The sequence below is a fragment of the Globicephala melas genome, chromosome 2, assembly GCF_963455315.2.
Source record: "Globicephala melas chromosome 2, mGloMel1.2, whole genome shotgun sequence".
In the NCBI taxonomy this organism is placed as follows: domain Eukaryota; kingdom Metazoa; phylum Chordata; class Mammalia; order Artiodactyla; family Delphinidae; genus Globicephala; species Globicephala melas.
In genome coordinates, this window is record NC_083315.2 from 158,937,638 (window position 1) to 159,009,726 (window position 72,089).

The 72,089-nt window shown below is 35.3% G+C and overlaps 1 non-coding gene across 1 annotated transcript; it reads left to right on the plus strand.

Annotated features, from left to right (window-relative positions):
- The first annotated feature begins 30,437 nt into the window (after window positions 1-30,437).
- Window positions 30,438-30,540, plus strand: LOC115847908 (U6 spliceosomal RNA). Its single transcript, XR_004037527.1, has one exon. It is a non-coding gene; the product is annotated as a U6 spliceosomal RNA (small nuclear RNA).
- Window positions 30,541-72,089: the final 41,549 nt, after the last annotated feature.

Below are 72,089 nucleotides of genomic sequence, written 5' to 3' on the forward strand. Positions count from 1 at the left end.
TTTCAGAATGAAGAACTTCCGTTTATAGTAGTTGTAGTGCAAGTGTGGTGGAATAATTCTCTTACATGTATTTGGCTTTACATTTTTACCTTTTTATTTGTGTGGTTTGAATGGGTTGACCTACAAATTGTTGTTCTGTTGTCTCTGTCATGCATTGTTTCTTTATACAAGTCATCAGTTATTCTTATATTTGTTTTCCATATATAATTTTCTTTTTTTCCTCTGGTTTATTTTAAGATTTTTTTTCCAGTTTCCATCAATTTTACTTTTATGACCTTTGGGGTATTTTCTTTCTGCTTCTTTTCAGTAGGGCTCATGGTGCTTACTTGATCTGAACTATTATTGTTTTCATTGCATTTAGAAAATACATTTTACGTTTTATAAGTATTTTTGTCTTTCTTTTTGTAATTCCAATTATGCATATGTTAGACCACTTCATATTTCCCTTCAAGTAACTGAGGACTTTTCATTTTTCTCCAAACCATTTTTTCTCCCTTTTATTTGGATGCATTCTATTTTTTCTTTCATTTTCACTTATCTTTTCTTCAGTGTCTCATAAGCTCTTAAACCAAAATAGTGAATTTTCCATTTTAGATATTCTAGTATTCACTATAGAAATTCCACTAGGTTCTTTTTTTATAGTTCTTTTTTTCTATTCCTCCTCTCATTATACTTATGCTTTCCATAACTTTCTTAACCATATTTATAATAGTTGTCTTAAAGTTCTTATACGCTAACTTTGTCATTTCTATACTTCTAAGCCTATTTCTATTGATTAATATTTCTTATGGTTCCTGGTTACAATTTTCTCCTTATTCAAAAATCCAGCATATCAATGCCATTAAATGTCATTACATTTTAGTTTTAGGCACACATAATATCACGTTTGAGTATGTGGCTAATTCTGTCCAGTGAAAGAAAATGTTCTATACAAGTGATTCCCAAAAATATCTCTGGTTAAAGAGGTTTCTTTTTCTCTTTTTATTATTTTTGAGTCCTTCACAGATAAGTACTTTTGTAAAATACAGTAAATATGAAATACTAGGGGAATACTAGTATTTTATTTACTACTGTACTTTATATGTACATTATATACAGATATATGTACATATATATCTATACATTGGTATACCTATATAGACATGTATATACATTACCTATATATCTACATATATCTATATCTCTCTCTATGAGAAATACATATTTTATATGTGTGTATATATATATATATACACACACACACACACATATATCTATCTATCTATCTATCTAACCTATTGGTTCTATTTCTCTTGAGAACCCTCACTAATGCAGATTTTGCTAGCAGGAATGATTATAGAGGAATAGAATCTTAAGGATGAGTTTCCTAATTTGTTTCTGGAGTCTCTGAAATTGGTTTTCTCATGTGATTAGATTTAAAGATGCTAATGACTCTATTTCTAGGAGTAGATAGTTCATGGTGTGATCTGGCAATAGAGATATACAAAATACTTTCACTGGATACTCCTAATAAACCACTTCTAAGAAACAAGGAGCTACTAATAAGAACCTGCTGAAAAAATAAATAAATAAAATAAAATTTAAAAATTAAAAAAAAAAAGGAGCTGGCTTGCTGTATATATGATACTTTTGAACATTTTTGGAAAACTAATGTGAATATATTAAGGTTGGCTTTTTGCTCTTATGTCACTGGACCAAGAGGTGAAAGAACAGCATGAGGTCAGGGATTCAAATTCCCAACTTGAGTCTGAATGACCTGAAGGCTTCTATGTATGCCTTGCAGGAGACCCTTCAATATTGTTGAAATAATTTTGATACTGTGAGAAAAAAATGACCTATGGATGAAACTTAAATTGTAGACGAGAGGTAAAAATTTTCAAAGAAATAGCATCATATCCCAAATTACCTACCTGAAGACTATACCTGAAGTCCATTATATCATTTGATTTTTTTAGTCATATGAATCAGTCCATTCCCTTATTTTTAGAGTTAATTTGTTTGGATTTCTGTATCTTGCTATCCAAAGTATCCTAACAGATACAACTGTTGTGATGCCTCCTGACATTGAAGGAAGAGCCCAGGACCCAGGTAGCTGTGAAGAGAAACTGTTGACATATACAACTGAGAGAAAAGAATCAATGGTCCCCATCACCAAACGTTCCAGCAGAGATATCTTGAAAAAATCTTTTGATTAGGGTACATTAAGTCAAGAGACTTCTCTGGAGCACTCACTAGGAATGAATTATGAAATTATGGTATTTATGTTAGCATGGTAGGACCATTCATCCTTTGGCTTGGGCCTCTTAAATGCTTACTATATTGTACATTTACATGTTTAGATGAGTATCTTCCAATGGCCTTCAGAGTTAGTTTATTATTCTTACTGTTCACAATCCATCTCCCTTCTTCTCTCTTGGGGAGAAATTTGGCTCAAACTTTTTTGGGTCCTCTGAGAATCTGCTTCCGGTCTTGGCACATAAAATAAAGCATTTTATAAAACACTGTCCTTCAAAGAAAAATGTGGATCTAGATTGCAGCCAGCCAAAAAGTGAGAAATTTTAATTTTTTAACAACCAAGGGAAAACAATTCTGTTCTTTTTATTTGTTAATAGTGTTGCCACAGTGGTAGTGGTGGGAAATTTTTTCTAAACTTTTGGAGCTATTCTAATTGGCTACCCTATCACAAAACACTGATTTTCTGAATCTTAATGAGGGCATCATTTAACTCCCTTCTTGGCTACAAATTGCAAGTCTGTGGATCAATTTTTATCCTGGTACTGGTCCTTCTGGTTTGCAATGTGCCTGTTGCCCAGCTTGTTTTCTGGGCTGGTGGTTAACCATCAAATCCCATTTGGCAATTTGAATAACAATTGGGAAGAACAAGCATATGACAAAATCTGTATGCCACACATTAACTTCTTGGGTCTCGAGGGTTATGAAGTTAGTGATGGGTTACCAAAAAAAAAATAAAAACAAGGAGTTAAAACAAAATCTGTTTGGCATAGAAGCAAAGAAAAAACAGAGACTAAGGGGAGATGATGTAAAGGAAAAGACAAATGGGATGTGATTTTGCCTGTACCAAGTATGCACTGGCTAGAAATGGCAATTGTTTCCAACAAATTAGGAATGAGCATGAGTTTGTATTGTCTCTTTGGAAAGCTAAAAATATCTAAAAGTTCTAGCTCCATGACCCCATCCTAACTCCTGGACAATGGGCACTTTGTCCTGTCAGAGGGCCACACCACACTGGGTAAAATGTTGCTATTGACGAGTGAAATTTGACATCATCACCATGCATCTCTATATGATATTTAAGAAGAAAAATTAAGGCAAAACAATTTTTTTGTATAAACAAAATTTGTTTCTTAACTATTTGACTTAGTTGCCACATTTCAGCACACATGCAATCTAATTTGGGGCTGACCTCTTCTTAGCATGATATACACAGGACTTTTAAAATCTGAGTATATACTCTGTTGGATTTGGAGGACACATCAAAATCTAAAGGTCCAATATGGACTCAAGGAATTGCTTTCACCCAGGATGTTTGTGACCTTTCCCCCAGTTATTTGATAACATCAACATTAAATAAAATGTCAAATGGAACACCATAGATAATAAAATGAGCTAGAATTAAAGAATAACAAATAAAGGAGACTGTCTTGTTTTCAAGAACACTGATTGTGTTTTACCCAGTTCCATGTCATCCCCAAAGATCCAGTGCAGTGCTGGATCTATACTTCAGGTTCAACTGCTGATCCATTCTCAAAATCACCTTGAATCCAATGGAGAGTCATAATGTCATTTCCTTTTTTCTTGTTCACATCTAGATACTATGCTTTTTGTTTTCCATTCTCTGTACGTTGACACTCTCCAAGGAGACTGCCTCTTTTGTTTTCCTGTATTTTTTTTCCTTAAGAAACCGTTTTAGATCTCCTAACCTACTGGCTCAGATTAACTTCCATCAAGATTGAATATTGCTATAAGACACCCCTCCCTTCTCTCCTGAACTGATATCTTTCTACTCTTTTCACTCTTTCAGATGCGTGTTTAACGTGTTAGTGTTTATTTTCTCATTTCTGGCCCAAATGTGTCAGTAATACATGAAAACTCAGTTCACATAGATGTCGTGATAAAGAGACCCTGCAGGAAGAGGCCCTGAGGCCCTGTTCCAATGCGGCCAGAGATTCCATCTCGGGAGTAGAAGATGGAATCCTGGCCAATGGATATGTTGCTTGTGTTTAATATGTGGAAGTGCCTCGCACCCCTCCATCTAAACACACTCCCCAGCTCAACTTTGACACATTTACTGCAGGTTTTGCAAACCTGAGGGGAGAACAGGACTAATTCTGAAAACAGGAGCAGAGAGTATGATCTATGGAGGAATAAGCAGTATATCTTGGGGCCATTAATACTGGAAGAATACCACTATGCAATATGTGAATTTTCTAAATTAGCACCAAGATTTGCTCAGCCTCATTAAAGGAACAAACTGGTCTGAAATGAGGGAATCCCTTTGGTGTCGTTTTTACCAGGCCCCATTTACTAAGACCTTAGGGAAGAAGATTTGATACTAGGCAAGTGGAGGAATTTTTCCCAAATTGAGTTTCACTGGGTGGGAGGTAAGTTAATGAAAACAACTCTTTGAAAGTCAGCTGCTCTGTCTGTCAGCTGTTGGAGAAAATACTAACATCATCTAGTTATAGCTTTTCTACCTGGTGATTTGGCTGCCTGAGTGAGAGCCTCTTACACATTTTGAATTCTCAACACAACCCTAGAATCCTGTAAAATGTAGGCCAAGAGCCAAAAAGCCCACAAAAGTCCTTGGTTTGCCCTGGATAAGAAAATAAAGTCTTTTTGAGTAACAACACAGCTGGTAATCGACCATGACAATGAATGTGTACAGCCTTTTCATGTGCATGAAGGCAGTCACCACAGTGTTCTATGTGCCACACTCTGCCTATGGCTTACTCTATATCACTGGCACTGGGTGGTTGCTAAAATGACATATTTGTGTAGCAGCAATTTTATATTTTAATATAAAGGCAAACACAGTATTCTTTTATAAAACATTCTGAAAATAGAAAAATCATTTTTTGGTTTTGTTTGTATTATTTATTTATTGCTTGCTTTGTTTTGGGGGAAAGAGTAATGGTAAATTTCAAGGCTCCACAGAGCAACTGCATTTCACTACTGTAGTGGACACTGTTGGAAGCCATCCAGCCCTCCTTATCTAGCTTCTGGCTTTCATTGTCCCATCCTTTATTTATAATTGTATCACACTCATGGCCAAATGGACTTAAGGCCACTTAATCAATTGCTTATAAGGTGAAATGAAACAGCCTGGTGAGGATGAATATATAACTCTCAGGTCTTCTCTCCTCCAGGACACTTTTTATTATTAAAGTATAGTTTCTTGGCAAAGGGGGTCAGCCAGACATTGACAAGTACTGCTAGTTACTTGACTTGTGGCTAAAGGTCAATCATGAATCCACTCTAGACATCAGTTTCTTCAAAAAGAACATGAACAGGTTGGGCTAGACTACACCTAAAACTCATCACACTTGTAATTCTACCATGTTAAATTTGGGTATCCAACTATAGACTTTGTTCCTGAATTAGAGTGTATTTTTTCTGTTTCAAAGACATTTGGAACTATAACAGTTAGCAAAGTTTACTCCCACCGTTCTTAGATTCTCTGATGTGGCCACGTGCAAAGGCTATCTATAAGTCCTAAACTTCTAAATCTCAAACATCAGAAGGAAGCAAGGAGCTGTGAAAACTACCCTTGTTTCCTGTTTCCCAGATCACATCACTAAATGAGATGACTCAACTTCTAAAATCCAGGAATGCAGCAGGGTAGTCTTCAATATTTGTTACTTAATCCTTTAATGAAATCTTTGTAAGGAGAGTTTCATTTAAGACTGAACCCTCAGTTTCATATGATAAAAAGTATTTTTAAGAATTTAAGTGCTTTTCACTACTCGTGAAATGCAGATAATATAGGTCTTTTCCTATGTGATTTGTAGTTTGTGTGTGTATGTGTGTGTGTGTGTGTGTGTGTGTGTGTGTGTGTGTGTGCATTTTACCTTCATACCTGACTAGGGCAAAGCCAAAACTAGTGTAAAACTTTCAAGCTTACCCATATTCAAACATATGTTTCAAAAAATTATCTGGAAGTTTATCCTTAAAAAAATTTAGTATGTAACTTCTTGGCATTAATCCCTATTCTTTTTGATGTGAAAAAAATGTATAATAAAGAAAATAATTGAGTAAGTTGAATTATTTAGTTAGTTGAGTGAAAGATGCATTCTAAATATTAGATAATTATGAAGCTCCTGTTGGCCCACAGAAGCATGTGGGGTATTTGAAACCATTAAAGATTACACGGTGCTCTTCTAAATCTTAATAGGTAATATTTTGAAACTCTCTCCCAACTCAAAAACATAGATGCTAGATAAATGTTTACTAATAATGCTTTCATGTATTGCTAAGTTTATAGGTAAGTAAAAGAATTTTCCAAAAAGGGAAAAAGAGTTGGTTATGCACATTGTCATTTATTTCAGAAGAATCATCAACAGTTAAGTAGTTCACTCATGCATTCAACACACATTCATATACAAGTAACTATGTATATGATTACCTAGGATTAGAATTCCAAAAACCTCAGAATTTTCCATTTGACTTTATCACTGAGGCTTAAAATCCAATTAGTTCTGTACAAGCGTATCCAGTTTGAGATGGGAGATTTGCTGTATCCAATTCTATTACATCTCTGAATTTTATTCCTAGCAACTAATTTGTGAAAGGAAAAAATCCTGTTCTATTTCTCAGTGAAAACTTTAACACAATTCTCTACCTGTTAATTGTTTTTATTCTATTAGACAATAATAAAATTATCCCAGAACACTCACTAAACTTATAAAATTGTTTGAGAATAGAGATAACATTTCTTGCACCAAAAAAATGAATAAAATGTTGATGACAGTATCCTGATGCTTGCTGCCCCTTATAGGATGCAGCTCTATCATACTCCTCAATTTGGAGACTTAAAATGAAGTTTAGAGCATGAGAAGTCACAAATATGGTAATGGGCATCAAAATACCATGGTCACCCAAGAAAAAGGTGGTACCTTTTGCACCAAATAATAACATTTTTTTAAGAGCAAATGGGGTTGGGGAGAGAGAGACAGAAACAGAGAGAGAGACAGAGAGAAAGAGAACAGTAAAGAAAAGAGAGGGAAAGGGAAGAAGAAGAAGGATGGGGGCATTGAGAGATAGAAGGGACGAGGAAAAAGGCAAACAAAAGGAATTGTAAAAAAAAATCTACTCATCCTTCAAGCTACATCTTGTGAGTTTTGTGACTGATGAAACCTGTCCACAGTAATGAATTTACTATCAACTAAAGACTCAACTTTTGGATTTTGTTTTTGCTTTGTACTTTAGTTTGTTTTTCTTTAAAATGCTATCATCTTAGAAAGTCCAAGCCTGAGATTTCCCATATATTCCCTCTGGATCCTCTCAAACTGTGATCCTTTAAAAAAAAAAAAAAAAAAAGTACATGATTTAAAAGATTGTTTGCCCAGTAGTAAAGCAGGTTGAAACTTCAAATAGAGCACATGTTACTTTCAGGAAAGTAGAACTCTTCCCATTAGTATAAGTGATGAGCTTGTTCTAATAATTCACATATAGTTAATTCAGTCTTATGTTTACAGGATAAAATAAATTACAGGGTTTTTAAAAATTTTTATTTGTTTATTAGCTTTTTATTTTATAATGGAGTATAGTTGATTCACAATGCTGTGCTAGCCTCAGGTGTACAGCAAAGTGATTCAGCCACACACATACATGCATTCATTCTTTTTCAAACTCCCCTCCCACCTAGGTTGCCACATAATATTGAACAGAGTTCCCTGTGCTACACAGTAGGTCCCTGTTGGCCATCCATCCCAAATATAGCAGTGTGTACATGTCAATCCCAAATTCCCCAACTATCCCTCCCCCCCACCATTTCACCCTAGTAACCATAAATTCATTCTCTAAGTCTGTGAGTCTGTTTCTGTTTTATAAATAAGTTCATTTGTTTCATTTTTTTAAGATTCTACATATAAGTGATATCATATTGCTCTTTCTCTGTCTGACTTACTTCACTCAGTAAGACAATCTCTAGGTCCAATCATGTTGCTGTAAATGGCATTATTTCATCCTTTTTAATGGCTGAGTAATATTCCATTATATATATTATCACATCTTCTTTATCCATTCCTCTGTTGAAGAACATTTAGGTTGCTTCCATGTCTTGGCTATTATAAACAGTACTGCAATGAACATTGGGGTGCATGTATCCTTTTGGACTATGTTTCTCTCTGGATATATTCCCAGGAGTGGGATTGCTGAATCATATCATAGCTCTGTTTTTAGTTTTTTAAGGAACCTTCATACTGTTCTCCATAGTGGCTGTATGAGTTTACATTCCCACCAACAGTGTAGAAGGGTTCCCTTCTCTCCACACCCTCTCCAGTATTTACTGTTTGTGGATTTTTTGATCATGGCCATTCTGACTGGTGTGAGATGATATGGTTTGATATTAACTCCTTCTTTAACCCTCTGACATCCAATGCTACATTGCTCTATTATCTAGTACTGTTCATCAAATTTATTTATCAAGAATACCATCACTGTGCCATTTCATTCTACTTACAGAAAGTCTTCCCCTTAATGGCACATCCCCATTCCTAGTATTTCTATAAGAGAATGACATATTCCCTTTGGCTGTCTCTCCAGCCAGAATAAAGCCAGTGCTCCACAGTCCTGTTTCCACATGGCTTCTTCTTCAGAGCCATTTATACCTTCATTTTGATGATCAGTTTCAAGAGGTATTAAATTACAAGGTATTTATAACACTACCATACAACATTTTATAGTTAAGGAAAATAGTATTTCAAGAGCCTATTACAATATAGTTTATGATGTTTGTTTTATAACATTTCAAAAATCACTTGCTCTATTTTCACATATGATAGGATACATATTTTTAGAAAATCTATGTGAAATGGCTTTTATGTATATTTGTAAGCATTGCCATATAAATGATTCAGGGAAAAAGTAATCAAACTATTACTCAACTCAATTTACCACTTGACCACATATTTCATGTCATTCATGTATTAATTAATTTATATATTTATACATGTAGATGCATGCATATATATACATCCACTTATATACTAATTTATTTAAAAAATGGATCAAAACTCCTCTGTTCTAGGTACTCTTTTGAGCCAAACAGTAATATATTCATGATTATTTGGCTTTGCTTTTTAAAATGTTTTGCTATTTTTAAAATCCAATGTGTCCTGTTAAAGCAAAGTTTGTTTACAAGACCATTTTATGTTCAAATTTTTAATGGACACTGGATAGCCTAATGGAAAATCATCTTCAGAGAATTTCAGGGGTTTTTTTTAATAGAAATTACAAATATGTTCAAACACCTGCACATTTCTTAGCATTGACCACCAGTCAAAGATCCAGTGACAAATTCCTCTGAACCTTAAAATCTCTAGAGAATTTCTTTCCTACGTTGGATTGATTTGCTTCTTTATCTTTTTCTTTCTATAATAGGCATTGCTCTGACTTGGGCTTCCCTTTAGCAGAACCTAGAAACAAAGTGAGGGGAGGCCATTAAGAGAAAATCTGGATCTGGAATATCTCTGATGCTGAGAGGGGCACAGTGGGGATCAGGAAGCAGCAAGGAAGATGCTTAGTTTAAGTAAGATATCCAAAATACATAGGTCTTTTCAGAGTACATACTTCTAGTCAAAAAAAAGATGTTATAAGACCTAATTATTTGCCATCTTAAAAATCTTCACAGTATTCCATCTACCAAAAACTCATTATCTTTAGCTCTTTCCATTTTAATTGCTGACTACAGTATGGTTAACTTTCCATGTTATCCAGCATTATTGTAAAAAGAATTGGTGCAAACAGAGTTCACAGTGAGATTTCTACACACTCATTCTTTATTCATCTTCATGTTTATTCTTTAAAAGTTCCCTATAGAGATCCATTTGAATGATATTCATTTGAATATCCATTTGAATATTCAAGAATCTGGGAATATGACACTAATTCCCAGAACTAAGAAAATAATAAAGATCATAATGGAAATAAATGAAGTAGATAACAGAAAAATGATAGGGAGTAATCAACAAAACTAAAAATTTGTTCTTTGACAGGATCAACAAAGTTGATGAAGCTTTAGATTGACTAACCATGAAAAAAAGGGAGATTGCACAAATTAATAAAATTAAGAATGAATGAGGATACATTACTACAGACTTTAGAGGAATATAGAAGATTATAAGAAAATATTGTGAACAAACATGTGCCAAAAATTAGATAAATTAGATGAAATTGATTCATTCTTAGAAAGACACAAAGGACCACAACTCATTCAAGAATAATTTTAAAATAAGCATAGACATATAACAACTCTAAAGACTGAATTAGCTTTCAATAAATTTCCCTCAAAGAAAAACCCAGGCTCAAATAGCTTCTAAGGCAAATTACAACAACCATTTAAGGAAAAATTAACATCAGTTCTTCACAAGCCATTTCAAAGACTAGAAGAGGAAGAAACACTTCCCATTGCATTCCATGAGGCCAATATTATTTTGATATCAAAGCAAAGACAGAAAAATAAACCAATATCTCTTACAGACATAAATTCCTCAACAAAATACTAGAAAACTAAATCCAGCAATATATAAAAAAGATCAGGGCTTCCCTGGTGGCGCAGTGGTTGAGAGTCCACCTGCCGATGCAGGGGACGCGGGTTCGTGCCCCGGTCCGGGAGGATCCCACATGCCGCGGAGCAGCTCACATGGCATGTGAGCCATGGCCGCTGAGCCTGCGCGTCCGGAGCCTGTGCTCCGCAACGGCAGAGGCCACAACAATGAGAGGCTCGCGTACCGCAAAAAAAAAAAAAAAAAAAAAAAAAAAAAGATCATAGCATGACCAACTGAGATTTATCCCAGGAATGCAAGTTGCTTCAGCATATAAAATCAATCAATATAAAACACCATGTTTATATAATAAATGGCAAAACCCCATGATAATAGATGCAGAAAATCATCTTACAAACAATAATGACCTTTCATGATAAAAAAAAACACTAAAAATATCTAGAAATAGAACGGAACCTTTCTGATAAAAGCAATCTATGAAAAACTCACAGCTTGCATCATAATGGTGAAAGATTGACAGCTGTCTTCCCACGCTCAAGAATAAGACAGAGATGTCCATTCTCACCACTTTGCAAAACTGCAGTGGAAGTTTTAGCCAAGAGAATCAGGCAAGAAACAGAAATGAAAGGCATTCATAATGGAAAATAAAGAACATATAAAATTTTTCCTCTTCACATAAGCATAATATTGGATGTAGAAAATCTTAAGGAATTCAAAACAAAACTATTATAGCTACTAAACTGTTCAGCATGTTTGCATGATATAAGGTTAATATGCAAAGTTAATTGTATTTCTCTACATTAGCAATGATAATGTGAAAATAAAATTAAGAAAAAAATACATTTACAATAGTATCAAAAATAATAAAATTCTTAGGAATAAACTTAACAAAAGAAGTAAAAGGTTCATACACAGGAAACTCTAAAACATCACTGGAAGAAACTCAAGGTGACCTAGTTAAATAGACAGGCATTCTGTATTCATGAATTAGAAAATTTAATATTGTTAAGATGGCAATACTCTAAAAAAAACTGATCTACAAATTCAAAAATAATCCCCTCTCAAAATCCATGCTGCCTTTTTAGTTGATCCTAAAATTTACATAGAAGTGCAAGGAATCTGGAATAGCTGACACAATCTGGAAGAGGAAGAACAAAAAACAAAGTTGTAGGACTCATACTTCGCAATTTCAAAACTCACTACAAAGCTACAATAAAGACAATATGATACTGTCATAAATACAGAGATATAGATCAATGGAATAGGAATGAGAGTACAGAGATAAAGCTTCTCATTTTTGGTCAACTGATTTCAGACAAGAATGTCTAAAGCATAATCTTAGCAACAAATAGTTCTGTACAACTGAATATCCACAGGAAAATGAATAAAGTTGGACCCTTACCTAGACAAAAATTAATTCAAAATTGTTCAAAACCCTACATGTAAGAGTTGAAAGTATATAACTATTAAAAGTAAACATAAGAGTAAAGATTCATGATCTTGATTTAGGCAATGGTTTCCTTTATGTGACCCAAATCATAGAAATAAAAGAAAAAAAAAGGCAATATGGCCTTCATCAAAATTAAAATTTTTTGTGTTCCAAATGACACTATTTTAAAAAGTGAAAAGAACTCACAGGATAGGAGAAAATATTTGCAAATCATCTATCTGAGAAGGGGCTATTATCCAGAAAATATTTTTAAAAACTCTTACAACTCAACAATAAAAAGACAAATATCCAACTTTTAAAAATAGAAAAGGGTTTGAATACTCTTCTCTGAAGAGTATGTACAAATGTCAATGAGCACATAAAGAGATACTCAACACCATTAGTCATTAGGGAAATGCAAATTCAAACCACAGTAAAATACCACTTCACATCCACTTGGATGGCTATAATTAAAAAGTGGGACACTAACAAGTGCTGCATGGATGTGGAGATATCAGAACCCTCATATTACTGATAGAAATATAAAGTGATGCAATCTCTTTGGAAAATAGTTTGGCAGTTCCTCAATATACTAAACATAGTGTTACCATATTACCCAGCAATTGTACTCCTAAATATCTACTCAAGAGACATGAAACCAAATATACATATAAATCTTTTATATAAATTTTTATAGCAGCATTATTCATAAAAGCCAAAGAGTGAAAACAACCCAAAAGTCCATCAACTAATGAATGGATAAGTAAATGTGGAATATTATTCAGCAATAGAAAGGAATGAAATACTAATACAAGCTACAGCATGAGTGAATCTTGAAAATGTTATGCTAAAAAAAAAGAAGCCAATCATAAAAGACCACATATTGTATGATTCCATTTATGTAAAAAATCCAAAAGCAGTAAATGCATAAGACATTTTCAGGATGAAAGGTTATTGTTGCATAACTCTGCTAATACACTGAAAACACTGAAATGTAACTTTAAAGGAGAGGCTTTTATGGTATGTGAGTTATATCTCAATAAAGCTGATATAAATAGGAAAAAGATCCCCCTGATTACCATGTAAAATTTGATTTTATGAGAGCAAGATCTGATGTCAGATCTTTCATGGTAGGTGGCTAACCATATAGGTCAGCAAGTGAAGATGGTGATTTAGACAAAACCAATCCCTCTTGTCGTTCTGCAAATACCACTACAGCTTTGGGAGGAAACAATATGAAAAGCAAGGCTTCAACACTGCATCATTCTAAAGCATTCTAGTCCATCAGGGCCAATTATCTTTAATGGGATGGAAATTCCTACTGCCACTGAGTTGGGGCTGATTTGAGATTAGGAAGCAAATTCTCAAAGGACAGATGATCTTCAAATCACTGTCTATGAAAGTATCAGAGATAACAAAATAAACTGGTCTATTTGTCATTGGTACTTTTATAATGATAGTGTGATGTTTTTAAAATATGAATTTATTCTCTTATTCCTAATTTCTGTCTCATTCAAAACAATTATTCCCTTCAGTTTTATTAAGATTTGGTGTTCTTGCATTACAGAACAATAGGATATCCCTAAACTGTGAGAACCACTGCCCAAGAACCCCAATTTCAACGTGTCCTTGAAAACACAAAAGGAAAAGTTTGCAAAGCCTCTACTTTCACCCTCTCAGGAATCACCTTCATCACACAGCTAATCTAAACCTCTCTGCTGTTTCCCACTATCACGTGTATCTCTTGTCAGCAAGATCTGCAAATTACCCTCTAACCATTCAATTCACATCTTGTAGTGTTTAATGTCTGTCTTTTTTGTCTTTTCTGTACATTAGTTCCTGCCAAATGCTTTCTTTGAAGAGAGAACAAAATAAATTCTGGCCACTAAGAAAGGCCAGACCTAATTCCATCTTCAAAATGTTCAAGTGATGAAATAGCATTTTACCCCTTTTGGGTCATAGTTATGGAAGGGAATGGAGAGTTTTCTAGTTCACGTAAACAATCCTATCAACCGCACAAGGAAGAAAGAAGCCTGAGTAAATGCATCAGGTCCGACATTCTTAGAGGAGAGTTACTTTCAATGTTGTAGCTGGGAGCAAACTAAGAATTTGCGTAGTGTAGGTTGTTTTTACTCTTGGCAACCCTTAAATTCCTAGTAAAAAAAAAAATTAAAAACATCTTTGAAGTCTTCTTCAATCCACTATCACCCTGAGCAAACACTATTTTGACGAGCACAGTGTCAATGAATCATAAACAAATGGATTAAATTTCTAATAAACTACTCATGAGTTTTAAAACTTAGATAGCAGTCTACTTCCTGCTGTTTTGAATCTTAAAGTAAAAAAAAGTGGTTGCAAGTTATGTGCTGATATTAAATTTCTTTCTGTTCTTTATCAAGCATTTCACATAAGAGACCAGAAGTCACTCTTCTGACTTTTGATTGGAGAAGTTTCACATAGCACTGCCTTTTTATTTTATTTTTTCTTCCAGAAACGCTGCCAGAAGTCTCTATGAGTCTGGCACAGTCATGTTGAATCTGTGTATAGATGTTCAAAGTGAGCACCTCTAAAAAACCATCATTAGTTACACCAACTACAGTTACAGTCACACCAAGTAACTTGGGGTGGAGGTAGAAAAAGGGAATTCCTACAATTAGAATACCACTATTATCATTCAATAGGTTCCATGTTGTATGCCTGCTATTAACTTGTTGGATTGACTTTTCAAACCCAACAAGCATTATGACATCACCTTACCCTTTTTTTTTTCTGTCACTCAAGTAGTAGCCTCTCTCAGGTGATGATAATGGAGTGCAAATGTTCTGCTTTCTTTTTTTTTTTTTTTTTTTTTTGGAGCACAGGCTCCGGACGCACAGGCCCAGCGGCCAGGGCTCACGGGCCAGCCGCTCCACGACACGTGGGATCCTCCCGGACCGGGGCACGAACCGGCGTCCCCCGCATCGGCAGGCGGACTCTTAACCACTGCGCCACCAGGGAAGCCCTGTTCTGCTTTCTTTATCCCGGGGTGAGAAAGAGAGAGAGAGAGAGAGAGAGAGAGAGAGAGAGAGAGAGAGAGAGAGACCAATAATGGGATCACAGGAATGAGAATGAATGACAAAATGGAAAGAGGGAGGAGAGGAAGGAGTGAGTGCATGTAATGAGAGTGACAAATTAGTCACTGGAGGAGTCAAAGTGAAAAAGAACAGCTGTATAACACAAAAGTGCACAAGCACTGCTATCTCATTAGGGTTTACTAGCTGCAAGGAAATGGGGCGTGAGAGAAAGCCATGGCTCTGAGGAAGAGAGGAAGTCCTTCATGTATTATTTGGAGGGGTAGAGTTTCAGTGTTCTCAGCCTTCCCTTCCTCTCTCCCCTCCTCCTACCACCCAAAAAGCATTACTTATGCCTGATTTGCTTATTTCTCAAGAGTCAGTGAGTAATTTTAATGTGCTTTGTGGATAAAGCCAACAATGTTATGGAGAAAGAAGGAAGAAAAAACATTTTTTTTTCGATATCCCATCGCTGTTCTCTTGATTGAAATACACTTGGCCCTAAATTAGCTGATCAAGCATTACTGGCATTCCTAGTATGGGAGAACCCATGGAAAATTAGCATTTTGTGTGAGACTGCCTTTATGAGCAGGCTGAGAAAGCATCTATCACTCTTGTGATTTAAGGAGCACTAAAATCCCACTACGCTCCAACACAGCTCCTCATATTTAATGCCACCTACTAGAAAGTTCCACATTACTTTCTCTTCAGCTTTCTTCTTCCTTTTAAATAACGGATTTTTAACTTGAATTCCTTGGGTGGTTTCAGGACACCCAGAACATTTTTACTTGGAAGACTGTTAAGCTGTATTGACCAAAGAAAAAATAATATGGGGTGAGGGGAATGGGGTTAGGTGGCTGAGAACCAATACTTCTGCTCACTGTAAAGAGGTTTTTGGTGGAGGAAGGAATCAATTCATTATCTGTTACTCCATTTGACAGAAGTGGGATTACAGGTTGAGATGTTGAAGGAGGTCCAATTGGGCTCAACAGGGAATTGTTCAACGATGAAGCAGGGAGCTTCTGATTGTGGTGAAGTAAAACAGAGGTTAAATGCCACCCAGTATCAGCAATATTTCTTTTATTGGGTAGGAATACTCCCTGTCTCCAGAGATCCCATTCAGTATCTGTTTATTCTCATCAATTACACCTTATATGAAGAAACACCTTTCCAATATGGACTTTGCCTTAGTATAAACTTTCCAAAGTTCTCTAGCTCTAGAAGAAAAAACCTATTTAGGTTCCATTTTAAAATCTTACTGTTTAAACCATCTGACCTGGGACTACATAATTCTGCTGAAATACATAAAATGGCTTTTGTCACTGACTGAACCATAACCATCACTGAAAGCCATTCTGGGGGGAAATGTCAATGGCTTCATCCATAGTTTCAAATATGGTGTTTCCATTCAAGCAACTGGACAACACACTCTTTCTAAACAGGAAAATCTCAATATTTGAGTCCAGTCAAACAAAATCCTCTCTCCTATTGTCATTTTGTATTGTATATCATTTAAAATTCTGAAGTTAGATTAAGTATAAAAATAAATTATTTGCAAAACAATTGCAAAGTGAAAGTATTTTTCGGAGGAAGAGATACAATTTTGCAGCCAAAATTTTTCTATATGAAGTTGCTGGGTAATATAACAAACTAACAAATCCTTTCATATCATAAATCACAAAAACATGGTAAATATGAATTGAGAGGAAAGAGAATGCAAAGTGCAGCTATAGAAATATTGATTAAGAAATATTGCTCCAGGTTGAGAATAACCTGAGTAGCAGGGTTGGGACAACAGAATGTGAGGAAGTGAAACACAGGACAGTTAAATCTGTCTGGGTATGATTTGAGTCAGGGAATTGTGACTGAACCCAGCTGGCTGAACCCAGGAGAAATTCAATAGATGGTATTTCTTTGAACACCAGTGGCATAATCGTTCTGGAATTTTGGCAAAGGCAAGGTTATTATAGGTATAAGGAGATGGTCATTCCTGAAAGGAAGATAAGAATCAAAGACAAACTGCTAATGCCAAATTTTGGCTAAGACACAAAGAAAAAAAGATGGCAAATCCTTGAAGAAAAACTACATCTGTGTCAAAAGTGTACTTTAAATTGATTTAACAAGCAAGTTCTTGTCATTAACAGGATTAGACTGCATGCTACTGGAAAAATATGACACATACATAGTATTTGTTTTCCTGCTGAACAAATAGAGAATGGGGAGAAAAACAATAACAGGTACCATCAAACTTTCATTGATCTTGAAATATCATGTGCAATTCTCATGAGGCTGAGATATAGGCAGCTTTTGAACATGGCTAAGATTGACCAAACCACAATTTAAAATATTTTACATAGCTATATGAAACTAATAAATAGTAGCAATAGGCAGGCGTTAGATGATGAAGATATTCAAGCACATTAGGCAAATAGACAATTGCCTACGTTTTGACAACAGTGGTACATCTGCTTTACTTGGTAAGATCTGCAAGACAGAGTAGAAAGAACAGAGGCTTTAGAACATAAAGGCCCTGACACAAGCTCCAGGTTTACCACTGACTAGGAGTGTGGTTGTATTCAGGAACAGTTACTATCTCTGATTTCCATGAGCTACAGTTTGCATATAAAGAAAGGGCCACATATGAAGAAAATAACAGCATGAGTATCTGTCTCATAGAGTGATTATGAAGATCCAATGGTATGGCATATGTGAAAACATTTTCTAAATTATAAAGTGCTATGAAATTGTAAGCTATGATTCATCAATAATCAAATACATCCACAGATGTTTCCAAAAGTCAACTCAACTATAAACGGCAACTTCAAACCCATGGTTGCAAACCAGCCATGTGCTATCACATTCAAAACTCAGTCATTTAGGCCTCTAAATATTCTGGGAATAGTGTTCATTTTTACTAAAGGAAGGTTTGGTGAAGCTGTTAATTTAGTAATAGGTTGTACTCTTTTCAAGATTAGTCATTAGGGTTTAACATTATATTGCTGTTAGAATAAAGACCCTAAAACGGACAGCATTTAAAAGAAATGAACAAACTACAGTGGAAAAATGTAATACCAATAAAACAAAATGAACTGTTTTGCTAATGGGCTTGTGTCTTTATCAATAAATCATGTAACTTCTTTAAGATTCATTCAAAAGTTAATGAATTTTTGGTTTGTGATTTAAGCAAAATATGCTGTTAAATCAGAAAAATGATGGTAAAAACCATTTGTGTATATAGAAAATGTCCCTCCGGTCTAGTTACCTAGCGATATTGAGGGTCATAATTTGGATAATATTTTAGGAATGACCATTAAAAACAAAATATATCATTGTTAGTAAGTTTCAATACAACTTGTTCTGCATGTCTATCTTAACAACCATAAGAAATCACATCATTTTTTATTTCCTGGAGTCCTTTAAAACGCAAATTGTTTTTGAATCTAGTACTTTTCCAGTTCATTGACAACTAAGGCTATGAAGTGGAGACAATTATAATGTAAGTCTTAATTCTCTGGGCTTGGATGACTGACAGGTCCCAGGTGCTCTCATCGAGAGATGATATTCTCCGGGTGGCAGAGCATGGGTCCAGGGTAGATTTCACAGGCAGTTAGGCTGATGGCTCTACAATTGCTTCCTGGTCTGTCACTCGCCTGCCTGTTGATGGGTTTCAATGGGCTCTCCAGGTCCCCTTCGGTGTAATTTATTCTTGACTTCTCTTTGATCCTGAGGTAATGGAGCATTTTATCAATTTTAGTGAATAGGTTTTGATCAGATTTTTTTTTCAGAAGATCAGCATTCTCAGCTGTTTGGTCAGGGAAAGCAGGAAAGGAGGTGAGGCAGAAGGCCTCTTTCCCTGTCTCTGGATGCTTTTTAAGTTAACCTTTATAATGCGTTCCAGGTGGCATTCCTCTAGTCGTCCGAAAGAGAAAGTTTTAAAAAACACAGCAATGCTCACTTAACCCTATCTAGAATGAAAGGCACCTTATCAGAGGTCCACTGGCAAGGGATTTGGATGTTGAGTTTTTGTAACCTTACCTTTGTTGTGGTAGTGTGATTTGGGCCATTTCATAATCCCTTTCTGAGTTTTAATATAACTTATTAAGCCAGCAGGATATATTTATCCAGTCATCTCCAGGATAAAAGGAGAGTAAAATGGTAAGCTCCAGAAAATTCAGTTATTCCAGATATTGAGTGTTGGCAGATAAGTTACTGTGCTGCGATTTGGTTCATCAAAGAGAGAAAGAGAGATTTTTTTTAATTTCCAAATTAAGGGCAATTATTAGAAAGCCACACTGACATAAAATTTAGTTAGATTTATCCTTGGCTCTTCATTAGCATTCATGAAACTTTAAATTGTGATACGTCTTAGAATAAATTGAGGAACAGAGTTTATCTATTAGAAAAAAAAAAAGAGTTAGTTATTTACTTTAAAGTACTGTTCATAGGGCTTCCCTGGTGGCGCAGTGGTTGAGAGTCCGCCTGCCGATTCAGGGGACACGGGTTCGTACCCTGGTCCGGGAAGATCCCACATGCCGTGGAGCAGCTAGACCAGTGAGCAATGGCCACTGAGCCTGCGTGTCCGGAGCCTGTGCTCTGCAACGGGAGAGGCCACAGCAGTGAGAGGCCCGCATACCGAAAAAAATAAAAAAAATACTGCTCATAAGATGGGTTAAGGCCCTATGTCTGGGATTTGAAGTGGAATATTTCTTTAAAATATTATAAATAAGAAATTGAAGCCTCTAAAATTCAGTGAATACTATTTTGTTGATCTCATCTCATTTAATGCATTAAGTTTTCTGAAGGAAGCGATAATACTGACAATATGTAGTGGATTTTTTGAGACAGTTCTGATTTCATGTTATTTCATCTTCTTATATAGGTTATTTCTTTAAAGGTGTAATACATGCAATTTAATGTCAAATTTAAAAATAAACCCCCTGCTAACTCTATGTATTTATGGAATGCCTACTTGTGCTCAATAAATGTGGTGTTTGGTACAGAGACTACAGAATTGAATAAAACACTTGTCCTCATGGGTTTTCTTTAAGTTTTGTCTTCAAAAGCATGGCTACCACGACATTTCTAAGTCTTCTTTTCTCTGGCTGTTTATTCTTTGTTCTGGCTGCTAGAAAATCAAATTAATAGTCCATGACTAGCATCTGTCCAGAATTATATTGCATGTAATTTTATTATTCTTACCTACTGTTTTAGTCTTATTTTTATGCTCATTTCATTTATTTAAAACTAGTACTCTCACAGGCTGCCTCATATTACATTTTAAAATGAAATGTGACATTCATAAATAAGGAAAATAATAAATACATTGTTTTCCTCTCCCATTGAGCATCTATTAGACTGAACATGCAGTGAGTTTTCAATAAATCAGTGTTGATTGATTGATTAGTCATAAACCCAATGTTTTTCACTAAGTAGTAGGTTTTATGATTGTTGGTGTTTGCTACGTATGGTTACAAAAGAATTTTTTTCAAAATATAGGCCTCTCTTTTGTGAAAGAATTGTTCTGCCCTCAGATTTCCACAGCTGTGATAGTTTTACAAGAATTGGAATGGGAGGGTACCTCTGCTTCTTCCCTGTAAAGCTCTGTCTTAAAGATGGAATGTGGCCAACTGAATCCCTACACTTTGAATGCTGAACTGTTTTCCCACACAATTCCTTATGCTTTCTTCACGAGGACTGATTATTTATTAGCCAGGTGAATCATAGCGAGAGGATGGGATAAGACATTTTAAAGTTTCAAATATAGACTCACAATACTGTAGAATAACACAGTGAAGACAGTTCTAATAATGAATATGGCAAACAACTCCCATTGCCTGTACCTTTGCTGAATAAGTGAATGGATAAACAGGACTTTTACAGACGAGTCTCTAGTGAAGTGATATTTCAGTGGGTGTTCTGATGGATGTACACATGTATACTATAAGCCTTCTTCCTGTATTGAATCACTACTACTTTCAAGATACTACGTTGAATACATAGTTGAATTATGACCTAAATTCTGTTCTAGAACCTGCCCTCAAACTGTAAACAACAACCTATGGAGGAGACAGAAATACCACAGTCAAATACTTACATAACTTTAAGTTCTACAAGGAGAAACAAAGAGTAATGAGAGTCAACGCTTATGTAGCATTACTTATGGGCCAGGAAAATTTTAAGTACCATAAATGTAGTAAATTATTTCAATTTTATGAGAACTCTTCAAGATATATAATATTATTAACGTCATCTCTATCTTACAGAAGAGAAAAAGAAAGTAGAAGTTTAAATTTACTGCCTAAAGCAGAAATAAAGAAGGAAATTAAAAATAAATTATTTTGGGATCTAGGACATTTTATAGAATAAATAAAATTGGGGTTGGGGCCGGATCATGAAGGATCTTACATAACAGATCATTTAATATTTAATTTCACAAATATTTATTAAGTACTTCTAAGTACCAAGAACGGTCTTAGGAACTGGTGGATGTAGCAATGAACAGTGATATTATGGACATAATTTCCTCAGTTCCATGCTGCCTTCTCCAAGTTATTTTAATTTTGTTCTATCTGAAATTAAGTATTTTATCCTCTATGTGTACAGTGTTTCTCCTTTTCTTGAGGTCAGTTTTACAGAGTTGCAATCTCTTAGGTGGGCAATGAATGCTTATGGAGTAAATCAGTGGAAGTTAATGAAAGTTAAAGGCAGATTTAACTGTCGGGATTTTGCACTTGCTACTCTCTTATCCTAAGTCCCACGTCTGCCAGTTATTTACTTAGCAAATTTCCTCATCTCCATTAAGTTATTTTTTAATCCCTGTTCTGACCATGTATTAGTTAATGGTGTAACCTACCCCTCCTTCACCTGTCCAACACTCTTGTCCTTTACTCTGTTCTACTTTCTCTTTTCCTGCAGTATTATCACTGTACAAGTTATTTAATTTACTTATGTATGATGTTTGATACCTTTTGTCTGTCAGGACCCTTTAGAAAGTAAGTTCTGTGAAGGCAACTGTTCATTCATGTATCCAAAGTGCCTAGAACATAGCTGATACTCAACACATGTTTATTGAATAAATGAATACATGACTAAAAAAAGACAGAAAGTAAATGTCAGTGGGAAAAAATCGTGTCCTCTCCAACCATTGTTTAGTTACTATTTCTTACAATGCTCTTTCAAGACAAAAACTCAAGAGAGGACAGATAAAGTTAAAACAAACAAAGGTGATACTGCTGTGGCAGCCTCTTCAAATTCAAGTCGAGGGTCTAGATCCGAATCTAGAAAAGGCTGAAAGAAAGTATCCACTGTAAATTGTATCAATAGTGGCAAGAGTGTAAGAGTTGGAACAGAGTAATAAGTTAATTCACTTCTTCTTTTATTTTTGATGTCTGTTGGTAAATATTGTGAATGAATACTGCCAGGATTTTCAGTAAGGAGTACATGCAGGGACTAGTAAAGAGCAAAGTCTGCAATTTTTTAAGAGACATTTGGTTTATTAATAGGACATTTACAGAAGCCTCCAGAAGTGGCCATTACCAATGGGAAGGATTTGAGCTGAGATTCAAGATAAAGTCTCAGTCACATTAGGTTGGCTGCAATCCTGTTTGTACTCAGAAAACATTTTGTTCCCTGGTCTCAAAGGATAAGGAGCCACAGAGCACAAATATACCCCAGACTCAGAAAACATATCTAACAAGGATTCATTCTGAACACAAGGGGCTAGGCATTTCTTTAATGAAAAAAGTCAAGAATATGATATTATCTTCAAATATTTCCTACTTAAAATATATAAAATTCTTTAAAAAATGGAGAAAGTGGATTAACCTATGAAATCAAATAAAAATATCAGAATATATTTTCATAATGGAACAGCTACAATTAGCAGCCCCTCAAGGATAGATTTCTATGCAATTCAACAAATACTTATAGTGATAAATTACATTAATGTATCAATTTAGACATTGCCTATTTAGATTATAGAGTCTAATTATACAAGTTGAATATGTCTGGATTTCACTGCTTGTTTATCAGGTGTGAATTCTCTTTCTTTTTTTTGGAGGGGGGGGTACACAGGCCTCTCTCACTGTTGTGGCATCTCCCGCTGCAGAGCACAGGCTCCAGACACGCAGGCTCAGCGGCCATGGGTCACGGGCCTAGCTGCTCCATGGCATGTGGGATCTTCCCGGACCAGGGCACGAACCCGTGTCCCCTGAATCAGCAGGCGAAGTCTCAACCACTGTGCCACCAGGGAAGCCCAATTCTCTTTCTTTTTAAAGCCAAATGGAACTGAAGTGGAACTGAGAACATCTGAAAAATATGCTCTGAGTTTGTAGTCAGAAATGTCAAATTTACATTTTGACTAAATTAAGCAGTTTCAGTTTTTAAAGTATTTATATAAACAACATGTCAATAATTCTTAAGTTATGAGTTTAATTGTAAATGAGTGAAACAAAGTGGAGAGCACAAAAGTATACCAAAAATATCTGAATCATAATAGCTAAAAATGTAATTGTTACAATTCTGTGCAGATTCTACTATTTTTAAGACTTTCACCTGACAATTAACTATAGGAAGCTATACAACTTTAATATGTAATTTTATCTGAAGTATTAAAGTATTTTAAAGGAAAATGAGAGGATATCATAGTTACTTAACAGGGATACCGAATAAGGAAGCATTTGGGGTCTCACTGCAAAATAGGCACAGCTGCACATCAGTGCAGTTTAATAGCAACTACAACTAGTATTTTACTATTAATTCTGTCTGCTGCACAATGCTATAAAGTTCCTACTATGCAAGCATATCCATAAAGTTTTAAAAGTTGGCAATTTTCAATAAGAATGTTTCCTGTCAATACACATTAGCAATACGTGGAGTTCAATTATTGATATTTTTCCTTTTAATTTAAAAATAACCTTCCTTCAGCATTATCATTATTAATTTTGCTTATTGTGAGTCCATAGACAACACTAAATTGTGTACTGATAAATATTTGAGTCATCACTATTTTTTATCACTATTTTTCCAATAACTAGACTTTAAGGCAGTATGCACTGCAAATATCCCCCACTCTTATTCCTTATATATGTTTGTATATCAAAGTAGATATAAACTTACTACCTGTCAACACCCAGGGTGCTTATGAGTTTATACTTTGTTGGGGATACCTTGCCAAAAAAGTGTGATTTTAAATCACTTTAATATGGAGTCAAGTCTAATGTGTAGGTAATTTTGTGAACATTGTCATCTAGCATAACAGTACATAACTAAACGTTTTCTTTAGTTTACGAAGTAAATAGTATGCAATGCTCATGTGCCACAAGAAATAGTTTACTTTTTTTCCTTTTAAACTATATGTCATCCAGTTATTTTTTTTCAAAGAGAAGGTGAAAATATGTTGAAGAAAGGCAACTGGTTCTCTGCCTCTGTATAAGTGGACCCTGGTCAAATGTTTGTTGACTGCTGCTTCAGATAATAGTCTTTACTGGATTTAGTGATGTATTTGCCCACAACTTCTTGTGTTTTATACACATCCTCCAGTTGCATCCCAAAATACAAGACCAATTCTGTTGTTGCCGAAAATACAAGAAGGTTTCCATCATGGTTCAAGACTCAACATCAAGTAGGCTTTGATGAGCAAGACTCAGGCTTTGAACCTAACTTCCAGGGAGGCAATTGGAAGAGGAAGAAGAGAGCATGCTGAGGGCTATGACATCCCTGGCCCTTTTACACTCATTTTATATCTCACGACCCTAACTAACGGAACTCATCTGAGATCCCTTGACTTCTCAGTGGCCAAATTCAGAATGGAAGCCAGAATGATCTGACCTGATGCCCATGCTTTTTACTGCACTGTGCTACCTCTCCTAAGATGCTCAGGCCATTAGGACACTGACATTACATGTGATCAAATCTTCCCCTTTTATCCCAGTTCTAGCAACTACATCCTTGCTTTGTTGCTTCTGTATAGAAGCTCTGCCTCAGATTTCCACTGCCTTTCCAGCTTTTCATAATAAGGAATACATAAACCAATTAGCCCATAAAGTAGAGAAATTCAGTTAGAAAACAAAAAGCCTATGATGCAGACACCTATGATACTGACCTCTAGTCAGTAGGTAGTGTCTTCTGTCATCCATAAGGCAAAGGCAGGCATCAACATCATCTAATATGTCATATTAAATGGGGGAATTACTTGGTACCAGGGGTGAAATCAGGTTTGTGCCACATAACATAATTAATGTAAAGGGAAAATAATGAATTTGAAGGGATGCCATATGGCAGGCCATAACCCACTCACACCATGCATTCTATGAACAAGTAACTCTTTTCCGGTTGGTGCCCAAGGTTATTTCGGAAGATTTCAGCATCTCTTCTTGAAGCCCAAATTTTAAGTCCATGCAGAACCCATGAGCTTCAGTGTCTGGACAAAGGGACTTTTTAAGTTCCATACCATCCTTAGACTTTCTTACACCAGCTGTGAAAATCAATTAGCCCTGGTGAAAGCCGAGCTGCTCTATGTTCTCAATAATGAAAAGGGCCAACTGCACATAGCAATTTTCTCTGTCCTCACAAATACGAATGGGGACCTTGAATCTTTTTTCACTGCTCCATGGAATTGCCTTTAACTTCTATTTTGAAAGTCGCCAGACATGCCAGGAGATTAACACAGAAGACTCTCTGGAGCGGCAGGAAAATTATACCATTGCACAGCAGTGACATTTGTGACTCCCTCAGGCTGGTATGCAGCCACCAGACAGTCAAAACAAACACCTCCCAAACACACTCCAGAACTCAACTCCCCCTCGCCTCTGCTCCCTTAATAAAAATGGAAATTGCTGATGGTACCTCATCAATTTTAAAGCCCCAGTCAGTAGCTCAGATAATGCTTCAAGAAAACAACAGTAAGAAAATGCTGTGTAAAGCTGGACAGGGAGAAGACCACTGAGATAATAAGTGAGCACTGGGAAGTACCAGAAGGGCAGGGTTCACTCAATGGGTAAAAAGATTTGAGATTGCTCCTTACCATCCTGTCCTTTGTGGAAGGGTAGCCACTTCTGGAGAGGAGGAATAGAAAAGAAGCCTCTCTCCGTCTGGTCCTCTGTAACACTGCCATCATCATGCTCATCATCAACTGCTTTCTCTATAAAATCATGACCTCACAGTAAATTCTTCACTCAGTTAAGCAGGGTTTCTCAGCCTTGGCACTACTGACATACTGGGCTGAGTAACTTTTTATTGGGGAGTTGGAGGGACCACTCTGCATTGTAGGATGTTTAGCAGCATCTCTGTTTTTTTTTTGTTTGTTTGTTTGTTTTGGGGTTTTTTTTTGCGGTGCGCGGGCCTCTCACCGTTGTGGCCTCTCCCGTTGCGGAGCACAGGCTCTGGATGCGCAGGCTCAGCGGCCATGGCTCACGGGCCCAGCCACTCCGCGGCATGTGGGATCCTCCCGGACCGGGGCACAAACCCGCGTCCCCTGCATCTCTGACCTCTACTCACTAGTTGCCTGTGCTCAACCTCTCCAAGTTACAATAACCAAAAATGTTTCTAGTCATTATCAACTGTACCCTGGGGGGGGGCAAATTCACCCTAGTTAAGAATCAATGTTACATTGATGCTTCTTTTAAGTCCCCAGAGAACAAAAAAATTAGAAGACTCAAGGAAAATTCATGCTAGTAAAACTGTTGAGTATGTACCTAAACTGTGTCTGATACATACTGGCTCCATATTTATAATGCAATTAATCAAAAGGTAACTGGCTTTTATTACAAGTCTTTACATGCACATGGAGATAGAAAACTAGATAAACAAGGTTTCATTTTTAAAACAATTAAATTCAAAGACATTGCTTGTTTCCTTATATATTATTAAGATATTTTGTCTCACATTATAACAGTTAACACATTGCAATTCTCGCATATATTGTCTCATTTGTCTCACAGGGGAGAAAAATCAAATTAGTTCCCATTTTTATTTTGCAACCAGATGCAGTGAGTTTAAATGACTTGTTAGAGAGCAAATGTCAAGCCTTTTAAAATAAAAGTAATGCCTTTTTCTACACAACAGTCTTTCTATGTACTTGAATAAGACTCATATTTTGTACCTTAAAGTTAATAAAATTTAAGTATTTTAATTAAAACTGAATTATAAAGGAAGAATGACTAGATGAAGCTTAGATTCTTCCTTTCTCAGTTAAAAGTAATCAACAACTACCATGAGCAAGCCACTGTATTCATGGATGCTGAAGGCATAGAACAGTCGATTTTGAAGGGGATTATGGTCAGTTTTAGCAGTGAATGGTGAGTACCACATTCAACAGAGTGTGGTAGATTGCAGTACTACAATGGTTACAATGACTACAAATTCCTCCAACACCTGTATGGATAATACCCTTGATCTTGCAACTCCTCCAAGCTAATGGTGAAGCTTATGTGTTTTTCTACTCTCTAAATCTGGACTTGGCCATGTGACTTGCTTTGTCCAAGAAGTCATTAGAAAAAAATAGCAAAAGTAGAACTTGAAAGTGCTTCTACATTGGGATTTGCTCTCTCTTTGAACTCTATAACCATGACCATGGAAATGAGCCCAAGATAGCTTGCTGGATAATGAAAGACACATAGGCAAGTCATTGCTGTGGTCCAAGGTGACATCATGCCAACTTCTCACCTGTGAAAGAGAACATGCTAGACTAACAAGCCCAATCACCATCTGCCCAGAAAGATGGCATGACTTAGCCCAGACCAAAAGAATTGTCCAGAGGATACACAGAATCAGGAAATAATAAAGTTTTTTTTTTTTGTCTTAAGCCATTACGTTTTGGAGGTATTAATAGCAGAAAAAGATAACTAATGTAAGCTTTAAACTGCATAAGCTGGCAAGCAAACTACTATAACCAAGTTGGAGATCAAAATGAGTCTGTCACATGGTCACACTGCCTTTCGTTTAAGTGATCCATGAGAGAAATACAAGTTTGTTGGGCGAATTTCTATAATAGGCTGAAGGTAATAACTGAAGAATAGACACTATACAACTTCATACATATTATATATTGCTCTTAAGCTATAATCTTCACCCTCATCGTCACACTGCTTACTGTGAGGCAGGTACAGAGTGTTTAACCTGTCTCATTGTCGTCATCATGGGAAAAGATAGTAATACCCACTACCTAGAATTATTATAAGGAGGAAATTTGACTCAAGGAGTTGGTTACTTGTCCAGAATCCCATAGCTGATAATTATCAAAGTTAAGATTCGAATTCAGGCCTTAATAACATCATAGGTCGTGTTCTCAGTCACTACTCTCACAATCTTGTTTCAATTGATCTGTGTCTCCTTAAACTGAATTTTGTCATAGTTTCCCATCTACCAATTCATTCATCCACTTAGGCATGAATGGATGCATTCAACAAACTTCAAGTGCATAATATGTGCTAGATATTATTAATGAAAAGTTAACAAGATAGATACTATACCAGCTCCTGTAAAGCTGATTTAACTTACCTACTGTTAGCCCTCCACCTCCTACTTCCTTCACACCACCTATCCTGAAATAATTTTCTTTCTCTGTTTTTTTTTAAACACATTCACAGAGGTTTTCTTTTAGAATCATAGTAGACTTTTATAGCTTGTGGTAAGTCATGTTTCTCCAGAAACCAGACCAATGATATGTGCCATATATATATATATATATATATATATAGAGAGAGAGAGAGAGAGAGAGAGAGAGAGAGAGAGAGAGGAGAGGAAGAGAGAGAGATTATAAGAAATTGACCTATTTACGGAGGCTGAGAAGTCCCATGATCTGCCATCTGCAAACTGGAGGCCCAGGTATGCTGGTGGTGTACTTCTAGTTCAAACCTGAAGGCTTAATAGGAACCAGGGGGTCTAATGTTGTAAGTCCCAGTTTGAGTCCAAAGGCTCCAAAACCAGGAACACTGATATCTGAGGGCAAGAGAAGCTGGTTGTCCCAACTCAAACAGAGACAGCGAATTTTCCCTTCCTCCACATTTTTGTTCTATTCAGGCCCTCGTTGGATTGGATAATGTCCACCTGCATTGGTGAGATGGATCTCTTTACTGTCTATGATTCAAATGCTAATCTTTTCCAGAAACATCCTCACAGATACACCCAAAAATAACGTTTTACCAGCTATCTGGGCATCTCTCAGCCCAGTCAAGTTAACACATAAAATAACCACCAAAGAGCTATGGAGGACCTTTAGGGACAATGCAATACAACCCAATCAGTGATCAGATTAGGTTAGGAAACAGAACTCTAGAGAGTTTATAATTTCAACAAAATGAATCACATGTGTGTGTGTCCACCCATGTGCATTTGTGGTATCCAAATACATAAACATCAGGGAACATTTTCTGAGAAAATTAAAAAGGGAAAAATTTTAATCTCAGAGTGAGAGCACACACAGCAGACATTATTTTCAAAAATGGAATCAGATCTATGGATACAGAGCTATCCTCTGTTCCAGATGTCATTGGAGCTATTTTGCATAAATTATTTCCTTGAAATCTCACAGCCACTTGTAAGGTAAAGAGTGGAAAAAGAATGGCAGCATGGGTACAGAGCTCCTACTCCAAATCCTGAGCTCTCTACACTGCCTTCTAACTAATTAAACACATCTAGAATGGATAAACAATGTCCTACTGGATAGCACAGGGAACTATATCCAATCTCCTGGGATAAACCATAATGGAAAAAATATGAAAAGAACATATATATATTTACATATGTGTATAACTGAGTCACTTTGCTGTACAGCAGAGATTGAGACAACATTGTAAATCAACACTACTTCAACAGGAAAAATAATAAAGTAAAGGTATTATTTTGGCTGGAAAAAAACCCATCTAGGCAGGTTACCTTTAAAATCATGTCAAGGCATTCCCACAAATGTATCTCTGACTCTGACAAAAAAAGGATACAGACAGTAAGCCAAAGATGAGCATTCAATACTGGCTAATGTTTCATGAAGGAAGACTAACTGGTGTATTAACAGTTTAGCACCCTCTTTAGGATATAATATAAAATCCATACATTTCTTTTTATTTAAATCATAGAATCCAGTTTTATAAAATAGTGCTAATGTAAGAACATTTCATAAAACCCCAACATTTTATACTCTGTATGCTCTGTCAGTGGCTAAGAGCACTGATACTGTCAAACACCAGCATCCATACTTGAGATAAAAGATTTTATTTAGTGCTTGCTTCGGCAGCACATATACTAAAATTGGAACGATAGAAGATTAGCATGTCTCCTGTGCAAGGAGGACACGCAAATTTGTGAAGCATTCCATATTTGTACAGCCACTATGGAGAATAGTATGGAGGGTCCTTAAAAAACTAAAAATAGAACTACCATACAACCCAGCAATCCCACTACTGAGCAATATACCCTGAGAAAACCATAATTCAAAAGAGTCATGTACCACAATATTCGCTGCAGCTCTATTTACAATAGTCAGGACATGGAAGCAACGTAAGTGTCCATTGACAGATGAATGGATAAAGAGAATGTGGGACATATATACAATGGAATATTACTCAGCCATAAAAAGAAACGAAATTGAGTTATTTGCAGTGAGGTGGATGGACCTAGAGTCTGTCATACAGAGTGAAGTAAGTCAGAAAGAGAAAAACAAATACCATATGCTAACACATATATATGGAAACTAAAAAAAAAAAAAAAAAAAGGTTCTGAAGAACCTAGGGGCAGGACAGGAATAAAGGCACAGACATAGAGAATGGACTTGAGGACACGGGGAGGGGGAAGGGTAAGATATGACAAAGTGAGAGAGTGGCATGGACATATATACACTACCAATTATAAAATAGATAGCTAGTGGGAAGCAGCTGCTTAGCACAGGGAGATCAGCTCGGTGCTCTGTGACCACCTAGAGGGGTGGGATAGGGAGGGTGGGAGGGAGATGCAAGAGGGAGGAGATATGAGGATATATGTATATGTACAGCTGATTCACTTTGTTATACAGCAGAAACATACCATTGTAAAGCAATTTTACTTCAGTAAAGATGTTAAAAAAAATAAATTAAATTAAATTAAAACATAGATAAACAACAAGGACCTATTCTACAGCACGAGGAACTCGTGCTGTAATAACTTGTAAGGGAAAAGAATCTGAAAAACAACATATATATGTGTGTGTGTGTGTGTGTATATATATATATATATATATATATATATATATATATATATATATATAACTGAATCACTTTGCTGTATCTGAAACTAACACAATAGTGTTAATCAACTATACTTCAGTTTAAAAAAAATATTTGTGGAAAAAAAAGATTTTATTTAAACCAACAAATTATCATTTTTTACAACAAAAGTGTAACATAAGTGATTTGTGAATTGCAAATTGATCTTCCCTGCTGGGAGCCATAACTAGTTTTAGAACTTTTGCTAGAACAGGCCACATATAAATATGTGACTATTAAATAATGCCCAGGTCTTGATGACATAATTTATTCTTCGGACACAAGCTGTTTTATTTTCTATCCACCTGTTAAGTGTTCCGTTGTAGTAAACCAAGGAGAATGAATCAAACATGACACAAACTCCAGCTGCTATGGGTAGACTGGGGCAAACCTTGGATAATATGTTTCATTTAAAGCATTGACAAGCAAACATTTCCAAGGTCTGTAAATCACTCCAGTGGTTGCTAATTGGGACTACAAACATTTCACAGGACATGTTATAAGAATTGTTTCTCCTACTTAAGGCTTCTCAAGAGCATATGAGAAAATGCCTCAGTATATTCAGCAGGTGTTCTGAAGACTCCATAAAACAGCTACTAGTATGGAACCTTCCAGGTAGGTAGAACTTTGACCAGCATCTTCTGAAATGCTTTTCTCAGGCCTGGTGCATAATGGTGTTTTGTGTGTGTGTGTGTGTGTGTGTGTGTGTGTGTGTCTGTGTGTGTGTGTGTGTGTGTGTAAGAAACAAACAGACATTAAGTGCATATACTGCCAAGTTTGTAGAAGCTACGTTAATCCCTTGCATGTGGACATGCCTGCCAATTTATTAAGCAACGCTTGGTCTTCTTAATCTTATTTTTTTGCAGTTTGAACTTTGTTTCCCCACATTACAAGCATTATTTTAAAAACAAGAATGCAGGGATGTTTTTAAGCTCTGACCCCACTGCACATCCTCTCTGAGTCTACATACAATCAGAAAGTTGAAAACATTGTTTTTTTGATTAAAAAAAATATTACTCTCTATTAACTTTCCTGTCAAAGGGAGACATTTAACTCAGAGTACACAGAAAGGCATTATTAGCCATTAGTAAATTATCAACTCTGATCCTGGGATGGTAAACAAATTATTTTGTGCATGCCTCTAATGAGAGTAGACAAAACAAAATATGTCGTTTCATCTGTGCTTCTAACATGACTCCATGTGTGCAATTTGATGTGGTCTCGTTGCATTGTGGTGAATGTCACCATCTGAAACAGAACTCCAGGAAAGGAATGGCACTTCGAAAGGCAAATACATATGTTGCTTCGTTGTGTATTTTTGCCCATATGAAGTGATTAATAATAATATCCTTCTATCACTCACATTCTACAGTTTACATCCTGCATCCAAGAATGAAAAAAAAGTAAAGAATTAAGGAAAAAAATACATAATGGCAGCTTATCATATAAGTAGTTTCTCAACCTTGAGTCCAGTTTGGAATATCCAAGTTGGTCCTGCACTACTAGTTAAAAATTATATTTATTTAAATTGACATATAAAATATATATATATATATTTATCTAAAATGTATATTTATTCATTTAAAATAACTATATTTTTGAATTAATAAATTGAATTGATTTTTGCACCAATATATGTGACAAAATACCAGACACCTAACAAAAAATGTAATAAAGACAATGCTAGCAGGTTCATCCAAAAAACAATTTAAAAATTAAAGATGAGCCATGAAATGCAAGTAATACACATTAAGCTAAATTTCACTTTAATAATGATTTTACATGCAAAGTATAATTTAATTGCTATAATAATCCATCAAATAAATATCATTAACCATATTTTAACAAATGAGGTAACTATGATCCAGAGAAGTAAAATGATTTGTCAAAGATCGTGTATGGAAGGGCCAGGACACAAACCTGGGTTAATTTGACAAGAAGTCCCAGACTCTGATTTTGTGATACTGGAATGCCCCGATGAATTTCCTGGGTTAAACTGATTGAATCTGCCATATTATTTGCCACATCTCATCATAACCCTATCTTATTACTTGTCCCCAAGACATTAAATAATAAGAATTAGTTTTTATCTGAAATATGGTTAGATTTTCCATAATCTAGATTTTGCCTAGAATTTTAGAAGTATATGTATTTCAGATATGGAAATACCCTGTCAGATGATAGACTGGAAATGCACTTTGGAAGTTAGAAGGAAAACTTTTCTAGAAGAGAAAATGGGTAAGTTGGCTGGAGTCAGGAAGCCAGAGAAGCTGCTTTAGAGGAAGAGGTCCAGGTAAAAGGGAGAATTCAGGGCGTGGCAGCAGGTGAAGAATCTGAGAGTCGGTAAAGGGTTGTGTTATCTTCCTGTGGAAGTAATTTGTCTAGATTGTTCCCAGCCCTAGAGATTAAATTCTCTCTGATGAAACCTGAGAGTGATGTGGGATTTCAACCTAAACCCATTCTAGGAATCTTCTCTACAGGTACCTATAGAGAGCAAATAGCAACTAAATTTCTGAAGCTCTTCCAAGCTGATAATAAATCCTTAAATAAGGAGAGCAAATATAATAAAGGATTTAAATGCTCTACATTTTAATAATATTCTTTACTTCAGACTTGTAAGTTTTGTAGGTATTTTAAAAGCCAGTCATTCAATAATTTATTCAAACATTCCTTAGGAATCAAAGCAAGAAAAACAATCAGAAAAGTAGTGCTTCTATACTGCCTGAGGTGAAATCATATTTTAAATGTACATTCCTTTTACAAACTTTATTACCAATACATTTAAAGACTTCATTTTTGGAAAACCAATGCTGTATTATAGGAAGTTAGTATTTAAACCCTTCTGCATAGGATTTACCAGGTCATGTGGGATGAGGTGAAGGATGTTTTATATCCCTGAAATCATCCATACTAATGTACATAATTACATATCTAAGAAAATGTCCATAATAATTTATTTTAAAGGGAAAATACATTTTGTTTCTTTATTAAAATACAAACATAATGAGCTTCTATATTTGGATCATGAGAAATGCTTACATTCCCGCAAATCAGTGTTTTCCAAAGTGTGGTCTAGGACCTATCTATATTAAAATTACCTGGGGTATTACTGCAACTGCAGCTCTTTGAGCTTCATCAGAGACCTACTGAATCAGACTCACTTGAGTGGGAGTATATTTTTAGGGTCTGTAAGTGATATTTATTTATATTAAAACTTAAGAATCTCTATAAAGATAAGATCTGGATGAAATGTAGTCTATTATCTCTTCCAGTCATTTTTTCCCAAGGTGAAATTAAAAGAATATGAATCTCAATAGGCAAAAATAGTCATGGTGCTGTAAGACTGCTCTTTACCAACTCCTTCCCCTCCCACTGACCTGAATGGCAGTGGTGATTTCAGTAGCTAATGACCTTATTATATATCATGATAGGAGTGGTCTTAGTCTTTAAACTTCTGCACATTTCTGCAACGGTCACTTCTGAGTCACTTCTCTGCCACTATCCAATGCACGGTCCCTGACAATAGCTTATGTATAATAGCCTTGGCTCATTAGACCCCAAGTGGGACCATGCGTAAGACAAACAAAGATCCAAGGACTGGCAAGTTTGCAAAAATTTGCTCTCTTATTCTCTCCTGGAATTGTAAAGAGGGGAAAGCAATTTACATAGGATTTCAAAAAGCTGTATCATTCTTGAACTTGCACCTCTGTACTATCTCTGATTTTCATATACTTGGACTTTTTAAAGAGGGCACGATGATAAGTCATCCACATATGGTACACACATTTTCTTAAAGAATGTATTTCACTAGCTTTAACTCTTTTTGACAGAAGGGAAGAACAATCAAATGATATTCATTATTCAGCAATGGTGTGATCTCCAAGAAGACAGTTATTTAAAAGCTGAATGCAGTTTTGTTCTAATTTTCTGTACAGAATCAGCTTATAGTACATATGAAGGAACATAGCAACTAGATAGTTCATATACACTAATGACGATGAAATTTAAACCTTTATCTTATAGTGACCCTCCCGAGTATTCTTTAATTTTTTTATATAGTTATTCAACAAACATTTATATAGGACCTCTTTTATTCCATCTATTAGAGTGGGCACTAAGAAAAAATTCACTGCCTCTTTTGTATGTGGACCCATAACAACAAACTGCTAAACAGACAAAAGATCTTTAATCCAGGTCACAAACCATGTATCTAGTCCACTAGATTATTTAGTCCTCAAGAAGAAATTCGAAATATCATGACAGCATCTTATATAAAAAGCAGTGAGGGGGCTTTAAATTAATTGTTCATGCAATGACATCTCATTTTATCTATTTTATACAACTCAATTTTTATGGCATCTTTTGATCTATGATTTGGACTGTTAGACACAAATGATAAAATGTGGCTTCTATAAAATTATAAATGATCCAAATGGCCGTCCAAATATTATGGCTACACAAACTATAAGAGCAACAAGTTGTTTATCCTTTGGATGGGCTAAAGAGTGAGTAAAAAGTGATGGGGAAACGGTAAGTAAGAGAAGTCAGAGTTTAATTGAGTTCCATTTACACAGAAGGCCCTAGGCACCCAGAGCTGCCTGAGGTTCTACAGATCTCTGTTCAGTTCCATGGGGAGGCTAAACCTTTTACTCTCTTGTTGCTGTTCTTCCTGATTTCTGGTGGTTTGGCTTCCCCTTGTTTCTACTGCACACCAAGAGTTGAAAAATGGCAATGATAATTTGTAGTACTCGTTCTCTACTGTCTTTCTTCTCCTCTACCCATTCAATCAGTGACATTCATTGCTTCAACAAGTTAGTAAATTAGGGGAAAAGGGGGGTATTAGAACAGAAAAATAGAAGAGTCCTTGATCCCTGATGACAACCAAGTACTTGCACCAACTTGCAACACCTAGCTCGAGAATATTTTTATGGTAGAGCTCACTTCTTGTTCAAACCACCTTTATTTAGATCTTCCTCAATATGTAGTTGAATCTCATTTTAAATGATATACTTACCAAAACCTTATGAAATTCATTTCTCCCTGCATCCCTTTCCCTATCTCAAGTTATTATGTCTGGAGAACTCCTATTTATCTCATGGAGCACATGTTCGATGCAATAATTTATAAATCTATTCCAGTGATATTTACGCTTGAATAGTATACATATCCTCATGTCAAAGGAAATGAGCTCTAATGCTATCATATCAGACAGCTAAAAAATAATTAATCCAGTGAAGCACATTGAGGTAAAAAGTCTTGAATTTTTATTACTTAACCATATCTAGTAGCTTTACATGAAAATTATAGCACTATACTGTCAGTATTTTCTGTGTCCAGTCAGGGCAGATACCCTCAATGAAATACACATGAGCTTTTTTCTACTGTAGTGTTTGTATAGTTTCTGGAAATCCTAACTCCTTTAAGTAATGTGCATTTGATTTTGTCTCTGAAAATGGTTCTTTTTTTTGTTTTTTTTGTTTTTTTTTTTTTGCGGTATGCGGGCCTCTCACTGTTGTGGCCTCTCCCGTTGCGGAGCACAGGCTCAGCGGCCATGGCTCACGGGTCCAACGGCTCTGCGACATGTGGGATCTTTCCAGACCAGACCGGGGCACGAACCCGTGTCCCCTGCATCGGTAGGCGGACTCTCAACCACTGCGCCACCAGGGAAGCCCTGAAAATGGTTCTTTTTTTCCTATTTATCAAGTTTCCAAAGACCATGTTAAATAAGATAAGGTATCCAAAAGAAGAGAGCATGAAGGTGGGAAATTCTACTATGAACTTTAGTTTGAATGACTTCCTTTCTGGTTTTTATCACCAATGATTTAATTTCTCACCTCTAGGGAAATGCAAGTTAGCAAACTAAAGCAAATTTATCACTTCTGAAAACTGCTGCAAGACCCCCAAGACAGAACGATTACCCCTAAATTGAATTTAAATAAAAGTAATTTGTTTAATCTTGTTTTTTAATTCATTTACCTCTGCACAGAAATCCTCCTGGAGTTTTGAAACTCATCAGTGATTATCCCTGGAGCTGATCCAATAATGTGAGAATAAATACACCATTAACCAATTATACATAATGACTCCAAGACATACCAATAGTGGAACAGTTCAGGTGATTTATAAGGCTCGCTTCCAACAGCCTATTCACAATTCACATCTTTTCTAAAAAATGCATTAAAAGTTAAGCAAGATTTTAGATCTGCTTACATTCATCTCCTCAGGATATGAATAAATGAAACTAAGCTATTTATTTAAAAATTTTTGTTTGTCACATATGGAAATCCTTGGGTGCTGGGAATGAAATATTTATTTGAAGCCGGCAGAACATAATTTAGATTTTGGCTTTTGGTGTCTTGATCTCGTCCTGCATGTTGACACAGCATAAAAGCTACTGAATCTTGACTTTCAGAATTATCAAAAATCTGAGAAACTATGTTTTGTTTTCCTTTTCTCTTTAAGGATAAAGTTTTCTGTTTACTTATTTCTTTCTAAGCTTTACTGAGGTGTGATTGACAAATAAAATTGTATGTATTTAGGCTGAACAACATGATGTTTTGATATATATTATGAAATGGTTACCACAATCAAGCTAATTAACACATCCATCACTTCACATAGTTATCTTTTGTGTGTGTGGTAAGAACAGCTGTGAACTACTCTCTTAGCATATTTCAAGGATATAGTACATTATAATTAATTATGCTGTACATTAGGTCTCTAGAACTTATTCATCTTCTAACTAAAATATGTACCTTCTGACAGCATCTTCCCTTTTCCTTTACCTCCCGGCCTCTCATAACCACCATTCTACTGAGAAGTTGTGTTTTCAATATTTAACAAAGGAGTTGAACTATGTGCCATATGGATCATAATCAGATCATTATTTGATGTATTATTTGATATAATCACCTTCCTCTAAAAAATAAGAGAATATAAAAATGGGTTGTTTCAGTTTAAAAAATGTTTAAGGATTTCTGGAGACCAGGGAGATATTCCTCCATTTGATGACATTCAATCAATTATACATTATCAACTACTCTCCAGACAGTGTATAAACGAGAATTGAAGAGTAGACTCTAGAATCATGGAGATTTCATTCAAATACTAAGCTCACCAAATTCCAACACTGATGAGCTATTGGACTTTGAGTAAGTTCTTTACACTTTCTGAATCTTTAGTTTTTTTATTTGCAAAATGGATATGATCAAAATGGTAGCTTAATAGCAGGGTTTTTGAGAGGTTTAAAATTAGTAAGCCACTCATAGCCTTAGCAGATGTCAAACACATGGTCAGCTTTCCACATGTCAATCATTATTACTATATAATAAGGAAATACTCACAATTTATTTCTATTTTACCTTTTGTGCTCTACAGATTACTACATGAGAGACTGGGGGTATATTCTTTTGCTTCTACCAATACTAATGGACTTATACATTTTACCTCAATAAGCATGGATCATTTAATAACAACAACAACAACAATAAATGAATATATCAGGAAAATATAGAAAGTTACTGACATACAATGAGTCAAATGTGTGCTAAGTTCTATAATGGATTATTTTTACGACACATTTAATTGTGAAACAGCAATATACAAGATTATCTCTGTGTTATACAAAGGATAGCGCTTAAGCAGAGATTGATAAAATTATCTGAAGCCACAGAGTTAGTAGGTAATACATACTCAGGTGTCTCACACTTGTGTTCTTTTCATTGCATTGGGCTGTGCTTCATTGAGCTGGCACAAGAGCAGTGGAAAAAATTTGGGTTGGCCATATGTGCAGACACTATAAGTACAGATGCCTATCAAATGCCAAGCCATAAAAATATAATTATTAAAATTATTTACTGCATGACAAAATGAAGTCACATTAAAAAAAAATTCTACATGCCTGTTTTAGTACTACAATCCATGAATCATGCAATGTCCTTTTATTACCACTACAGGGAATGCAGAGAGGACAAATAGACTCACACCATAAGGCTAAAGAGTTGATAAAACAAGTGCTATGTTGAGATGATAGAGATGAAATGTAAAATTCCACCAAGATTTCTGACGAAGTATCAGTTGGTTAAAATGTTTTGTTTATATAAGATGAGATTCCTATGTGTTTGTAGATATCCTAGGCTTTTTTAATGTGATCAGAATGATAATTCTGTCAAAAAATAAAAGCATATCCTGTGGAGCTTTATGTTAGTAAAATCAAATATGCTTATCATTAACAAAATGCTAAAAATATTTCTTTGAAAAAGACCTTAAATCACACAAACATATATTGAGCTGTAACAATCAGAAAACCAGACTACAGTGGCTTAAACAATAGTAGTTATTTTGTGTACATACCTAATCTGAGAGTAGGTTTTGCTGGCATTTGTTTGAGCACTTAAGCATGTCATCTTTCTGTCTACCTACTTTGCCATCCTAAGACTGTTGGTCTTTCCCCACTTACCTCGTGGTGATATGAGCATGTAGCAGCTATGGATAAATCACCTATTCTGAAGGAAAGAAGAATGGACAGGTGCAGAAAATTCACCACATGCTTTTATATAAGGGAAACAATTTTTTTTTGAGAACTAAACCTTCCCCATAAGCAGAATTCTGCTTATTTCTCAGAGGCTGGAACTGGGTTAAATACTTATTATAACAAAAAAGATACTGGGAAAGTAAATATTTGGCTTTCCAGACCCTTTTGTGGAGGTGGTAAAAGAAAAGGAGGTTGGAAATGTCTTTTGAGTAGCCAATTAAGAGAAACTGCAACAAAAGTGGACAAAAATCCAGGTCTGCTTTGATTAGGCCAGTGGTTGACAATTTGAGGCTGGGATACACAAGTTGGCATGTGGGTAGAATTTACGATGGTAGAAAATACATCTGTGCATAAGGACTGACCTTGTGGAGATTGGTTCAAGATGGCAGAGTATAAGGACATGTGCTCACTCCCTCTTGCAAGAGCACCGGAATCACAAACAACTGCTGAAAAATCACTGACAGGAAGACACTGGAACTCACCAAAAAATATACCCCACATCAAAAGAAAAAGGAGAAGCTGCAGTTAGATGGTAGGAGGGGAACAATCACAATAAAATCAAATCCCATAACTGCTGGGTGGGTGACTCACAAACTGGAGAACACTTATACCACAGAAGTCCACCCACTGGAGTGAAGGTTCTGAGCCCCACGTCAGGCTTTCAAACCTGGGGGTCCGGCAATGGGAGGGGGAATTGCTAGAGAATCAGACTTCGAAGGCTACCAGGATTTGACTGCAGGACTTCGACAGGACTAGGGGAAATAGAGACTCCACTCTTGGAGGGCATGCTCAAAGTAGTGTGAACATCAGGATCTACAGGAAGGAGCAGTGACCCCATAGGAGACTGAGCCAGACATACCTGCTGGTGTTGGAGGGTCTCCTACAGACACGGGGGGTGGCTGTGGCTCACCGTGGGGACAAGGACACTGGCAGCGGAAGTTCTGGGAAGTACTCCTTGGAGTAAGCCCTCCCAGAGTCTGCCATCGGCCCCACCAAAGAGCCAGGTAGGTTCCAGTGCTGGGATGCCTCAGGCCAAACAACCAACAGGAAGGAATCCAGCCCCACTCATCAGCAGACAAGCAGATTAAAGTTTTACTGAGCTCTGCCCACCACAGCAACACCCAGCTCTACCCACCACCAGCCCCTCCCATCATGAAGCTTGCACAAGCCTCTCAGATAGCCTCATCCACCAGAGGGCAGACAGCAGAAGTAAGAAGAACTACAATTCTGCAGGAGGTGGAAATAAAACCACATTCACAGGAAGATAGACAAAATGAAAAGGCAGAGGACTATGTACCAGATGAAGGAACAAGATAAAACCCCAGAAAAACAATTATATGAAGTGAAGATAGGCAACCTTCCAGAAAAAGAATTCAGAATAATGATAGTGAAGATGATCCAGGACCTCAGAAAAAGAATGGAGGCAAAGATCGAGAAGATGCAAGAAATGTTTAAAAATACCTAGAAGAATTAAAGAACAAACACCTAGAAGAATTAAAGAACAAACAAACAGAGATGAAGAACATAATAGCTGAAATGAAAAATACACTAGAAGGAATCAATAGCAGAATAACTGAGGCAGAAGAATGGACAAGTGACCTGGAAGACAGAATGCTGGAATTCACTGATGCAGAACAAGATAAAGAAAAAAAATAAAAAAGAAATTAAGACAGCCTAAGAGACCTCTGGGACAACATTAAACACAATGACATTCACATTATAGGGGTCCCAGAAGGAGAAGAGAGAGAAAGGACCCAATAAAATATTTGAAGAGATTATAGTTGAAAATTTCCCTAACATGGGAAAGGAAATAGCCATCCCAGACCAGAAAGCACAGAAAGTCCCAGGCAGGATAAACCCAAGGAGAAAAAAACACCAAGACATAAAGTAATCAAGCTGACAAAAATTAAACACAGAGAAAAATTATTGAAAGCAACAAGGGGAAAATGACAAATAACATACAAGGGAACTCCCATAAGGTGAACAGCTGATTTCTCAGCAGAAAGTCTACAAGCCAGAAGGGAGTGGCATGATATATTTAAAGTGATGAAAGGGAAAAACCTACAACCAAGATTACTCTACCTGGCAAGGATCTCATTCAGATTCGACGGAGAAATCAAAAGCTTTACAGACAAGCAAAAGCTAAGAGAATTCAGTACCACCAAACCAGCTCTAAAACAAATGCTAAAGGAACTTCTCTAAGTGGGAAACACAAGAGAAGAAAAAGACCTACAAAACCAAACCTAAAACAATTAAGAAAATGGTAATAGGAACATACATATCAATAATTACCTTAAATGTGAACGGATTAAACACTCCAACCAAAAGAAACAGGCTTACTGAATGGATACAAAAATAAGATCCATATATATGCTGTCTACAAGAGACCCACTTCAAACCTAGGGACACATACAGACTGAAAGTGACGGGATGGAAAAAGATATTCAATGCAAATGGAAATCAAAAGATAGCTGGAATAGCAATACTAATATCAGATAAAATAGATTTTTAAAATAAAGAATGTTACAAGAGACATGGAAGGACACTACATAATGATCAAGGGATGAATCCAAGAAGAACCTATAACAATTATAAATATATATGCACCCAAAATAGGAGCACCTCAATACATAAGGCAACTGCTAACAGCTATAAAAGAGGAAATCAACAGTAACACAATAGTGGGGGATGTTAACACCTCACTTACATGAATGGACAGATCATCCAGACAAAAAATTAATAAGGAAACACAAGCTTTAAATGACACAATAGACCAGATAGATTTAATTGATATTTATAGGACATTCCATTCAAAAACAGCAGATTACACTTTCTTCTCAACTGCACATGGAACATTCTCCAGAATAGATCACATCTTGGGTCACAAATCAAGCCTCAGTAAATTTAAGAAAATTGAAATCATATCAAGCAATGCTATGAGATTAGAAATCAATTACAGGGAAAAAGTAACAAACACATGTAGGCTAAACAATACATTACTAAATAACAAATAGATCACTGAAGAAATCGAAGAGGAAATCAAAGAATACCTAGAGACAAATTACAATGAAAACACAACTATCCAAAACCTATGGGATGCAGCAAAAGCAGTTCTAAGAGGGAAGTTTATAGCAGTAAAAGCCTACCTAAAGAATCAAGAAAAATCTCAAATAAACAATCTAACCTTACACCCAAAGGAACTGGAGAAAGAAGAACAAACAAAACCCAAAATTAGTAGAAGAAAAGAAATCATAAAGATCAGAGCAGAAATAAATGAAATAGAAACGAAGAAGACAGTAGCAAAGATCAATAAAATGAAAAGCTGGTTCTTTGAGAAGATAAAACTGATAAACCTTTAGCAAAACTCATCAAGAAAAAGAGGGAGAGGACTCAAATCAATAAAATTAGAAATGAAAAAGGAGAAGTTACAATGGACACCGTAGAAATACAAAGCATCCTAAGAGACTACTACAAGCAACTCTATGCCAATAAGATGGACAACCTGGAAGAAATGGAGAAATTCTTAGAAAGATATAACCTTCCAAGACTGAACCAGGAAGAAATAGAAAATATGAACAATCACAAGTAATGAAATTGATTAAAAATCTTCCAACAAACAAAATTCCATGACCAGATGGCTTCACAGGTGAATTCTATCAAACATTTAGAGAAGAGCTAACAGCCATCCTTCTGAAACTCTTCCAAAAAATTGCAGAGGAAGGAACACTCCCAAATTCATTCTATGAGGCCACAATAACCCTGATACAAAAATGAGACAAATATACTACAAAAAAAGGAAATTAGAGACCAATATCACTGATGAATATAGATGCAAAAATCCTCAACAAAATGCTAGCAAACAGAATCCAACAACACATTTAAAGCATCATTCACCATGATCAAGTGAGATTTATCCCCAGGATGCAAGGACTCTTCAATACACACAAATCAATCAATGGGATACATCATATTAACAAACTGAAGAATGAAAACCATATGATCATCTCAATAAATGTAGAAAAAGCTTTTGATAAAATTCAACACCCATTTATGATTAAAACTCTCCAGAGAGTGGGCATAGAGGGAACCTACCTGAACATAATCAAGGCCATAGATGACACACCCACAGCAAACATCACTCTCAATGGTGAAAAACTGAAACCATTTCCTCTAACATCAGGAACAAGACAAGGATGTCCACTCTTGCCACTATTATTCCACATAGTTTTGGAAGTCCTAGCCACAGTAATCAGAGAAGAAAAAGAAATGAAAGTAATACAAATTGGAAAACAAGAAGTAAAACTGTCATTGTTTGCAGATGCCATGATACTATGCATAGAGAATCCTAAAGATGCCACCAGAAAACTACTAGAGCTAATCAATGAATTTGGTAAAGTTGCAGGATACAAAATTAATGCACAGAAATCTCTTACATTCCTATACACTAACAACAAAAGATCAGAAAGGGAAATTAAGAAAACAATCCCATTCACCACTGCAACAAAAATAATAAAATACCTAGGGATAAACCTACCTAAGGAGGTAAAAGACCTGTACTCAGAAAACCATAAGACACTGATGAAAGAAATCAAAGATGACACAAACAGATGGAGACATATACCATGTTCTTGGATTGGAAGAATCAGTATTGTGAAAATGACTATACTACCCAAAGATTCAATGCAATCCCTATCAAATTACCAGTGGCATTTTTTAAAGAATTAGAAAAAAAATCTTAAAATTTGTATGGAGGCACAAAAGACCCTGAATAGCCAAAGCAGTCTTGAAAAAATGAAAGCTGGAGGAATCAGACTCCCTGACTTCAGACTATACTACAGAGCTACAGTAATCAAGACAATATGGTACTGGCACAAAAACAGAAAGATAGATCAGTGGAATAGGATAGAAAGCCCAGAGGTGCACCCACGCATCTATGGTCAACTAATCTATGACAAAGGAGGCAAGGATATATAATGGAGAAAAGACAGCCTCTTCAATAAGTGGTGCTGGGAAAACTGGACAGCTACATGTAAAAGAATGAAATTAGAACACTCCCTAACACTATACACAAAAATAAACTCAAAATGGATTAAGACCTAAATGTAAGACCAGACACTATAAAACTCTTAGAGGAAAACATAGGAAGAACATGCTTTGACATAAAGCACAGCAAGATCTTTTTTGCTCCACCTCCTAGAATAATGGAAATAAAAATGAAGATAAACAAATGGGACCCAATGAAACTTCAAAGCTTTTGCAATGCGAAGGAAACTACAAACATGATGAAAAGACAACCCTCAGAATGTGAGAAAATATTTGCAAATGAATCAACCGACAAAGAATTAATCTCCAAAATATATAAACAGCTCAAGCAGCTCAATATGAAAAAAACAAACAACCCAATCAAAAAATGGGCAGAAGACCTACATAGACATTTCCCTGAAGAAGACATACAGATGGCCAAGAGGCTCATGAAAAGCTGCCCAACATCACTAATCATTAGAGAAATGCAAATCAAAACTACAATGAGGTATCACCTCACACCAGTTAGAATGTGCGTCATCAGAAAAATCTACAAACAACAAATGCTGGAGAGAGTGTGGAGAAAAAGGGAGCCCTCTTGCACTGTTGGTGGGAATGTAAATTGATAGAGTCACTATGGAGAATAGTATGGAGGTTCCTTAGAAAACTAAAAATAGAATTACCATATGACCCAGCCATCCCACTACTGGGCATATACCCAGAGAAAACCATAATTCAAAAGACACATGCACCCCGATGTTCATTGTAGCACTATTTACAATAGCCAGGTCAATGTAAGCAACCTAAATGCTCATCAACAGACAAATGGATAAAGAAGAACTGGTACATATATACAATGGAATATTACTCAGCCACAAAAAGGAATGAAATTGGGTCATTTGTAGAGATGTGGATGGATCTAGAGACTGTCATACAGAGTGAAGTAAGTCAAAGAGAAAAACAAATATCGTATATTAACATATATATATGTGGAATCTAGGAAAATGGTACAGATGAACCATTTTGCAGGGCAGAAATAGAGACACAGATGTAGAGAACAAACATATGGACACCAAGGGGGGAAGGTGGAAGGTGGGTGGTGGTGGTGGGATGAATTGGGAGATTGGGATTGACATATACACACAAATATGTATAAAATATATAACAAATAAGAACCTGCTGTATAAAAAATAAATAAAATTAAATTTAAAAACAAACAAACAAAAAAAAAGGACTGACCTGTGCTAAATTGAGAAGTACATGCTGTCTCTTTTTGACACCCTCATCTCTTCTGTGTTTTCATTATCTGACTATTCATGGTCTATCTTTCCCAGAAACCGTTAGCTTATGCACTTCCACTCATACTTTCCCTTTTATGCCCCTCAATCACTGGGCCAAGTACAACACAAAAAAGGAGGGGCCATTAGCAACCCTTCCCCTTTTACAATCTATTTCTGATCTTTGGGACTTGACTTTTTCAATTCTATGGCTCTAATAAGTCATTTAGAAAATTATTATTGATGCTCATTATAGCTTTAGAGAGCTAGTAGGTTAGCTAAGCAATGTAAAAGTTTATTGGTTCTCTATATCTGGAAAGCACTGCCATGAAAACATACTGATTCAAGGTTGCAATAAATTCACAAGGAATTTTTATATTTAGACTGGAACATGAAGAGAATATAGCTCCTATGTCACTGTAATTCTCTTTACTTTGCATATTTTACAATGATTATAACAGCTTTCTCAGTGACTTCAACAGTAGGTATAGATATAGGAAAAGATTTGGAAGGAATTTTTGTAAACATTTATGAAATCATTGTAAAGATTTATGTGATTATGAACACACTGAATATTTTCTCATGTTGTCTGATGGTCATTATTACATATGTCCTTTCAAGAAATTGTATTAATTGACTCACTGCCATGACTGTGGATGTGATCTCTATCCAGGAAAGAGGATAGAATGTTTAAGAAAACAGACCGATTCATCTTGGCTGTCAAAACAAGAGATCATGGAATTAATGATGCTAACCTTTTTATTAACATGAACACTCTCATGTGGAACGAGTTTGCTCTAGAGGTCAGTGCATTATGCTGAAACTTCTTCATTCCTCAGACTCATGTTTTGCCTCTTCCCTGTATCTACCCAGGGAATAAAAGAATGAGAACAAATACTATCTGGAATTCCTCCTTTGTTATGCAGCCCATCAAACTTGATTAAATGTAGTATAAGATTAGACAATATAGGCCATGGGAAAGGCACAACTTAAAGGTAACATGGGTTCCCCTTGTTGTACTATAAACACTATAGCAGCATTTATTAAGAGACTGTTTGTTAATCCATTAAGAACCAGCAAGTTTTCTTTTCTCCCTCTTTCTTTCATCTCCTATGTGCTCTGTAAGTTAAGACCATTAAGGAGGTCTGAAATTACAGCATACTGAATTCCATATATATTTTATTTTTTTTATTTCCTTCTTTTCCCTCCCTCCCATCACACCCCTCTTTCTTTGTAAGTTTTAAAATTCTTCCTTCATGGGGAAAATCATTTTAACAGACAAATTCCAAAGTCAGAGCACATATCACAAACAGAAGACAGCACTCCCACCTAGCATTTCAAAGTTGTTTTTTTTTTTTCCTTTTGTCAAGTATTAAGAGCATTTAGCAGCCACTACGGAAAACAGTACTGAGGTTCCTCAAAAAATTAGTAGAACTACCATAGGATCCAGCAATTCCCCTTCTGGGTATTTTTCAAATGAAAACAAAAAGATACATGCATCCCTATATTCATTGCAGCATTATTCACAATAACCAAGATATTGAAGTAACTTAAGCTTCCATCAATAAATGACTGGATAAAGCAGATGTGGTATATACGCACAATGGGATATTACTCTGCCATAAAAAAGAGTAAAATCTTGCCATTTGTAGCAATGTGGATGGACCTAGAGGGTATTATGCTAAGTTAAATAAGCTATACAGAGAAAGACAAATACATTGTGACTTCATGTATATGTGGAATCCAAAATACAAGACAAATGGACAAACATAAAACAGAAACATAGCCACAGAGAATAAGTGGTTGCCAGAGGGGAGAGGGATGGGGGTGCTGAGTGAAATAAGTTAAGAAAATTAAGAGTTACAGACTTCCAGTTACAAAATAAATGAGTCACAGGATGAAATGTACAGTGCAAAAAATATAGTCAGTAATAATGTAATATCTTTGTATGGTGACAGATGATAACTAGATTTATCATGGTGATCATTTTGTAATGTACAGAAGTAACAAAACACTATGTTGTACACCAGGAAGTAACATAGTATTGTAGGTCAGTTATAGTTCAGAAAACAAATAAACTCATAAAAAATCACGTTTGTGGTTATAGGGTGTTGGGGGGAGAGGGGTTGGATGAAGGTGGTCAAAAGGTACAAAATTCCAGTTATAAGATAAATAAGTGCTAGGGATGTAATGTATAAAGTGATTTAAACAATTAATACTGCTGTATGTAATATATGAAAGTTAGAATAAATCCTGAGTTCTCATTGCAAGGAAAAATGTTTTTATCTTCTATTTTATATCAATGTTAAATGATGAATGTTCACTAAACTTAGTGTGGTAATCATTTCATGATGTATCAAATCATTATGCTATATACCTCAAACTTATACAGTGCCTTATATCAATGATATCTTAAAAAAAGCCGAAGGAAAACAGGGTATTAGGATACTTACAGTATGATATTTTATATCAAATAATGAGATTGTTTTTACTTTCCTTTTCCTGTTTCAGCAGTAGATGGATATAGCCTAAAAGTAGGCATTGCAAAGTTTCCTTAGCGTGACACATCTATGTTTGAAACATTTATGATTTGTTTTGATAGTTGAAGTTCTCAACAAAATTATCAAATAGGTGAAAACTACCCCTCACATCCTCACCACTTAGTTCTATAATCTCCTCTCTACACTTTTCTGATATCCACCACACAGAACCAACATTGTTCAAGACCATTATTCCTATGAAAGATAAATAAAAGAGGCTATATTTCATTCCTATAGAAATAAAAATATTTTGTTCCATGTTGTAGTACTAATGTTGGGGTTTCAGGTATCAGGCAAGAGAAAATTCATGGAGAGGACTTCTGCTCTTCAGAAAGTCTGAAAAACTGCCACTTCAAATCAACAATAAAAGTAGAAAAAAAAAGTGGGAATAAATGAAATCTCCAGGTACAAGAATAAGAAATAACAGTATTTAAAGTATTAACAGAGGAAGGGAATCCCATGAGTAATATCTAGAAGCAGATTAATAGGAAAGCAACAAGAAAATATAGGAATGTTGAAGCTCAGGGAGAGGAAAACTCCAAAAGGAAGCAGTTAATGGGAACCAATGAAAGAGACAGCCCACTCATTTTTAAGGCTAATCACTTTAGCAACAAACATTTAGTTTTCCTTGAGCTGGAGGCAGAAGAATTAGGAATAGAAAGTGAGAAAGAAGACATGTTCCAGGAACTTGGCTATGAAAGGAGATGAGTTCTAAAGAAGCAGCTAAGTGGGGCCTTGGTGTAGAAGAGAGTGTTCCTTTTAGTTTTTATGAAGATAGGATTTAAACATTGTTTATAAGCTAAAGGAGTCAGTAAAGAGAGAAAAAGTTGAATATATAAGAAAAAAGATGTAAGAGCCAATGAACTAAGGTCACCTGGCAGGCAAAAGGGGGTGGGAAGCAGAGTAATGATAGAATTTGTCTTATACAAAATGTATGAGAAGGGAAAGCGATGATTAGGGTGGTTGAATTTAGATGAGAATTTAGGTGAATTTAGGTGAGAGTGAGTTAAGGATGTTGAAGAAATTCCTGTCTTATGATTTCCAATTTTGTATGGAAAGGGGAGGAAGTGGAGAAGGAGGTTGCCTTAATATTAGTCTATTGTTCAAGTATGCTACAACACGGTGATTAAGTTTATCATAGCAAAACTTGTCATGATTTTGAATCAATATTGCTATGCAAACTGAATTCATTGTGTTTACAAAACATTATAGAATATAAGAGTACTGCAAACCCGAGTCTATTCCAAATGAATTGGGCAAAAAGGAAGGATCACATGTGAAACATAAATATAAATATAAAATAGGTTAAGTAAAATGTAAAATAGATAGCTAGTGGGAAGCAGCTGCCTAGCACGGGGAGATCAGCTCGGTGCTTTGTGACCACCTACAGGGGTGGGATAGGGAGGGTGGGAGGGAGATGCAAGAGGAGGAGATATGAGGATATAAGTACATGTATAGTTGATTCACTTTGTTATACAGCAGAAACCAACACAACATTGTAAAGCAGTTATACTCCAATAAAGATGTTTAAAAAAAAATAGGTTAGGTAAAAAATATAGGGTGAAAATAGCCCAGGGCAATTTAATAACAGGTATTAACTGTAAAATAGACAATAAACGCCAAAAAATTCAAAAAGAAGAGCTTATATGGATCTAATATGAGATTAGTATATAATGAGACAGTATCATGTAATAGTTGAGAATGAAACTTCTGGAACAATACTGCCTGGGTTTAAACATATTTTCCCTCCTACTTGTAGGACCGTGGGGAAGTTACTTAATATTTCTGTAATCTTACAAATTTTAGGATATAATTGAATAATTTCACTAGGCTGTTGACCTCTCACCACCCACGCGAAATACTCAGAAGAGCACCTGGTATCTTGTAAGAACTCCATAAATTATCAGTAGAAAGTGATTATCAATATAAAGAAATCAAGGTTTGAACTAAACTTTGAAGAATGAGCAGAGAGGTATACACATTGAAATGACTTTGGCTGCAAATAACAGACAACCAAATTCAAAGTCTTTTAAAGGAAAGGGATTGTTTTGGTTTATTTATTGGGAAGTCCAGAGGAAGGGAGGACTTCAGGTTTTATCTTTTTTCTGCAGTCCTCTGGGCTTCTAGTTAAATCTGTGTTGGTTTCTTCCTCAAGCAAAATAGCTGTAACAATTCTAGGACTCAATCTCTGCAAAAGAAACCAGAGGAAAAGAGACCATCCCATAATATGGCTCTCTCACATAAAGGAGGGAACAAAATCCCCAGGAAACCCTTTCTGATGTCTCTTTGACCTCAGTTTGGTCCTGAGAATTTATTATAACTAGGAGAATATTATGCCCTAGTTGGTTTAAGCCTGGATCCTGAAGCACAGAGTCCTAAAGTTCACCTCTGATGTGCTGGTGTTTATCTCCCCAAATTGTGACTACTCTACAATGAATCGAGGCCAAATGGTTATTGGAGAAATTATCACATAATCCCTAAGCAGGGAGAGTACTTCAGGCTTAAGTAAGGTATGCAGAATTGGGTTTGCTGATGGCTATTGTTTAAGTCACAGTTATGGGCTTGATTGATGCCCAGGATTTTAGGGGAGAATAGAGCAAATTACATTTGGGTAGTTCAGTCAGATTCCTCGTCAGTTCACGAGAACACTGAAAGCAGCCCGAGAAGCCAAACCTATGATGATAAATGTAAACACTATCTTCAGTATGATAAACTCTAGTTCAATCTTCATATTTTCTTTGGTCTTGAACCAAGAGACTATCACATTTCATGAGTAGCATGCATTAACTTCAATCCACCCAGATCTAAGTGAATATGAAGAATCTGCTCTAGTAGTTTCCTGAGAATAGTTTGCTTTTATTTTCCCTTTTTCTCTCAAGGGTTTTCATACACTGCGACAAAGATTCTATTGTACATAAAGATAAAAAGGTATCACATTATAAGCATTGAAACAGTCTTTTAAGGTAATGCGTCATCTTGTGGAGAACTTTAGCTGTTATAGTCCCCTCATTATAGCTCATTCTTTTACTGGATGCAATTTACAAAACTGTCCTCACAATTTTTTAAGGAAAAAGTAAGCTAAACTCAGTCTCAACCTCTCAGTGGGACTGACTTTCTCTGTATATACTGAAGACAGGATCATTGAGGATAGAGTAAGATGCCAAGAACTTTTTTCCATTCATAAATCTTCATCATTAAAAAACAATTCTCTCTATATATAACCCTTTTATAGGAATCTATCATAAAGTCTCATCTTACAGTGTTGATGAAAGATTTTCATAGCAAATATTTTTTTCACAAGATGAATTCAACATGCCAACTATCATGAAATGTTTTGGCACTTGTACAGTGCTTTCTCAGTTTATTTATTGAGTCATGTATCATCTGTTCTGTCTGCCGAGTACCTATGTGGTAACTTGTGCCAATTAACAAAATACAAAAACAATCACTAATCTCCCATCCTCTTGACTAATCATATGCAAGGCAGAAGGAATGAAATAGACATGATGTCAAGAAAAACATCTGATCTGTTTATTCTTTGAGACAAAGCATCTTCTAGGGAGTGAGCTTTCTTAGACTCAGCAGAAAAGAAAATTTAAGTGGAAGCATAACAGCCTTCCTCTGCCTTTAGTCATGCTTCAGTGTCCATGGCTTTTGTGACCCTTGAGTTCTATGCAATGGAACAAGCAAAGCCATTCTGAAGACAAAATGATGACTGACATTCAAATTATGCTTAACATTAGCCAGAAAACAAAAGGAATGAGTTAGTTTTGATGAATTAAGAAAGAAATGAACTATAAGTTTATTTGGACCTGAATAAATAATGACTTACGGGATTTTTCAGATGACTTCTCAACCATTCCTACTAGAACTGTGGCAAGGTATTTCCCTTAGATTTCAACCTTATATGTTCTTTTCAAAATTCAGAATCAATTTTAGATCAATCTACATTTAGATTTTATTACTGGATAATAAGAAAACTGTTATTCTCATTATTTTTTGAAAAAAATAAGAAAGCATGAAGTGTGTAAGAAAGGAAGACAAATATTTCTGTATATTTTACTCTATTATTTGAACTAGCTTCTATTTTCTCCAGTTTCTGAATAAGTCATTAACAAAGGAAACAATGAATCTTTATTACTTGAAGCACCTACTTTGGTTTTCTTTTTTTATTCAAGCTTTATTGAGATGTAATTGACATATAACATTTTGTAAGCTTAAAGTTTACAACCTGTTGATTTGACATATTTACATATTGGAAAATGATTACCACCATAGGGTTAGGTAACACCGCCATCATGTAACATAATTACAATTATTCAAGGTGCAATAACTTAGCAACTTTCACGTATATAATACAGTATTATTAGCCCTAATAATCATGTATATTAGATCCCTAGAACTTATTCATCTTACAACTGGAAGTTTATATCCTTTCACCAACATCTCCCTGTTTCCCCATCCTTCAGACCCTGGTAACTACCACTCTACTCTCTGTTTCTATAAGTTCAGCTTTTTTAGTTTCCATGTATAAATGATATTGCGTGGTATTTGTATTTCACTTATTTCACAGCATAATGACTTCAAGGCTCTTACAAGCTGTTGCAAATGGCACAGTCTCTTTCTTTCTCATAGCTAAACAATATTCCATTGCATGTATATACCACATCTTCTTTATCCACTGACAGACATATAGGCTGTTTCCATTTCTTTGCTATTGTGAATAATGCTATAATGAACATGGGAGTGGAGTTATCTCTTTGAGATTGTTTTCATTTCCTTTTGATATATACCTAGAAATGGGATTTCAGTATCATACTTCTAGTTTTAATTTTTTGAGGAAGCTTTACACTGTTTTCCATAGTGGCTGCACCAAGTTACATTCCCACCGACAGTGCACAAGATTTCCTTTCTTTCCACACCCTCACCAACACTTGTTATTTGTTGTCTTTTTGACAAAAGCCATTCTGACAGGTGTGGGATGATATATTCTTGTGGTTTTGATGTGTATTTCTCCATTGATTAGTTATGTCAAGCACCTTTTCATGTACCTGTTGGCCATTTGTATGTTTTCTTTAGAAAACTCTCTATTCAGTTCCTCTGTTCATTTTTTAAATCAGGTTGCTTTATTTTATTTCTACTGAATGTATACATTCTTAACATATTTTGGATATTAACCCCTTATCGAATATATATGATTTGCAAATATTTTCTCCCATTCTGTAGGTTATTTTTCATTTTCTTGTTTCTTTTGCTAAGCAGAAACTTTTCAGTTTGATGTAGTCCCACTTACTTATTTTTGTTTGTGTTGCTTGTGCTTTTACTATCACACCCCAAAAATCTGCAAAGACCAGTATCAATGAGATTTCTCTCTCTGTTTTCTTCTAGGAGTTTTACAGTTTTAGGTCTTATGCATAAGGCTTTAATTCATCCCGAGTCAATTTTTGTGAATGGTGTAAGACAGAGGTCCAATTTCATTCTTCTGCATGTGGTTATCCAGTTTGCCCAACACCATTTATTGAAGAGACTACTCTTCATTCATTTAGTATTCTTGACCCCCTTGTCAAATACTAGTTGACTATATATGTGAGAATTTATATCTGGGCTCTTGACTCCACTCCATTAGTCTATGTGTCCATTTTTATGGCAGTACCATATTGTTTAGATTACTACAGATTTGTAGTATATTTTGAAATCAGGACGTGTGATTCCTCCAGCTTTGTTTGTCTTTCTAATGATTGCTTTGTCTATTTGGGGTCTTTTGTGGTTCCATATAAATTTTAGTGAAAAGTTCCGTTGGCATTTTGATAGGCATTTCATTGTATCTATAGATGGGTTTGGGTAGTATGGACATTTTAACAATATTAATTCTTCTGACTCATGAAAATGGGAAATATGTCCATTTGTTTGTGTCTTCGTCCATTTCTTTCATCAAAGTCTTGTACTTCTCAGTGTACAGACATATCTTTCACATTTTTCATTAAATTTATTCCTAAGTACTTACTGTTTATTGATGCTATTGTAAATGGTTGTGCTTTATTTCTTTCTTCAGATGTTTTGTTGTTAGTGTGTAGAAATGCAACTGATTTGTGTATGTTAATTTTGTATCCTGAAACTTTACTGAATTTAATAGCTCTAAAAGTTTTTTGGCAGAGTGTTTAGGATTTTCTATATGTAGAAAATCTAATCTGCAAACAAAGACAATTTTACCTCTTCTTTTCCAATTTGGATGATTTTATTTATTTATTTATTTATTTACTTCCCTGGTTGGAAATTCCAGGGCTATGTTGAATAGGAGTGATGAGAGTAGACATTCTTGTTTTCTTCCTGGTCTTAGAGGAAAAGGTTTCAACATTTCACTATTGAGTATAATGTTTGCTGTGGATTTGCCATATATAGCCTTTATTGTGTTGCGGTGTATTCCCACTACACCCAACTTGTTGAGCATATTTATCAGAAAAGAATTTTGTATTTTGTCAAATGCTTTTCTGTATCTATTGAAATAATTATATGATGTTTATCTTTCATTTAATTAATGTGGTATATTATACTTATTGAGTTGCATATATTGAAACATCCTTGCAACACAGGGATAAATCCCACATGATCATAGTGCATGATCCTTTTAATGTGCTGTTGAATACAGTTTGCTAATATTCTACTGCAAAATTTTGCATTCATGTTCATCAAAGATATTGGTCTATAATTTTTTTTTTGGTATTTATCTGCCTTTGGTATCAAGATAATGCTGGCCTCATAAAATGAGTCTGGGAGTCTTCCTTCCTCCTTAACTTTTTTGAAGAGTTTGAGAAGAACTGGCATTAATTCTTCTTTAAATATTTGGTAGAATTCACCAATAAAACCATCTGGTCCTGGGTTTTTCTTTGTTGGGAGGTATCTGATTATTGATTCAATCTCCTTAATCACTGTTGGTTCTCTCAGATGTTCTATTACTTCATAATTCAGTCTTGTTTGCTTGTATATTTCTAGGATTTTTTCCATTTCTTCTAGGTTATCCAAACTGTCGGTGTATAGTTGTCTATGTTATTATTATGACTAAGGTCTAGGCTGGCTGTTGGTGGGGTTCCTGGGCTCCTGCAGGGGCAGTAGAGATAGGGTATCGGAAGAGCTTCAGGTAGATGGTGTCTACAAATGTGAATACCCATGTGATGAAAGCTGTTGAAATATGCAGGAGATCAACAGAGGCTGTGCTGGCCATTGGTTCCTTCTCAGTGGCAAAATGTTCTGAATTTGCAGAGTAGATCTCTGTGAACCACATTTGTTCCCACTGCATGGTTGCTATTAATAGCCCTGTTTTTTTTTTTTTTTTTCTAGACAATTTAGTTCTCTGCAATTTCATCATGTTTGTAGCTTTATGTATCCACCACCACAGTCTACACACTGAACAATTCTAGCACAAGAATCCTTCATGTTGCCCTCTATAATCACACCCATTTCCCTTTGACACACACCCTTCCACTGTCCCTGAATTATGGCAGCCACTAATCTATCCTCAATTTATAAAATGCTGTCATTTCAAGAATGTCATACAAATGGAATTTAAATTATTATATGTATCAATACTTCCTCCATTCATGTTGCTGAGTAGCATACATGGTATGTTTGTACCAGTTTGTTTAACTAGTCACCTGTTGAGGGACATCAGTATTGTTTCCAGTTTGGGACTATTACATCTGTGTTCATCTGCTATGAACATCTGTGTATAGGTTTTGTGTAAACACAGTTTGAATTTCTCTGGAATAAACAGCCAAGAGTACAATTATGGTGTTCTATGGTAATTCCATGTTTAGTTTTATGAGCAACTGCCAAACTGTTTTCCAGAGTGGCTATACCATTTACATTCCCATTAGGAATGTATGAGAGAACGAGTTTCTACTCATCTTTGCCAGCATTTGATGTTGTCACTTTATTTTTTTTTTTAAATTTTAGCCATTCTGAAAGTGTGTAGTGATAAATCATCATGGTTTTTATTTGTAGTTCCTTGATGGGTAATGGTGTTGAATATATTTTCATGTACTTGCTTGACATATGTTTATCTTCTTAGATAAAAGACTTCTGTTCAATTATTTTTCCAATTTTCTAAATGGGTTTGTTTTATTTAGTGAGTTCTAAGATTTCTTTATATATTCTATATAATAGCTTTTTGTCTGTCATTTGCTGCCAGTCTGTAGCTTGTCTTTTCATCCTCTTAACATGGGCTTTCATAGAATATTTTCTTTTTCTTTTACAGATTATTCTCTTGGTGTCGAGTCTCAATAATTTCAATTTTTAATATCATTTTTAAAATAAACATCATTTATTTTTTACAAGTTTTTTTAAAGATCATTTCTTCCTAAATTTCAGCACATGTAAGAATCACCTCTTAAAAGACTGACTCCTGGGATCTACTCCTAGAAATTCTGATTCAGTAGGTCTGTGATGGGCACTGAAGATATGCATCTCTAACAAGTAGCCAGGTGATGGTGATGCCTTTGGATTACAGACACATTTTGACTATCAGTGAAAACTTAATTTCTGGTCTTTCAGGTTTCATCAGAGACCATGAAATGGGAAAGTTAAGACTTCAAATGACATAGACCCAAACAAACAAAACATTCTTACATTTGTTAATAAATGAATTTTACGCAAACAAAACATTCTGTTTGGAAACTCTCTCATCTGTAAGGATCACCTAAGAGAGAGATCATGAGGGGGCCCTTATCAGTGACAGTGAAGTTAGGAAATAACATAACTTTAAAAGTTTAAGTGAAGAGATGGTTGGTGAAGATATATTGGCCTTAATATCTTGACTTTTATGGAAAAGTTTGAAGTTAACCAACTTGTGTGATATCAGAGGCTTTATGAACCCTAATACTAAAGGTGGGAGATTTGTGTTGCTTATCTCTAAATACTTACATTATAGAAACTAAATAAATATATTGATCAAAAAAAACCCCACAAAAAATATACTTCAAGAATTAAGAGTTCTCTTGTCCAATGGTTTCCATTTTTCAAAGCAAAATTTTATAATTTCATATGCATGCTGCAGATCTTTTACTCTCTCACCATTTCCCTGAGAATCATTTTCAAATGTGCCAATGTGGCCTTTGTAGCCTTGTATTAGCTTACCTTTGATTAATTCCTAGGTTTATCTCTCCTATGTCTCATTCTAGAACATAAACTCTAGCCAGTTCTTGAAATTTCCCAAATATCTCTGCAAAGCCTTTGCAGAGTCATTTTCTGTCTTTGAAGTGCACTTGCCTTCAATAAGTTGGTATTTTCTTACATACCACTTTCCTTGAATGCCCTGCTTCCCTACTGGCGGAGTGAGATGCCCCTTTTATGCTCCCAGACCACCACACACTGGTTCCCACAAATCTGTTTTTATCTCTGCCACCAGGAATCTTATTTACCTCTTCATATTTTAGATGTAAGGAGGGAATAATCAATATCTACATTATTCATCATTGTATCTCCACCCCATAGCACAGGACATAATGAAAAAATGGTGCTTAATATTTATTGCATGAATACATGAATTAATGAAACAGCATATGATTATTAACTGCCACTGCCTTCTTTCTAAATAAAATTTGTTAAGAAATAACTTCTTACCAAGGTCACTTGTGGGCCTAAAGTAGAAGGTCAGGAAGTCCAAATAAATCAAATTCTGTGTTTTCTTTTTTTTCTTGTCTTTGTTTAACTTTATTGAAGTATAGTTGATTTACAATGTTGTGTTAATTTCTTCTGTACAGCAAAGAGACTCAGTTATTTATATGTATGCACACACACACACATATATATATACACATATATATGTATATATACATATATACTCTTTTTCATATTCTTTTCCATTATGGTTTGTCACAGAATATTAAATATACTTCCCTGTGCTATACAATATGACCTTGTTTTTTATCCACCCTATATATAATTGTTTGCCTCTGCTAATCCTAAACCCCCATTCCTTCCCTCTCCTACCACCCCTCCTCCTTGGCAACCACAAGTCTGTTCTCTATATCTGTGAGTCTTTTTTTGCTTCATAGATATGTTGATTCGTATCATAGTTTAGGTTCCACCTATAAGTGATATATGGTATTTCTCTTTCTCTTTCTGACTTACTTTGCTTAGGATGATAATCTCTAGGTCCACCCATGTTGCTGCAAGTGGCATTATTTCATTATTTTTGATGGCTGAGTAATATTCCATATATATATCACTTCTTCTTTATCCATTCATCTGTCGATGGAAATTTCCGTTGTTTCCATGTCTTGATGTCTTGGCTATTGTAAATAGTGCTGCTATGAATATAGGGGTGTGTGTATCTTTTCAAATTATGGTTTTGTCTGGGCATATGCCCAGGAGTGGGATTGCTGGATCACATAGCAACTCTATTTTTAGTTTTTTTGAGGAACCTCCATACTGTTTTCCACAGTGGCTGCACCAATTTACATTTCCACCAACAGTGTAAGAGGGTTCCCTTTTCTCCACACCCTCTCCAGCATTTGTTATTTGTAGACTTTTTAATGGTGGCCACTCTGACTGGTGTGAAGTGGTACCTCATTGTAGTTTAGATTTGCATTTCTTTAATAATTAGTGATGTTGAGCATCTTTTCATGTACCTATTGGCCATCTGTATGTCTTCTTTGGAGAAATGTCTATTTAGGTCTTCTGCTTATTTTTCAATTGAGTTGTTTGGTTTTGCTGCTGTTGTTGTTGTTGACTTGTATGAGCTGTTTGTATATTCTGGAAATTTAAGTCCCTGTCAGTCACATCATTTGCAAATATTTTCTCCTATTCCATAGGTTGTCTTTTTGTTTTGTTTATGGTTTCCTTTGTTGTGCAAAAGCTTATAAGTTTGATTAGGTCCCATTTGTTTTACTGTCTTGGGAGACTAACCTAGGAAAACATTGGTATGATTTATGTCAGAGAACACTCTATGTTTTCTGTTCCCTGTTCCTCCTACCTAGTCACATTTTTATTTCTGTGAAGTTATCTCAAAAGGATATACCTTACCAGACTAAATAAATTTAGTCTGGAAAAACAGAAAAGAATAATAGTTAATCTTTCCTATATAAAGGCAAAAGAGTATTACATCAGTTTTTCTCTGAATTTGATGAGGGAAAAGAAGAGGTGCTGTATGTTAATTGAAGTTATATTTTTGCATATTATCAACTTATCACCCTATTGAATTGCCTCTTGGGTTCATATAGGATCCACCCAAATTGCCATTTTGTTCACAACTACCGTATCTCATCCAGCAAAATTTTGGTAACAAGCCCATTACCCAGATTTGCCTTCTCATAATATGGGGCATGGAAATATCAGCTAACATTTCTTTAGTGTTTATTACATGCTTTCTGTTAGATGCTTTATAGCCTTTATATCAGTGAATCCTCCCAATTCTAAGTATTGGTTGGAATGGAGAAAACAGAGATTTAGAATGGATTAACAGATGTTTCCAAGGCCACACATCTGGTAAGGAGTGAAGCAGAAATTCATGCATAAATGTAACTCTATTCCTCATGCTCTCTTTGAAACATTATGTTACATCACAATTACTTTTGAATTTTAAAAACCCACGTAGGTGAAGGTTAACACTTTTTATAAAGTTAAAGTCTTCAAAAATGTACATTAAAAGCTTTAGAAAAAATGATGGTATGACATACCTTGGTAGTTCAGTGAGAAAAATATGTTCTTAAAAAAAAGAAAAGAAGAAGAAGAAACATGGACAAAGGCAAAAGGATGTGGTGGGTGGGATTAAATCACATAACAATCTTCTGCTTCTTGACAATGTAAATGATTCACATGCTAAGCCTTTCTTTCATTTGTGTCACTGTAGACACTAACCAATGGGTATTTGTTGACAATTAGCTCTCAGTCTGTTTGGTGTCACTATGTGCACACAACACATTTTAGACATTGGAATCTCAACATGTCATTAATGAATAAGAATTCTGGGTGTTAGAAAGAAATCCCAGAAAAAAATAATTTACAAAATATTTTAGTCATGTTATTTCAAATGTGTCTAAAAAAACCTTCAATATATTTCCAGCATCTCTTTGAGAAGTGCTGACAGGTGTCCTTATTATTGAAGAAACTGTGGTGTTTCCAAAGATCTTTATCTAAGTAATAGTTTTAGAATATATGTATATTGCAAATTATCCTTTTAGAATTCAAACTTATTACAATCATAGTACCAACACAGAAGTTAGATAATTTTTATGACAAAGCTCTGATCTATGAGAAATCAAAGGCCACATGTTCTTTTATTCTTTGAATTTTCTATAATAAGAAACAGTCCCTGTCAGTCTTTGTTTAGTTTGCTGAATAATATTCAATAAAAATAGAAAACAATTTATAATTTTAAGGGTAAATAATAGGATGGAATTTAATATGAAATAAAAAAGAAACTAAAATTAATCATGCAAGTTTTTCTGTAAAAGTCTTTACTTATTTCCAAGAGAAATACAATTTAAATTTCAATTAGCTGTGTTTTTTTGTAAGGTGAAAGCAATATAAGACAATTCCTTGAGAATAATTTCCAGAAAAATAATACTTAAAATGTTAAAACTTCCTCAGTGAAATTTACCAAGCAACTGACTACAACAAAATGCTTTTTACAGTATCATGATCAACTATAGAAAAAAATTACTCTATTTTAATATACAGAACTATAGAATAAATAAAATGTTATTTCCATATTATTGATTTTGCTATGAGCAGAAAAATGTCTACAAATCTTATTAATTCTTAATCTGAAAACCTCTGAGAAATACTCCACAGTTTTTAGAAGTCATTGAAAAAACAGAATGTAGGTTGCCTTTTATTTCTTGTATATGTCTCATCTTTGTTCCCAAGCATGTTGCACTCAGTAGGTGCTTCATAAAAGACTTAATATTGCAGAGGAGAAGTTGGGCTAACACAAAGACTGGCATCTGTAGATATTTTCCAGATAAAGTTAAAGGGCCAGTGAAGGTCATGACATTTTGAAAACATTTCAAGATGAAGGAATTTTTTCTTAAGAAAAAAAAAAATCTATTGTATAATCACTTCCAAAATGATCATCTCCTTCACAAGGAAATTTTTTATCCTTCTTTGAAACTCCCATTCCAAATTCAATGAAAGTTGTACTTAAATGTTTCTATGAAATTTCTCCTGGTTTTCGTCAAAATAAAATTTTCCCACTAAGTCAATCTGTGGCATTCCAGGGAACGAACAGGGAGAAGATGCCATTCTTATTCTCTATCAAACTCCTTTTTCAATTCCTAATTTGAAGCACTGGATCTGAATATATTTGGCGACAACTCTCAAAACATGAAATTTGTTGGCTGAGAAGTAATGTTATCTATTCCAGCTTAACTACAAACACAAGAACATTTTTTTGTGTGGCTGCTATGGAGGAGGTATTTTGAACAGCTGCAGCAGTGATTGGAATAAAAAATTGGAGGTCAATTTGTCTTTATTCCAGATTATACAGCTCAGCATTTGTAATATGCAAACAACACACCATAATGAGCTGTAGGTTTCCTGTTTGTAATTTCCCACAGTAACAATTACCATCAGTGCAGTGGTACTCTCAGTGGATTATTTTGGGGCTATTTTAGAGCCAGCCCTTGAGAAACATCTGCTGAATTTGAACTTCACTACCTAAACCATACCACTTCTAATAATACTTCATAATAACGAATATTAATATGAATAATTCCAGTATACACTTTTGAGCACTTACTATATGCAGGCACTGTGATAAGCATTTTGCATGTTACACAATTATTCCACGAGTTAGTTACATTAATATCCCTATTTGAAGGATATAGGACCTGAGGCTACAAAGGTAAACTGACTTGTCATTTACAGGGATGGTCATGTTGATAGTTTGTGGCAAAGTTGGGAATACAGTTTAAGTGTTTCTGGCATTTATGGTCTATATACATGTGATTGCCTCACTTGTCCTGAGAGCCCCCTCCTCTGATTTTCTTTGGTATTTATGGGCAAACAGCTTACATGATGCTTAATCACAAACTGCTTGCAGTATTAGTTTTCTTTTTTATCCAATATTTTCTTATATACATATGTGTATATGTATATATATATATACATACAATATAATAGATACTATGATACAATAAAATAGATAATATAAGAAAGATGCCAGATAAATAATACTGAAAACAATTGCTACATTTCTTAGAATATAGACTAATAACAATGAGAGGACAAGGAAAGGTAGGCAACTAAGGTTTAAGGATTATGACTTGATATCATATACCATGTGCTTCATTATATAAACAGTAGTAAAAAGGCATCATTTCTTTTGCTATCAAGAACCCCATCTCCCTCCTAAATGCACCATTATTTCCTTTGGAGAAGTTATCTTTCCTTGGTTGGCCTGCTTTCCTAGTGAGAGTTAGTAGAAGCAACTGAATCTTCCTCCTCCACACCTTCCACAGAGTCAATTGTCTGAGACTTTATATCTTGAATGTTATTTGCAAAAGCCAGTAAGCCAGAATCGACACAGCCTGTCCTGCTGCTTCCCAGTCCTTCAGAGCTCAGAGATCAGATCTTAGTGTCTTCCATCTTCAAGCCTGCTTTTCCAGCCTCCCAGTGACCCTCTGGAACGCTAACTTTTCAAGAACTTCCCCCGTGTTTAAGTCAGCCACAGTGAAGCCAGAACTCCCTGGCATGACCATGCTAGTTGTGTGCCTCAGGCTCTCCTCCTGATTGGTTGTGTCTTGAGTCACAGATAGACACTGATAGGTAGAGGATACCTACTGATAGAGAATGTGACCATCACTCCTAGTCAAAAGCTTGCTGTTAACTGGGGAGAGGGGGAGAAAAAGAACCAGATGAGGCACATCTGGAGAAAAAGAACCAGATGAGGCACAGTAAAAGGGCTTCTTAAATTTTCTTATGAGCTCAGATTTTTTTTAAAGGCATGTAAGAATTAGAAAGAGACGTAGTTGGGAGTCAAACAGGTACTTTAAAGCAGTTGAGTTAGTCTAATTCTTACATGTCATTGAAAAATTTGAGCTTAGGAATCAGAGGATCTGTGCTCAAGGTAAAGAACTGTCACTTATTCCAGGACAGGAAATTGGCAAGTCTTACTACCACATGATTGCACTTCATAAACTATACAATGAGGGGTAGACCTACCTTTTATCTAAGAGTCTAGTAGCTTTATTATTCATTGTTAAGTATAACTTAAAGGAATCAAAATAATATGTTTGTACCAATTGAAGATAAATGAATGTATATTCATGAAATGTTAGTTATTTTTAAAAAGAAATACTTATATGTCTTCATTATACTTATATTCTTCATTGTACTTATTCAACTAAGAAACACATTTTAATGCAATATACACTTTAATGCAATATAAAATGAGCACACTCATTTGTACCACAAATATCCCCCAGACCAATAATGAATGTTTGTCACTAAGAGTTCCAAATGACTTTCATTGATAACAACATTTTATTTTGAGGTGCTTTAAATAGTCCCCTATTGACAGATCACAACTTCTGTTTCTTAGCAACCTTTAATTTGTTGTAATGAAACATCTGATTCATGCTAAAGAATTTAAATTACACATATACAAGTTGTTTCTGCTGGAGAGTGAAAAGAGAAATGTTAATTCAGGTTTTGTCTAATGATAACATATTCTGAAACAGTATGGTCTCAGTTGAGAGTTTTTCCCTGAAAATTTCTTAATTAGTTTTGATTTGTTTTAGAAGTAGAAAAATCACACAAATTCCACAAAAATAATTGTTTTAATAGCTCACAGTCTGTTACTATAGATCACTTAATAAGATAATTTGTAGGGAAGTTCACAATCAGCCTTTAAAGGAAAGCCAAAGTATACTGCACATACCAAGAAACTGCCAAGACTCCACCAGTGTTGGTTAAATTCCAGATGCCTGATGCAAGGTCATAGTGATCACTGCAGCAACACACACTTCTAAGGGATCATTTGACTCCACTAAAAGTCAGTTTTCAAAGATTTATATTTGAAACTAAATGATGTATCTTTATTCACAGAGGAACACTTTCTGCAAGCTATTAGGTGAATCTTCTATTTAACAATTATATCTTTGGAAGGTGTACTATTATCTATGGGAAAATATAGGAAATCAATTCAATTAAATCATTATATTCAATAACTATTAATTAAGCCTTATTTTGTACTGGTTACAAAAGAGACTCAAAGATGCTATACTGTGTTCCTGTATTCAGTGAGCCTATTTTTTTCTGAGGACCATATAGGGTCATAAATACCTTAATGAGCTAAAGAAGGGAATGGTTAATGTGAACTGGCAAATTAAGAAAAAGCTTCATGGATAAGGGACTCATGGAGGTATATTTTGAAAGGATAGAAATGCTATAAGAAAAGACCAAATATAAGAAGAGAAATCGATAAAAGCACAAATACATAAAAACTTGTGCTTACCAGGGATGCAAGGTAGGTCTCAGATCATGAATGACAGAATTAGATGAGCTAATTTTAATAAAATTAATTTTAGATCACAAAAGAACTAAAGTGCATCTCTTAAAAAAGGCACTAGATCTTTGTATTTGTAGAAGTTTACTTTAGAGAAGGAGAGTTCAATTTGCTGAAGGTCTTTAAGCTTTTTAATCTAGCTGGTGAAATAGAGTGTTTAGGAGATTTGTTAACCCTCAAAAATTGCATGCAAAATTTTGTGTTTGAATTTTTCTACTTGGTCTGTGACTCCTCAAAATTGTAAATATTGCTGTAAGATCATCCAGAACCCATAAATGGGGAAATAGTTTTCCAATTTCAGTAAATTAAATGTCCATCAAGTTACTTGCTAAAATCAGAAATCTGAGAGTAAATCTTGACACTATGTTATAAATCACTATTCTATTTCCAAAATATGAAATCTTTATCTGTCTATCTCTACCAATATCCTTTTTACTTAAATCACCATTTTCTTCTCACCTGGGTTAATTCAATTATCTCTTTAAAGGCTTTATTTCCTAATTATCTTTTCTCCATTTTCAGTGTAATTTTTAAGAATATAAATCAGCTCTGAGCTCTTTCTTAAAAATCCTTCAGTGTTATTCTTTGAATTACAATGCAATTCAAATTCTGCAAAAGGGACTACCTACCAATCCCTCCTCTCACCACTCTCCTCCTGTCTATGCTCCAGCTATACCAATAATCTGAGATTTTTCTTCATTTCCCCAAACACAGACAGCTTATTATCAATGCAGGGCCTTTGATACCTTCCACCACTAGCACTTTTCCTGGCTTTAATGTTACTTGCTCAGAGCCTCTACCCCAAACAAAAGTCTAAATTACCTCTTGTTATGAATCAGAGCACCTGGTTACTTATCTTTATATTATACATTAGAGAATCTACCATCGTTGTGTTTGTTTCGCCTAAGGGGAGACTAGGTAGGACCAGGGCATAAGCTAAACTGAGTCATATCTCATTCATCATCATATACACAACATCTAGAATGATGTCAACCAGCTACTTGATGCTCAAAATGTGTGCTTGAAACAATTAAAAAATTTACCTTCCCCCAATTTCTCCGCTTATACTTTAAAGGTAATGCACATTAGAAGACCACATCATCCAATTGTATTTCCTCAAAAAAAAGGCAAAATATTTTATATTAGTAAGATTTGAGCAGCCAACTTTAGGCAAATAGTAGTCAGAGGGGTAAAGCAGGTTAAAAATTCTGGGATTTTCACCAATGTGTGTGGTAGATCAAATAAGAGATGTCCCCAAATGTTCTTGACCTAATTCCTGAAATCTGTGAATTTTATGGCAAAAGAGATTTTGAAGATGTGGCTAAGGGGAGGGACCTTGAGATGGGGAGATTATCCTGTATTATTATTCAGATGCACCCAATGTGATCAAAAAGGACTTAAAAATGGAGGCAGAGGGAAATGTGACCTCAGAAGAATGGTCAGAGGGAGATGCAACATTGCTGGTTTTAAAGGTGGAGAAAGGGACCATGAGCCTCTAAAAAGTGGAAAAGGCAAGGAAACAGATTCTCTTCTAAAACCTCAAGATAGGAATGCAGACCCACCGACATCTTGATTTGAGCCCAGTGAAACCTGCATCTGACTTCTACCCACCATAATTGTATGATAAAAAAATTGTAATTTTAAGCTTTTAAGTGTGTGGTAGGTTTGTTACAGTAGCAACAGAAAATAAAGACAATGCCTTTAATTAAATGCATTCTGGGCAGTCCTTTACTATTATATACAGTGGTTCCCGAAACTCTTTTCAGTCTCTAAGTGTAAAAGTATCCAATTGGGCATATATCCTTCTAAAGATCTAGCAAGTCTTGCTTTTTTTTTTAAAGATAGTGTGACAAGTCACACCAATGGCCCTAATTGTTCACACTCAGTTAATTCCAAAACAAATAAAACGAGTTAGTATCTCATTAGCTGATTGCTACCCATTATGCCTACCTATCAGCAGTTAGCTTTCAGGTTAAATTATAACTGTTTAAAAAGGAGAGAGTTATCAGCTGAAATTCTGAGCACCTGTCACTTTTCAGAGGAACTGCACCTTATCAACAAACTACTCTCCTCAAGAGCGACACCCAAGCATTTGGCCATAGAACTGTCTCTATTTTGGAAAAAGTGAACCATCTGGGTCTAAGGCAGAGAGGATCTTGACAATTAGTTTGCTTTATTTTCCTTACTTTGTTCTCTTTTTTTTTGAAAACTAACTTTCTCTCCTTTGATTTGCTATACCTGACAGAATAAACTTCAATGGAAAAAAATCATACATGTCTATTTCCCTACCATTTTTTGGAGGGGGAATCTTCTGAGTTCTCTCAAAGATATTTCCTCCATGGTAAAAGAGCATAGAATATAGATCTTAATTTACTTCACTGAAAGAGATATTTCACTGAAGTTTCCCTCTCAACCCCCCTTTTCTAAGTACTAAATTCTTTATGGCACCTTTCCTCTTAAGCCCCTGCTAGCCATTCAACACAGTCAGTGCTTCTGTAAGATGAAATTCTATGGTCTGAATTAAAAGGGGCTTTGGGGAACTTACCTAAACCTCACAAGGGCTTCTAAAACTTTTTCATTCAATTACATCCAGTGGGGGAGACAATTCTAAAGCCACAGCCCCATCCTGATATTTCTGTACTTACATTTACCTTAAAAATTCATGAGGGCTTCCCTGGTGGCGCCGTGGTTGGGAGTCCGCCTGCCGATGCAGGGGACATGGGTTCGTGCCCCGGTCCGGGAAGATCCCACATGCCGCGGAGCGCCTGGGCCCGTGAGCCATGGCCGCTGAGCCTGCGCATCTGGAGCCTGTGCTCCGCAACGGGAGAGGCCACAATGGTGAGAGGCCCGCATACCGCAAAAAATAAAAAAAATAAAAAAATAAAAAAAAAATTCATGAAAACTTTGGCTTTTCTGCCAGTATATATTTGTGTCTACCTCCGTTCCCTCCAAAATTTTATGTCTAATAGCTTCGAAGAACATACACTACACATTTATCCATTTCTTAATTTATTACTGAATTAATCAATTTGAGAAATTTTCTTATATTAGTATGTGTCATTAACTCTCACAGGTAGTATGCATAAATGAGTCAATTGTGTAAATCTGGCCCAAAAATATAATTAGAAGACAATCTGAAACATGTCATGGTGTTAAAAAGGAAGAACACTTAGGGCTAAATCACTCTATATCTTCATGGGGCTCAGATTTAAATGTAAATAATTTTCAGGAGGGTAGCATACAATGTATGTGGATACTATGTATAGGTCTATGTAGAGTATAATGTATAGTACTATGGCTGCAATTTTCAGAATTAGCACTGAAGCAATGAGACTCAGAAAAAATTTGAACAGGACGTTGAGGATGGAAAGGAGTGCCTAGCAGATATTCAGGGAGTGGGGTTGGCAGTTCTGGCCCTTGAAAGTGAAGAAGCCATTTTAGTTCCCAAGGTTAAGCACCGGGGGATATGCTGACCTGCTGCAGAGCAGTGTTCTCACACTTCTAGTAGTGTATCAGAAGTGCCTGGAGGCTTTGTTCTTGGCCTCCATCCCCAGAATTTCTGATTCAGTAGATCTCAGGCGGGGCTGAAAATGTGCATTTCTAATGAGTTCCTAGGTGATGCTGATGTTGCTTTTTCAGAGACAAGACTTTGAGAACCACTGAGCTAGACGAACTCAGCAGACAAATTTGGTCAGGTTCATTTTTTGGTTTTTAACTATGAATTTGAGAGCTCCCAGGAGGGAAAAACCAGATGTAGTACTGACAGATAAAATACTGCTTTTCTAATCAAAGGTATAGATTTGTGTCACATTAAGTGGAATGAAATGACCCTTTCAGATACATATAAGTATTAGTAACATATATGCAGGGTTAAAATAATAATAGAGAAGCTGTTTAATCATTTTTAAATAGTTATTTTTAACAATGTTGAAATATTTTACTTAATGTTTGATGCCTATAACATTTCAAATTACTAAATGCATAAGTAAGGCACTCTATTTCCTAGTCTTTTTCGGAAATGATATTAGCAATTTATTCTTTTAGCAGTCTTGTTTAAAAAATTGTACCTTTTAATGATACTTTAGTTATTTTGAATTCTTTGAAACAGATATTTTATCACCTGTCTGCTTTCACAAAGACTGAATTGTTTGTGGGAAGATTCTATTGTTTTTATCTTTTCAAAGATTACTTTCCACATGAAGTGACTTCACCCAAGAAATGACATATCTTAATTCCTTTCTTGTTCACTACTTTAAAAGTCAGTGGAGGAATATAGTTCAAAGCCCTGGTTCCCAGGATATACATCTCTACAAAATGCTAAGCTCTGATTTAAATCTTTAATATTCAATTATCCTAACAGATAAATGAGTTTTTCCAGTACTTACCCAGGACAGGACATTATATAGAGACAAAAGGTCCATCTTGTAGATTAGTTAGTGATATGTCAGTTCTTCCTATTTTCTAAAGCCTTTTACAGAACTGCACAGCTCTGCCTCTCATTACCCCATGCCTACAACTGAAGAAATGAACATATTGGTGCATGCCCACTCCTCCTGGCATCTTTCAAGTAAGTAAGGGAACGAAGTCCATAAGGAAGAAACTCTCCCAAGCGGCCTAACCCACTCACAATGCTCTATCATATGAAACTGCCAGCAAAATTTATTAGCAAAGAAACCAAAGGAATGATGTATTGTGTAAAGAAAGGAAGAAATATCACCTTTACCCTCTCCATTCCCAGCTTTCAATATTCAAAAGAAATCCTAGAATATTGTTTTTCTTTTATCTGGTACCTAGAAAGAAACTAAAGCACATTTGGACTGTGAAAATCTATGTCAGAATATTAAAATTCATTTGATTTCCTGTTATGTACATTTATAAGTAGTCATGTATGCACAAATTTATGTAGTTAGGGACAAGGAACAATTTTGTAAATATCAGTCTCCTGAGACCATGTTGCTATGGTCTTCCCTATGTAATTTTTGCTATCCTTCCTTTGGCCAGTTTCCTTGTCTATATTTTATCACTTGAATAAACGATTTTTTTGTTTGTTTTTTGTGATATTGCCACCTTCCCAAAATTAAAGCTATTAACTCTACATGCATAGGTCTGGAAGTTGATTTATTCACATATATCAATCTAATTTTCCTGCTGTTGATGATCTTAAAAGGTTGGCATAAGATTTTCTTCTGGGCACAGAAGTTCCTCATGTTTCTATTATGGATAACATTCTTTTATAACAAGAAAGAGAGGAAATTTTAAAATATTTTATGTTTGGGGGCAGAAAATACTATTTAGAATTGCTGTTGCATGACCATGTAGCAGAACCAAGGAACACATGTTGGGGAACAGAGTGGAAGGTAACTAACTGTATCCAAAACACACATGTTTTCTTCTGATGATGTTCCAAAAACTTGTTTTAGATAAAATCCAAATATATCCACAGCCATTTCCAAAACTTAAAGCTTTTAGTTATTTTAGTTTTCCATTTGAACTGAACTTCATGCAATTCTAAAGTATTGGAGATTCAAATAGGACACCCTATATAGAATCTGTGGTTGTTGAGATTTAAAGCTAATTGTATACATTCAAGGAGTTTATGCAGTTCAAATATTTGACAGAGCTATCAGTTAGAGACCAACTGTCATACATGCAACCCTTATTGTCTCTGAGTAACTGTATGAGGAAGGTATAAGAGAGAAATGGGAGAGGGAACCAAAATACCTATTTTGTTCCAGTACTTTAAATAATCCAAATTAAAATAAGATGGTCTTAATATAAGATCAGTTTACCTATGTAATCTTGTCCTGATGTGTTAAAACCATAGGTTTATTGCACCCTGTCATTGTATCAGTAAATACTATCTAGGTTTGTAATAATTTTCAGAAATTTTGTTTTTAATATGCAAGGTAAGTAAAAATATTTTCCTTTACTGACTTTGTTAATTTCTTTTACATTTTTTATTGAATGTTGGTAAGTAGTTCAATCACATGAGCACACTAAATACATCTCTCTATATTGAAATTTGTGGTTTGAAATCATCAGTATGAACTTCAGTCTTTTGTGTTTTGGTAAATAAAAAATATAAAATGTGAATAACAAATCATACTAAAATGTTATTAGAGTCTTTCATGCTTTACTTTCTAACAGTAAATGAATACCACAAGAGGAAGCAGAAGAATAATGAAGTTCCTGTTATCTAACAACCCCTGGTAAAAGAGACTGCTTCTTTGAAGAAATCAAAAGTGTCACTTATAGTTTTGTCTCAGGCTCAATTTTTGAATGTTAATTATTAAGTATCCTGGGAAAAATGTTTCTTGCATATCAGGTTGGATTCTAGTTCATTGGCTACATAAGTAGTGATTTTACCTAAGATATGTGTGATAAATGATGTAATTTACCCAGGCTACAGAGAAACAACCCAAAACACAACAGAAAAGTCCAGCTTTTAACCACAAATGATATATGATGGTCTTCTGATTTGAATAAGAAAGGTAACTCTCCATAAAGTATTTATTTAAGGGCTCCCAGATTAACTATTTTGATGGAAATGACTGATCTATTTTAATAAACTGGATCAATTCATCCAAACAACCAATTTTAATTATTTTTTTTTACTTTGATCATTAATTAGAGAATGATTTATATGGCACAGCCAAGACATAGTCATAAAAACAAATGCAGTCTTCACAAGTAATTTTTTTAAATGCCATCTGAGATGAAAAACAGAATAAAACTGTTGCCCACCTTTCCCCCCACT